The following is a 72,089-nucleotide window of genomic DNA, read 5'->3' as shown; positions in this document are numbered from 1 at the left end:
AAAAGCCTGGAAATTAATGACAAAAAACTAGATATATAATTAGATAGGAAAATATTAATTGCAGCAAATCAGTTTAGTTTACATATTTAGGTTCTATTATTACAGAGAAAAACAAAGAAAGCATGACATAAAAGCTGGAATAAAAACTATGTAAAAGTGCAATGCACTCAGTATTATCAAACATAATAAAAACTTTGAAGATAAAGTTTTTTAGAACTATAATTAGAGCCATTGTAACATACCGACCTGAAACATGGTCATTAACACCAGCGAATGAAAAAAGGCTTCAAGTGTGAGAACTGAAGGTGTTGTAGAAAGTCTATGGATCAGAGTGAGAGAAAGGGCTATTGAAAACAAGATCAAATGAAGAAATTGCAAACCAGACACTGTAGCATACAATAAGATGAATAGACTGATAAGGATAGGACATGTAGGAGAATGGGAGAGGAGAGACATGCTAAGAAAATTAATAAAGGAAAACGAGAAAGCAGAAGAGGTATCAATAGGCTAAAGAAAAGATATATAGAGGACATTGTAGAAGACCTGAAACCTCTGGAAATCTGAAGCTAATTAAGAAGGGCAAGGGTTAATGAAGGGTGGGCAGACATCCTGCAGGAGGACTAGGACTACAAAGGCTGTAGTACTTCAATGCACTCATGTTCATTACTTCTTAAAGAATAACTGAAGCCAAAAACAATCAATTTTCTGCAAGTATAGAAAAATCCCTGTAACTTCCCCTGCACTGAACAGATATGTAAGGCAGGTGGGTGACACTCTGTCCATGCTCTCTTCCTCCTTTGGCATCAAGTGTGGGTCACATAAGAGGCCTACCCCGAGGTGGGTTCTTCTGGGCTACACTAGGTACCTGTTATGGGTCACTCTCCTACACATGGGGTACCTTTGCTTGAACAGATGGTTAAACTTATTTGAAGCTCTTGATGTTAATCTACACCACTACTTCACTGGTTGCATTTAGGAGGGCCACGTGGAGCCTATGCCCTCTCCATCTGTCCAGCACATCTCCACTACCTCACTTCCAGTAGCGGAATGGAAGCCCAGAGTGCACCTAGCACAGGTTCTATGCATGCATTCCCTTAACTCTTAACCTTCCATACGTCTGCATGGAATGGAGACCTCTTAGGTGCTGCTCTACTCCAGCTGATATGGGTAACCACTTGCCTTTTTCATACCCCAGTGTGTTTCACTGACCCGAGCTGTGGACTATGTGTGGTGCAAGTTACTTGCAGTGCACTCCCTTTTTAACTTCAGACCAGGCAGAAGGCAAAGTTTGAAATCTTTACTGGAAACATTTTAACATTTACAGAGTACATAGGAAAACTTCCTTCCTTATGTCCCAAAACCTTATCTCAGGCTCTTGTGCTGCCCCGGCATACCTGCAAAGGCAAAGTCCATGTGTGGCATTGTCCATTTCTTGCATAATCCAGCAGCTGGTAACTTCAGGGAGGGCTACAGATTCCAGCAGTCCTTCTATATGGCAAAAGGCTCCTGAAGGCAGGCGACTCTAGACACAGACTCCAGCGAAGGTGACAACATGGGACCCCAATGGTTACAGCAGTGGAAAAACTCTCCCTCTGGGCTCTGGACCACTGCCCTTATATATCATCACAGGACCAGTAAGTTGGACCCAAAAAGCCCTTGAGGGAAAAACATGGGGACAGAGTTAACCCTCATGGGCAGCACCTATCTAGGATAAATTACAACCTGCCCACAGATATAACAAACAATCCTATCAGTTTTCTCAGCTACCTTCTTTGAACTACAAAGCAGCACCTTCCTACGTAATAGAGATAAGAAGTGGAGGACAGGTTGGTAGTCCACATCAGGAGAGCAGCCTAATGACACCAAAGACTCCCTCCATAGATACAGTAGAGTGAAGTGAAAAAGCATAGTCACCCTGGAACAGAAAGTGTGTTAATCACAGGATTGCCAGTAGAAAATAAAGGAAAATCAACCTGATAAAATGGAATTGAATGCGGCCACCTTACCTAAAGACTGATAAGCTGCAATATATAGAATTTTTGTTTTTGGGCTGGGTTTAATACAATTAAACTTATGCATTGAGGTCTACCTCAAGTAATCATCCCTGCACATGAATAATAATATAGGCAGACTGCAAAAAAGAATTGTAAACTGTTCCTTTTAAACTTGTCTAGGTATATGTAAAACACAGATATCATTTATATACTGTATATGTAAATATACTGTAAAATAGATTTGTACATGTAGCACCCTTAGTTTAGTTAGGGTGAGCTAGACCCTGATGGCTATAGAGGAGCTGATTAGCAGCTCAGGTGAGATAGTAAGAGGGGTCAAATTCTGGTTAGGGCTAAGAGACTCTGCAGGCCAGCCCCACTGGAATTTCCCCCTGCTCTGAGGCTTTTGGAGGAGGGCTTTGAAGGCATTGGGTGGATCTGAGGAGTGGTTGGTTGGACTTTTAAGGGACCTTAGCCAATCCCCAATAGAACGCTTGGCAAGGGGCTGGACTCCCTTAAAAGTGTTGGAGCTTGCTCAGTAACAGGAGTGTGGTGGGAGAGGAGTGAGAAGCAGGAAGATGTGAGGCTGAAGGAGGAAAGCTGCCAGGAGGCCCAGTGGGATTGGGCTTGTCTGTGAGCCTGGAGCTGGAAAGGAGGAAAACTCAGGACTCACTGGCCCCCTGAGAGAGGACCACCTGTGTGGCATGAAAGGAGCAACCCAGCTGATAGACCTGGTAGCAGCAGCCATTTTGCAAGTGGTACAGGAGAGGATCTGAGTGAGTACACCTACACACTACACTAAATAGGGGAAGGAGCACTCTAGTGAGAAACCAGATTAGCCCTCTGCTAGTGACTATGCACCTTATTTTAGGGAACAGGAGCCAGATCCCCTGCTCAGAAAGAAAAGCTTTAGATTGCTGGGTAAAGAGGAGTTAATCTAGAGCGGTGGTCAGCAACCAGTAGATCTCGGCCAGGTGACTGGTAGGTCACGGTCAGGGCTTGCTGACCCGCCATCCCAGAGCATCAAACAGAGTGCAATGCAGAGGGACTACTTGTAAAGTTGGAGCTGTAGTAGGGAGCAAGAGACGCATAAGTTGAGGTCTCCTCTGTAGTGCTGGCTCCTACACCTTGTCATGGTTGGTGGGCATAGTAGCACCTGCCAACCATGACCCATTCAAGTGAAGGAGGCCACTGCGCAAGTGCCCTGCAACCATGTGCAATACAGCAAACAGGGCAAGCAAGGGATTAAACAGGAAGCAGTGTGTTGCTTTCTCACCACCTGCTTTAACCCCTTGGACCCCGCAGAAGCATGCAGTTGCAGGGCACTTGCAGAGTGGTCCCATTTACTTGAATGGGTCTCGAATGACAAGGCGGTAGCACCTACCAAAAGCAACAGGGTTGTAATTCCTGCTGCGGCACATGTATACCTTTGGCTGCTGCCTCAGCAACTAAAGGGGGTAGCGACTGGGGGCAGTAAAACCATGACTCAACTGCAGGGTTTTACCACCGCCCAACTTTACATATGAACGAACCCTAAGAGTGCCGCTGCCAGATGCAACTAAGGACTCATTCACAAGTGCAACAGACAATACTGCTCCTTTGCAAAGCGATCTAAGTATGTTTGACAGGTGGTGAGGAGGCGACATGTTGCCTCCTCAACATCTGATTTAAAACCCATGATTGCCGTGAAATGAATGTGATTGTGACATGGTAGTACTGCAATTAGAGGTTTAAATCAGGTGTGAGGAGGTGACACTGGCCGACACTGTGCCCGGTGATCTTTGACTTCTCCTATGTTGTTCAGGTAGATCTCCTCCTCTTTAAGGCTGCCTTTCCATGATCTAGAGTCTGGGGTAGTACAACTGGAGCTGCTGGCAAGCACTCCAACAGAAACTGTGTGTCAGAGAGAAGTTCTGAATAGTTCAGGAAATTGTCCACAGACTTCAATTCCCTTGGGCATCCTATACATCCCTAAACCCTATCCAAGTTTAATCCCCTCAATAAAAAAAAAAAACCCAACGCTCAAGGCCAGATTTCTGTCTGTGAATGAAAGCTGTGTGGGAAATGCTAATTGACTGGCTGTGCAGGACTATTGGGGGACCCACGTTCATCAGCAATCCCTAAGGGGGTAGTGCTACATACATTTACTATTTTATTTCACTTCTTTTAATTTGCTACTAATGCCCAATAAAGTTAGTTCAACAGAATACTTTAGATTGCTTGGTTTGGTTGACACCATAAAGGATGCCTTTGTGTATGCGTTTCTGTGTTTTCCTACATGGCATGTTTTATACAGCCTATTAGGTTTAATGAGCTGCTGAATGGCAGGTGCAACTTTTAAAATCATGCTCTACCAAACTGCATGAAACAGCAGTACCATGCATTTTGGTGCCTACAAATGCTCCTGCATTTTTAAGATGTGTGGGGGTGTCATAAAGAATTATTGGCGTCTACAGACATCAGGCATTCCCATGTGGTGTTATGCAATTGGTGTGCACTGGCCCTTAAAGCGGAGCTCCACCCAAAAGGGGAAGTTCCGCTTTAAGCCTTTGTCCCCCTTTCCCCATTAAGGATTGGAACCTTTGAGGAGTGGGGGGGGGAGAGCGGGTACCCGAATTTGACAGGTACCCACTAGCACTTCCGCTGCGATCGCCTGGGAGATCCTCCCTCCTTCCCTCCTCGTAGTCTTCTGGGACACATGACAGGTCCCAGAAGACCATGAGGCCATTCACAAAGCACAGCGCTTCTCGGTGCCCACAGTCAAGATGCCGGCACCAGGGAGAGAAGATGACCAGTGAAACCAGTGGTGATGAGGACACCACTGAACCGAGGGACAGGTAAGTGACTGTATTTTAAAAGTTGGCAGCTACAGTTTTTGTAGCTGCTGACTTGTTTTTTTTTTTCAGGTGGAACTCCGCTTTAATGTTAAGCAAAATTAGATTATTTTTTTTTCGGCAAAATTAGGTAGAGTTTTGGAATGCATAAAATTGCCTTAATTTGTTACTTTGTAATAGGAGGTAAGTGTACCAACAGTATACCTAAACTGAGTCACACTTTAAACCTTATGAGTATATGCAGTATAGAGTACAATGGAAAGCCTAAAGCAAATGTAAATGTCAAAAACAATAGCAAACAGTAGATCCATCTCTGTGTAGCACTACACCTGGAACTGCCACTGAATTGTTTGGGTCTTATCTTCCCTGCGCCAGTGATTACCCACGATGTACCTGAACTTGAATAACACTGAGTCATGCCTCAAAACAGTTTTATTGGCTTTATTAAGTCAAAGCCCCTACAGGGGAAAGAGTTTATATACAAAAATATGCAATTTCAGTTTACAGCACAACAATACTCTTGGTGTAAAGAGGGACTATCTGCCACTGGTTAGTGGGACAGTATCTATAACCCAGTCCTTCCAGTATTGGGGGCCTGTGGGGCCCTCGGAGACTCTCCATGGTCTGAGAGTAGTGGTAATTCCTGAAAAGGTTGCTCCCAGAAGGAAAGAAACAAAGATACTTCCAAGAAAAGGGGCAGCTCTATTCCACAGAACAGACAACACAGAATGTAATTGGCCAAGAGGCCACTCACCACATAATTTGGTCCTTGGGTCTCAGGCAGCCCCTTGCAGTCTCTTTTACCCCTCTCAAGCCAGTTTTCTGCTGCAGCAGCAGACAGTCTTATCCACGGAAGGTTAGTAACAGCTGCTAAGTCTCTCCAGATCAGTATCCCACCAGATTTCAGCCACAGTCTCTCACCAGATCTCACACGTGGTATGCAGGTCCCCAATATGCAGGCAGCCCAGAAGAGGTCACAGCCACAGTAACAGATCCTTTGGCACCAGCATGTGGTCCTGCAGCTCTTGCAGCACAGTACCAGCTCACAGCCCAGATTGCAGCAGCAATGGCAGCTTCCCAGCCCTGTACTCAGACTCCTAGGCAAGCTGCCAATTACAATCCAGTTCCCAGGCTTACTGTACTATCCAGACACTCTTGCTCTCCCTGTGGATCCTGAGTCACAGACACACCTTTTCGGGCCCACCCTGCTCTACATGTGGGTAGTGAAGCTCTGTTGGTGGTGGGAAGTCTTAACAGCCAGTGGCCAATTATAGTCATCCTGTCCCTGGCAGGCAATCAATTTCCTCCCTGCCCCAGAGTTGCTAGAGATAGGCTTTCTAGCAGCAGCATCCAGTCAGAATCCTCTTCTCTCCCTAGGCTGTCAATGACTGGAGAGAGAAAAAAGTCTTTGCAGCATAGTGGTAAATATTTTGCAGGACAGCTTAAAAAAGACTGGCTAGTGCCACATCTATACAAGTGTACCCCCTTACTTACATACATACTTCTATACATACCTACAAAGCTTTCATTGCCCTTTTTATGCCAGAATACCAGCAAAGTCCTAGCACTTCTTGGCAGTTATGAAGACGGCCTGTCCCTGTCCACTTCCCACACAGTTGTACAGGCTAATGAAGCAGTACATCATCGTGATTGGCCAGGAGTAATGAGGGAGGAAGCAAGCTCCAACTAAACCCGAAAGTGCTGAAGCTATAGGTGTTCATAACAGCCTTGAATTTGGGTAAAGTATGGTCAATAAAAGTTGCTGCAAGAATTTGCAAGCACCCCTAGGTTCCCACTTTCAGCTTTTTTTTGTAATGACAGAATAACTTTAAATGTCTACTTAAACCTACTTTAAAAGTCTTGTTGGAATGAGTAGATGAAAAATAGAAGGGCTAAAAGGACTGATTTTCCTTAAAGCAGTAGTACAGTTATGATTTGTACCTACTGGTAAGGCTATAATAAGACTTACCTGTAGGAATATCTCCTAAATAGCACCATTTAGCCTTCAACCTCTAGCTCAGAAGAACATTACCACCAATTCCCTAACAAAGCTGTAACATTTTTCTGAACCCCAACAGACCAGTACTATCGACTCTCCTCACCCTCAGAGCAATGGTATCTGCCTCTTTTCAGACAGTGTTACAGTTGAACTATACACTAGCCTTCTTATCTAAATAAAAGTAGTCCATTCTTATGGCAAATAATCAATCATTACCCACGGGGATACACATATTGATGCATCAAAGCTTAGGGGACAGCTCCTAAACACAGTTGTGTTCAAAATAATAGCAGTCAGACATCACTAACCTGATCAATCACTGTTTTTGGTAGAAATTATATTTCTACATGGAAAATAATTTACTAGCAGGTGTAGTAGAGTAATAGAAATCCAACAGACCCAACAGTCATGACATGCATGCTGCTGATTCTGTGTAATTGAATCACTAATTGAAAGGGGCATGTTCAAAATAATAGCAGTGTGGAGTTCTATTAGTGAGGTCATTCATTCTTTGAAGAACAGGTGGCAATTATTGCCCTTATTTATGGAAGGAAGGCAGCAAATGTTGTACATGCTGGTTAAAGTGCATTTCTCTCTGAAATTCTGAGGAAAATGGGTCGTACCAGACATTGTTCAGAAGAACAGCAAACTTGATTAAAAAGTTGATTGGAGAGGGGAAAACATATAAAGAAGTGCAGAAAATGATAGGCTGCTCAGCTAAAATGATCGCAAATGCTTTAAAATGGCAACCAAAACCTAAAAGACGTGGAAGAAAGCGAAAAACTACCATTCGAATGGATAGAAGAATAGCCAAAATGGCAAGGACTCAGCCAACAATCAGCTCCAGGAAGATCAAAGAAGGTGTAAAGTTACCTGTGAGTACTGTTACAATTAGAAGACGCCTATGTTAAGCCAAGCTATCTGCAAGAAGCCCCCGCAAAGTCCCACTGTTGAAAAAGAGACATGTGCTGAAGAGGTTACAATTTGCCAAAGAGCCCATTGAGTGGCCTAAAGAGAAATGGCACAACATTTTGTGGACTGATGAAAGTAAGATTTTTTCTTTTTGGGTCTATTGGCCGGAGACAGTTTGTCAGACGACCCCCAAACACTGAATTCAAGCCACAGTACACTGTGAAGACAGTGAAGCATGGTTGCGCAAGCATCATGATATGGGGATGTTTCTTATACTACGATGTTGGGCCTATTTATCGCATACCAGGGATCATGGATCAGTTTGAATACATCAGAATACTTGAAGAGGTCATGCTGCCTTATGCTGAAGAGGAAATGCCCTTGAAATGGGTGTTCCAACAAGACAACAACCCCAAACACACCAGTAAACATGCAACATCTTGGTTCCAGACCAACAAGATTGACGTTATGGAGTGGCCAGCCCAATCCCCGGATCTTAATCCAATAGAAAACTTGTGGGGTGACATCAAAAATGCAGTTTCTGAGGCAAAACCAAGAAATAGAGAAGAACTGTGGAATGTAGTCCAATCATCCTGGGCTGGAATACCTGTTCACAGGTGCCAGAAGTTGGTTGACTCCATGCAACACAGATGTACAGCAGTTCTCAGAAACAGTGCTTATACAACGAAATATTCATTAAGTGAAACAAACATTTTTCAGTTTATATAGTGAATGTTTGAGTTTGTAAAGAAGAATACAAACACTGCTATTTTTTTTGAACAGTCTAATATTCACTTTTCTTCATTTTTTTTTTTAGAGTAACAACACAAATTTGATCTATTTTTCTTCATGTTTTGATTTGGAATAGAATGTGTCGTGTTCCCAATGCATTTGTGTGTATGGAAATAAAAGCTATTAGAAGGATTTTGAGCTTTATTCACTTTTTTCAACACACTGCTATTATTTTGAACACAACTGTATATTAGGACTTTATTGCATAAAGTGATTTTTGTGTATTGTGAGAGGTGGGGTAAATAAAATGACCTGCAAACTAGTGCGAGAGTAACTCTCACACTTAGATATAGATGACCATATTACAGAGGCTTAAATATCCAATAGTGCTAGAACCCTATGATATCCACATATTTGTTCTCCAGAGGCAAAACAACTCTGATATACTGACAATATAACACATTCAGTCAGGACCTTCATGGAATAAATACTAGTCCCCCCAAAAAACATTCTATTACATAATCCCAGTCCTATTACTTTTCCAAAGAACCTCTGTATATGTCCATCAAACAAAAAAGGAGGTAGCTAAAAAATATTCAAAACCTCTCCCCAACAAAACCATGTGAACCCAATGTGAAAAAGTGCACCTAAAGCAAAAAAAAAAAACCTTACATGTTTTGCTCAAACAGAGCTTAATCAGGGGTGGTCACCTATATATAAGTGTGAGAGTTGCTCATGCACTAGTTTGGAAGTCCTTTAGGGAACTTTTTTACCCCACCCAGCTGCTGCAGTAAAACACAACACATAAGAAATACTTTATTCAATAAAGTCCTTATATATTAGGCGCCGTCCCCTAGAGGTGGGTCGTCACATCCCTGTGAGTAAAGATTAACTGTTACAGTCGGCCAGAAGAAGGCAATGACTTCAGCCATGATCCACCAGGAGATTCCTCTGTACGGGGGTTGGGGTGATATCTTGCTGGCTGAATTGCACCTATATTCAAAGCAGTGTTGCCACCGGTCCTGCTTGCCTTACTGTGGGATGAGAATACATTGTAGTAGATGTGGCTACCAAAATTGTCACTGCTGTTTTACAAGCCTGTAGCATCAATCAGCAGCTTGCCACACCTAGTCTTGCCCACTTTATTCTGGATTGACAGTACTACCTCTGTTGCTAAACTCTCCCAGTGTGCTGCAGTGTCTGGGAAGGGGAGCATGTGAGACACAAATGAAGGAGGATTTGGCTCAGCCAGGGAAGGTAAAGGAAGTTTTTTGTTTAACAGAATATGTAAAAAGGAAATCAAGGCCGCAAAAATTGTAAACAAGTGTCAGATTGCAAAAAAAAGTAGGACAAACCCCCCAAAAATCGTCAGATATATTAATAGTAAAAAGGTCAGGTCTAAGCATGTAGGCTCTTTACAAAATAATCTACAATGGGTGGCTGGGGACAAAGAGAAGACAAATATATTAAATACCTTCTTTAGTTCTGTGTATACAAAGGAGCATGGGGGAGATCATGTCCATAATGGGGATGGTAATGACACAGCCCCAAATGATCCACAATTGCTCAAAATTGATATGGTCCAGAAATATGTAGACAGAATAAAGGTAAATAAAGCACCTTTACTAGATGGCTTACACCCACATGTCCTAAAAGAACTGAGCTCTGTCATTTCAAAGCCATTGTTTCTAATTTTTAGGGATTCTTTAATGACTAGCATAGTACTACTGGATTGGCATAAGGCCAATGTGGTGCCAATATTTAAAAAGGATTAAAGTCTTTACCAAGTAACTGTAGACCTGTTAGTTTAACTTCTATAGTTGGGAAAATATGTAGCACTACCCCCTTAGGAGCTGCTGAAGATTTGGGTCGTCCTATATTCCTGTACAGCCAGGCAACATGTATTTTCTTCGGACTTGCATTCCAGCTTGCATACAGGAGACAGTAAACAGTTCTTGATTTTTAAGTTGGTTTTTAACCACAAGCCTACAGGGCACTTATACCCCCTTCCTGCCCAGGCCAATATCCAGCTTTCAGAGCTGTGGCACTTTGAATGACAATTTGAGCGGTCATGCAACACTGTACCCATATGAAATTTTTTATCACAAATAGAGCTTTATTTTGGTGGTATTTAATCACCTCTGGGTTTTTTATTTTTACTTAAACAAACCAAAAACCAATGAAAATTTTGAAAAAATAATGTTTTTTCTTAGTTTTGTTATAAAATGCTGTAAATAAGTGATTTTTGTCCTTCACTGATGTGCGCTAATGAGGCTGCAGTGATGGGCACTGATAGGCTGCACTGATGGACACTGATAGGTGGCACTGATGAGGTAACACTGATGGGCATTGACAGGCATCACTGATGGGCACTGAAAGGCAGCACTGATACATGGCACTGATAGGCAGCACTGATAGGCAGCACTTACTGGCACTGATAGGCAGCACTGACTGGCACTGATAGGCGGCACTGACTGGCACTGATAGGTGGCACTGATTGGCATTGATAGGTGGCACTGATTGGCATTGACAGGTGGCACTGACTGGCACTGATGGGTGACACTGAAAGGCAGCTCAGATGGGCACTGATATGTGGCATTGATGTGCACTGGTAGGCGCTGATATGTGGCATTGATGTGGCACTGATGGGCACTGGCACGAGGCATTGATGAGCACTGACAGAAGGCACTGATGGACACTGACAGGTGGCACTGCTGGGGCTACACTGATCATCAGTGCCCTGATGATCAGTGTAGTTGTCCCCTTCGTGGAAAGCCGATTACGGGCTCTCCTCTCCTCACGAGCTGTCAGCATGACAGCTCGAGAGGAGAGAAAGGCCGATAACTGGCATTTTCCTGTTTACATGTGATCAGCTGTGATTGGACACAGCTGATCACCTGACCGAGCCGACATCTTCGGCTCTTTCTGTGATCTGTGATTCGCTGTGTCCGAGGGACACAGTGCACCGCAGATTGCCGTGCTGCGCGCTCCCTGAGCCGTGCATGCGCGGTGAGAATGGGAGGACGTCATATTACATCCTCCCAGAACGAAAGAACCACCTTGCGTCCATCATATTACTATATGGCAGGCGGGAGGTGGTTAGGTTTTATTAGGGGTATTTGAACTTGAATGGTGTAAAGGGTGTATGGCCTGCCCAAGGAACAGTAAACTTAGAACAACTTCCTGGCAACTAGGTACAAGTCTTTTTACAGCCAAAGTTCTTTCTTGGGGAGCTCTCCAGCCTCTCCTGGTGTACCACCCAGACCCTAGATGAATCCTCATCTCATCCAGCTATATGGAGGAAATCCCAGGGCAAGGATCCAGTGCCTGCCACTTTAAGTTGAAACAGTCCCGGGTAAAGAACTAGTCAGGTTTCCCACCAGAATGCCCCTTTCCCCTTAACTGGCCCAGGGGGTGTATATTACTCACTCTTCCTCTGCTGTGTGCTTGTAAGGTTGGTGGTTACCTTCAGGCCTTCTGCTGAGCTGGCTTCTTCCCTGCTGCACAGGTGGTCCTCTCTCAGGGGACTCCTGAGGTTGAGTGATCCTCCTTTCCAGCAACCCTGCCTGGAGGTAGGCCATCCCCCTCCCAAGCTTCTGCATCTCAGCCTTCTCTACATTTTCCACCCAAACCCTCCTCTGAGCAGTCTCAGTCACACTTAAGGGTTGTCCTGACCCCATGCCAAGCCCTCAAGAGTGTAGACCAGCTCCTCCTCACCCCCGCCCACTGAGTTCTAGAGACGTCTCCAAGTTTCTAGGTCAAGGAGAGGTAGTAGTAAGGTGATCTGCAGAGCCTCTCAGCCCTGACCTGAATTTGACCCCTCTGACTATCACACAGGCTGCTACTCAGCCTTCTGGTTAAAAGAACACATAGATAATTTCTTGCTAGAAAAAATTGTCATACAAATCTGTTTTCTTTTTATGAGGAGGTAAGAAAACACTTAGACAAAGGTGGGGCTGTTGACATTCTTAGATTTTCAAAATTCCCCACACATACAGCTAATGTGTAAGGTAATGCCTACAGGCTTGGATATATCTGCTTGTTAATGGATAGAAAACTGGCTAAAAGATCGTATTCAGAGAGTAGTGGTTAATGATTCATACTCTGAATAGTCTAGGGTTGTCAGTAGTGTACCCCAAGGTTCAGTGTTGGGACCCATACATTTAATATATTTATAAATAATGTAGGGTCTGGGATTAAAGGTACCATTTCAGTCTTTTCAGATGACAGCAAGCTGTGCAGTGGAATAACGTCCTTACAGGATGTCTCCAACTTACAAGTTGACCTCAATGCACTGTTTAATTGGGCAACTATGTGGCAAATGAGGTTTAATGTTGATAAATGTAAAGTTATGCACTTGGGGGCTAAAAACATGCATGGAACATACATGCTAGGAGGAGAACAGCTGGGTGAAGTAATGGTGAAGAAGGATATGGGTGTTCTGGTAGATCATAGGCTTAATAATAACATCCAAGCTGTGGCTTTCAAAGCAAGCAAAATCCTTTCTTGTATTAGGGGAGGTATAGACTCCAGAGAGAGAGATATAATTTCCCCCAGTACAAATCATTAGGAAGACCTCATCTGGAATATGCATGCCAGTTTTGGGCACCAATTCACAAAAAGGATATCAGGGAACTGGAGAAAGTACAGAGAAGGGCAACCAAACTGATATGAGGCATGGAGGAGTTCAGCTATGAGGAAAGATTAGAGGAAATTAATTTATTCTCTCTTGAGAAGAGGAGTTTAAGGGGGGATATGATCAAAATGTATAAATACTTAAGTGGTCCATATAGTGAACTTAGTTTAGAGTTATTCACATTAAAGCAAAAAGGATCAGATGTGCCACGGCTCAGAAGAATTGGCTCAGGTGAGAACATCGCTGGATCCCTGGGCAGGTAAGTGTCCTTATATTAAAGTCAGCAGCTAGCTATAGTATTTGTAGCTACTGACTTTTATTATTTTGGAGTATCAGGAAGACATTTTTTCCCCTGCTGAAGCAAATTGAATCATGCTTTATTATAGGTTTCTTTTTGCCTTCTTCTGGATCAACTGTAGGTATAGGATTGTCCATATATACTATACTGTATGTATATATTGTTTCCCCTTCTTTTGGTTGAACTGGATGGAATTGTGTCTTTTTTCAACCAGACTAACTATGTAACAATGAAACTTTATGAGGCTTGTTCATTATGTTGTAATTGGATTTAGGACTTGTTTAGGCTGTCACAAGGGAGTATTTAGATGTACTTTAACTTTTTTAGAACAAAGAAGCAATACCAGTTTCTTGTTTTAGAAGAGCAATACCACCTGCTCCTTCTCTCTGGGTACACTCTACTTTTCTTACTAATTATAACATCAATAAAAATGTAATTTACTTGCATTATTTGTAAATCTTTTGAGAATACGTGCTCTTAAAATAAACTGGAACTGAGAGAGTTATGAAGGTAGCCATTGCCGATATCTTCTTCTAAAAATGCTAAATGCCTTCTGTGGTTTTTGTACTTTAAGGGCTTGTTCATACTGCAGTGCGGTGCAGGAAACCCACTTTGGGTGTCAACATAATCTCAATGACACCCCAAACGCAGATTGCAAACGCAGTGTGTTTGCCTGCACCAGAGGACATGGTACCATGAGCTTCAGTGCAGTGCATTTTTGAAAAGTGGTGCGTGCACTACATTAGGTGCGATCTAGTGAAATTGCAGCCCCTAAAAGTCACAGATCTAAAAAAAAAAAATATTTAGATCAGCCTTTTTCAGCCAGAATTCTGATCCAACCAGGATCAGAAGGCATCCATATGCCTTCTGTGTTCTTTAGGGTGCCTTTGCAAAATGTCTAAAAATTGCCCCAAATGGCCCAAAAAGTGTCAACAAGCTAATGGATGTGGATAAAGTCTGCCTTTTTTCTAACTATGTAACTATTGATAAGAGGCATGGAGGAGCTCAGCTATGAGGAAAGATTAGAGGAACTGAATTTATTCTCTCTTGAGAAGAGGAGATTAAGGGGGGATATGATCAACATGTATAAATACATCAGTGGTTCATATAGTGAACTTGGTGTAGAGCTATTCACCCTGAGGTCATCACAGAGGACAAGGGGGCACTCTTTACATCTGGAGGAAAATAAATTTAATCTCCAAACACAGAAATGTTTCTTCACAGTAAGAGTTGTGAAAATGTGGAATAGACTTCCTCAAGAGTTGGTTCTGGCCAGCTCAGTGGATTGCTTTAAAAAAGGCCTGGATTCTTTCTTAGATACACAGAATATAACTGGATACAAAAATTTATAGGTAAAGTTGATCTAGGGAATATCCAATTGCCACTCAGGAAGGAATTTTTTCCCCTGCGAGAGCAAATTGCATCATGCTTTGCTTGTTTTTTTTGCCTTCCTCTGGATCAACTGTGGGTATAGGATTATAAGTTTTTTTTAATGGTTGAACTGAATGGACTTTTGCAATTTTTCAGCCAGCTGCCAGCTTCCTAACAACCAATGATGTCACAGGTTGATCAGGAGGACGTCGAGCACCTGAGTTCATACTAGTTTACCCCTTCCCTGCCTTTCTCCATCATCACTGGGGTCACATTACCTGAATGGTAGAGAAACTGAGAAGAGAAATGCTGAAATACTAGTCAATATGAGTGTGCAATAGTATATTGCTTTGTAAAAAAAAAACCTCTAATGTTGGGTGTTGTACATGTGTGGAGGCCGCTGCATGTACAACTATTAGTTTAGATTTTTACATTTTAGAATGGGGTGCATAGATTGTGCATACTTTTAAAGGGTGCCTTGACTGAAAAAAGGTTGAGAAACGCTGGTTTAGATCAGAATTAAAGACATTACTCTGAATTTACTGGCTGCATGTTTGTTCCATGTCAGCACCTCAGAACGTAACAATGTAAGCAGGGTACATGCTTACCACATCACAACAAAAAAATGTTTTTGGAGTAACCTGTATTAACAATTACATAGCTGCATTAATTTGTGTTTTTATAGCTACATAGAGTTTATCTTTAATCTTGACTTTTGAAGAAGTATATCATGTACAGCTTAGACCCAGGTACCAATATGGCTCCACAGGGACCAATTTGAAAACTAACAAATACTTCCAGGCATCACAGCGCCTAGACTCTTGCTACTATAGAAACATTTTAGGAATAAGGAAGAATCCCTCCACTGTTAAACTGATGGTATAAATACACTGGGGTTTTACAGTATATCTATTATAAAAAACTTACAACCCTGAGGTGTAGGGGGACCTGACTCATATCTCTTTTTCTGCCGCCTACTGATGATCACAGATAAACCAGGATGCGGGAAGAAACAATTATCAGTTGACATAGCAATAATAATATAGATGCGCTATGAACTGTTATTGTAGATAAACCTTAAACAAGAAAAATCATATGAAAATCACCATAGAGACCCTGAATGGGAATTTTTGTTTGACTGCCTGCAGCTGTCCATGGTACACAATGAACAGCAGCTGGGAAAATTTGCAGTTGCATTTAGAGCCTACCTATGTGATAAGTACAAATTATTTTACACTTAGATTGTGAACAAACAACCTAATATCTGAATACCTTTGGTTAAATGTTGTAATAACTTATCCAGGGTCGGACTGACAACTCATGGGGCCCCCGGGCAATAGGGGATCATGGGGCCCCCGTGTCCTTGCCCAAACTCACAAAAGCCTATGAAAAAGGTACCAGGGGCATCTCATGGGGTCCCCTACTGACCCCGGGCCCTCGGGCAGTGCCCGAGTTTCCAAATGGTCAGTCCGCCCCTGAACTTATCTGATCCTATATCATCTTTTCTACTGAATAATTATTACTATACAGGATTTATGTAGCACCAACAGTTTGCGCAGCACTTTACAATATAATAGGAGAAAATACAGCAACGATACAGTTCAATAGGAGAGGGTTAGGAAGGCCCTGCTCCTGAGAATTTGCAATCTAATAGGGAGGGGCAAGTGGAACAAAAGGTAATAACTGTGAAGGAATAACTGATGGGAGAAATAAAATATTCAGTTGTTAGCTGAAGGCAGGGTAGGCTTCCCTGAAAAGATGAGTTTTCCGGGATCACCTAAAAGTGGACATAGTAGGCGATATCCAGACAGATTGGGGTAGGGAGTTCCAGAGGATAGGGGAGGCTCTGGAGAAGTCCTTGGAGATGAGTATGGAAGGAGGATACAAGATAGCTAGAGAGCAAGTGGTCTTGGGAGGAGAAGGTGTGGGTAGGTGCAATGGCAGAAAACAAGCAATTAACAAGACTGTTATTGAAGGAATGGCCCAAATATACAACAACCCAGCAGGAAAGCTAAAAAACACTCACAGTTTTGTGCAACTTGCAGTGTAGAATAGGTTTTGATGCACCAGAAGTGTGTGTCTCTGAGGGTGGAATGCGGCCTGGCCTGTTTGAGCCCAATGGGGGGGATTTTTTGATGTAGGATGGCATGTGCCTTTCCCTGCCACTACTCACTTTCCCTGTATGACAGATGCTCTGTCCCTACACTATCGACTTGAAACAAAGTGCGCCAAAGCCTGGGGGCAGACAAATATAAAGACTCTGCTGACCCAAGATGGCCACCAAGATCTCCTGTATGTTGCATTGCCAACCAGAACACTGCCTCGCTGGCCAAGGAAACCATCGAAGTCCTGGGACTGCACCTGCCTACACAAGGAGGACAGTTTAGGTGATATATTGAAACAAAATTGGTGATGTAGCTTGGGGCAGAGTTGTAAATGGCTTTTTATGATGTTGTTAATATTTTATTCATTGAGCAATCAAAAGCTAATAAAGAGATTAGCAAAGAGGGATGGCAGACACTGAGTTTTTGGTTTAAAAAAAGTTTTGCCTTTATTTATATTTTAATGAAAAATTTTTAGAATATTAAAGCTGAACTCCAGATTTCATCTATATTACATAGTTACATAGGTCTAGCTTGGCACAATGTAGGTAGAGATAACTCATACCTGAGAGGCTGCTGGGAGACCCAACAATCACTGTATTGGTTGGTGCTACTACAGTGATAGCCATATTCTTCTGGGTTCTGTGACTCCCTGTGCCCAGGGTGCAGAAGGGAAGTTGCTAAATGTTTTCAATGAATACATGACATTCTCTGATTGAATGAGGTGGCTTCCCCACCCCTCCTCTCTTCTTCATCAAATTAAAATAAATACAAGACATTCTATGAATGGCAGTGGTACTGGGCAACCAACTCCCTGTGGTTAGTATGCATTAGTACAGCCACTTGCATAGAACCTGATTGCGGCTATTACTGTAGTAGTACCAACTACCACAGCCATAGCCAGCTTCCTCAATGGCCGCTTAGGTATAGGATATGTATACTTAGATTGGTCCAAGCAAAACCAATGTAACTATGCAATAAAATCCATACCTGGAGTTCAGCTTTAAATTGTGCAATTTACTGAAATGCTGAGATGGAGTTTTCAAGTTCCCTAAGTATAATTATAGAGAGTGGCAAATCTGACAGATTTAGATGGGGTCTAGTGTGGTTGTCTGATCTGCTGTGACCTCTAGTGTCTGTAAAATCCAAACAGTAATACTTTTATGTCATTTTCACAATTGATTATTGTGACTTTGGGACAGAAGCCACCGTGTCTGCAAAACCCATCTCAGGGATAAGCAATTTATTTTTTCAAAATCTCTGCCTTTCCACATGTATAAATTTGGTTTATGTTGACCCCCAAATACAGTGTCTACAGTTCTGGGGACTTTGATCATTCCATGCAAATTATCGAAAGAGAGTACCGTGCCATTTTCGCCTAACCTCTCAAATTATGTATGCTAATAGAGATAAGTGTTCTGTAATGTTTAGTCCCCATTTCATCACCGTCTTCTGACTCGGAATCAAAGGTTATGAAACATGGACATCATTTTCAAATCAAAATAAATCTGTCTGCCAGTGCAACACAGATTATATTCATTTTATAAGAAACCAAATTAAATTTCCATTTTTCAAAAAAAAAAAAAAAACTTTATAAAAAAAAAACATATAATGTAATTTAGGTTGACCTTCACTCAAACTGGTAAATTCACAGATGAAATATTTATATATGTGGTGATTATGCAAAGGCTTTTAGTCTGCACTAGAAGCTCCAGCAAGCCACATAGAGCCTGCCTTGTTTTGTGGCTGGAGAACAATTAGCATCATCTAGCTCTTTCCACCCCAGACTGACACTCTCTGGCCTGCTCCCTTCAATTACTGAACTTCTGTTCTTTCAATCATGGAGGCTCAGCATTGCATGTGAGTGTTATCTAGAGCGGTCTGCATGCAAATGAGTTCTGCCCAGGAGCTTCCTCTGGCATCCATCCATCAAGGCATTTTGACATTAGAAAAATTTCTCCCAAAAGCCAGACCACTACTTGCATCAGGACCGAGGGCTCTTAAGTTGAGTACTGAGGCAGGGGGCTTTTAACCTCCCTGGTGGTATGATTATTTCAGATTTATGGTGTTGAAAGGGGTACCATTATTTTGCATGGAAATTTGGCATTTTATATTGTAGGCCTGTAATTTTTAGGAATAACTCACTGAAATCTATCCGAACAAGAGTCAAGTAAACATCTCGGGTAGGATAAAACTTGAAACACAAAATCATAAATTATAATTTAATAAATAATCATAAAAAATAATAATAATAAATTTAATTCAATAATATAATCAAACCAAAACACTGAAATTTGAAATATAGCTCCAAGTTCGCACATCACTGAGCTCAGTCGCAAAATCGTTTTCAGTGTCTGATGACGAATTTCCCCACGAATCATTATCACTCAATTCTGCAAGTGGTTCTGATTTACTATCGCTGTTCTCCAGCTGGTCTAAAACCACTTTTGACCTAAAGGGATGCTTTTTGGACACCATGGACGTTTCTCAGTTTCCAGGCAGAAAGAACAGTAAAAATACAGGCAGGGCACAGGACAAAGCACTCGGGACAAAATGTATGTGAAATGGCTTGATACAGTAATATTTTACTATGTGAATTTAGTGATTTTAGTGAATGTCACTTTTTGTCATTTTAAAATTTCCCGCCGGTTCCGTTCCGAGCTACACTCGGGCTTACCATGCGGCGCTGCTCCGGGATCCCTCGATCACTTACCTTGTCCTGCACTCCTGCGATGTCCCTCCTGCAGTGTCCCTTCTGCAATGTAATCCGGCGGATGCCGGCATCTGTCATCTGGGTTCCGTCCCCTGCGAGCGTCGGGACGTACGGTAAGCCCGAGTGTAGCTCGGGGTTACCGCTTGTGGTACTGAAACTTTACCCCGAGCTACACTTGGAAATACCACCAGGGAGGCTACGTAGAGTACTGAGGCAGGGAGCTCTGATGTTTCCAGGAAGCTATGCACATGTAGCGCTACCCACCTAGGAGCCACTGAATAGGATGGTTCCTTTGTTCCTTGCCTGGACCTCCTCAAGAATCTCACCCATCCTGACAGACTAGGTCATATTTGGAACATGCAAGGTCACAGGAAATCACTGAAGATAGCACTTAGCAGTAATAACTTGTCAAAGAAACAGGCACTAAGCATGTCTGTAAAAAGGGACTTACTATAGTATCACAAACCAAGGTCAGTAAAGCAAACAAAGTTGAATCAATAATGATAGTAACACCCTTTAGCATACAAACTGATGAGTAGTTGGGCACACTGCACCCAAGGCTTTTTTCCATCCTGCTGTGAACCCCAAACACACTGGCGATATCCTATAGGACAGATTCAGAGTGGTCTTATATCCATAACACAGATGAGCTTTATTTATTTCTTGCTCTTGTGAGTGTTTTTAATACCACTATTAAACTTTTACTGTTACATACTGCACTTAGCTTGGCGCTTCCTGTTCCTCTTTTCTAAACTGATGAGTAGTAAGGACTAAGCAAAAGATGTTTTTTGGGGCCCAGATCAGCATAAACAGTAGCAAGGCCACCTTAAGCTCAATAGTGAGCAATTATAAATCTTAAACTACTAAACACAGAACTATACTGCCAGAGTGCATAAATGGCACTTAAAATGGTAAACAAAAAGGGGAGGGGAACAGAAGGACTTTTAGGATGGTTTAATGAGCAGGACAGTATTTTAACAGGAAGGGCAGTCTTATAACGGGAGTGTCAGACACCATGAACCAGGTGGAGACAGAAAGTACAGTTAAAATCACACCTTTGATGAAATAGCAAATATAATATAGATCAGGAACATAGTCAAAAAAGAAGCCAGGGTTTGGATGCCAGATCAGGTAAACAGATGAGCCAGAGTCAGGAAACTAGAAGTCAGCGTAGTCAGGAGCCAATAATGAGGAGCAGGAAGTCAGCTAGACCGAGTTCTACACAGGAACATGGGCAAGAACACAATGAAGATCATAGACTATGCAAGAGCAATGAGGAAATGAGCTAAGCTGCTAAAATAGAAAAAAGAATTGCTGGTGGGCTGGACTAATGAGGCAGGTAATGGTATGGCTGGTAATAAACCAACAGCTGAGCAGCTTCTGAGCACTGAAAGAAAAGAACTGCTCATTAAGTAGCAGGAGTCTAGCCCTGACAGGGAGGGGCAGTCATTTAAGTAGTTCTTCTACCTATTATTGGGGCCCTTTAGGAAGCATCCATGTGCTTAGTAACAGTCTTAATACACCAGCATGCAGTATGGGGAGGTAAATGTGTAATGTAGAGATGGCACAGGTGCAACATCAATAGGGTATAGATGCAGAATAGGTAAGGCACAGGTGTAGTATGGTTGTGGAATGCTTAAAGTATTACTAAACCCAGGACCCTGCATTCACTATATCTGGTCTCCCATAGTACACACAACATGGAAATGCAATTATTTTAGTAAATATAAACTTCTAAATACCTTGTAACTTCTATCAGTATTCAGCAGAGCACTGGGTAAAGCTTGTAGAAGGAGTTTTCTTTCTGCTCTAGGAGGATGCAGAACCCCTGACCTCTGTCTGGACAGTGCTGATTGGCCCTGTGCTGATCACATGCACTCTCTAAGAAATAAAAACCTCTCTAGCAATACACATCAAATGGAGCATGTGCAGAGTTTTTTCCACACAATATGTCTTATCAGGAGATAAGGGGAGGGGGGGCACTGGAAGAAGGGGAGGATCAGGGAAGTCAGGATCAAACAGCATTTTTACACAGTGCAGAAGATTAACCCCTTAGGTTCCAAAGTGAGTACAGCAAGCATCAGAGAAGACAGGATCAAAAAGCCTTTTTACACAATGTGGAGGATAACCCTCTTAGGTTCCAGTGAGTATAACAAGCACTGCATATACAGACTGATTTTACTGTTGTGGGTTTAGTAACACTTTAATGTCTTGACTCCAGTGACTCAGTTCCTGCTAACAGTGTGAATGATGGGCAATGAGCCCTTTCACCAGTTTTGCTGTGGAATGGGGTGCCCCACTCTCTCTCTTTGCATTGGATGCCTCCAGAATCCAGCTGTGGGAAGTAAAGGGTAAGAGGACACCCCTGTCCCTGTCTTCCTATGGCAATGATGTGGTGCAATCAATGTGGTCTGTGTTTCTTGACAAGTGCGTCGCTCTCTCCTCCTCGGCCTCTGCTGAATTCCACCATCTTGGCCTTTCAACAATCAGTCAACGGCCTCAGATCTATATTTCCTGTGGAGTCCTGTGGCGCCAAGAGGGCAAGGTTTCCCGGGCAGATCAGCCTTCTCACTTCTCCCCCTGCTCTATGGTTCCTCTTGGGAACTGTAGTGTAAAGAGTCCATTGCCCATGTTGTGTGGCTGTCAGGAATGGACTTGCCAATAGTGGTGGTACTCACCTGCCTTGTGGGCTGCAGTAGCAGGGCTGGCCAGCGGGTGCTCTCAACAACCAGAGGTTCACTTCAGCAATTAGCCATCACCTGGGGCTGATTGCAGGTGTATTTAAGGGATGGCCAGACCTGCAGTCTGTGCCTTGGTGTGGTTTTTCCATGGGCCCCTGTATCTTGTAACCTGCGTTCCTGTTCCTGCCTGACTTGTTGCCGACCCTGCCTGATCCTGACCTCTGCTGACTTCTCCTGTTTTGATCCCTGGCTTGTGACCCTGACCATTCTCTCCGCCTGCTCCTCCTGTACCTACCTGCCCGATAGTTATCGACCCGGCCTGCCTAACTACGTTGTGCTCTACATGTGTATGTACCTGGGTATCTGTATCAGTTTAGGTTTGGGTTTGTTTCACCTTGTTGTATGTATTTGTGTTAGCTTGGGGTTTGGTGCACTGCGTTTATGTTTGTATTGTTAGTCTTTAATAAAGCGTCTTATTTATACCATATCTGAAGCTTGTGTTTCCCTGTGTCAGTCCACACACTTCTGGTCACACCTGCATCTCTGACATTACACCAAGGCCAAAGACCTGACCAGAAGTGGCTGCACAGGGAGGCCATCTTGGCTTATTGTTGCTGGGAAGGATGGATCTTGATGAGGTGGTGTATTTATCTTTGCTAGTGTTTGATGACAAAGACTATGCTTATCAGACTCTTGAGTATACCCGGGATCAACTGCTAGAGTGTATAAGGATCGCTCATTGTCTAGTTGATCAGGGCACAGAGTTTTCTGAGGTGCAGCCATTGATCCAGGTTTGTGCTGAGTTGGCTCGGTCCTGTACCCCTGAAAGCAGGGATGACTTTTTTCCCCCATTTAGTGTGGATCAAGTGGAATCACTGGTATGGTTGTTGGAGGATGATCCAGATTGTTTCCATGAGCACTATGCAGCATGTCCATCACATGTGCTTATGGATTGCATAAACGCAGTGCAGTCTTTGATCAGACAGGCTAGGTGTAAGCTGAGTTTTGTTAAACCAGTACTGCAGACATGGACAGATTTGTTACACCCAGCCTCAGTTGGCTTGCAACATCATTCCTCTGCTCAAGGCACTCTTCCTGCATCCCCGACAGCACCCCCAGTGATGGCCCAGTATACTCTGCTAACTACCACATACCAGTCCCCTGCTCCCACTCGCTGCACCTATCCTTTCTTCAACCCTGTAAAGAAGTCCTCTGTAGCAACTGCTCCCTTCTCTGTTCCATCCTCCAGCTCTTCTCTGTCTCCAGCTGCTCCATCCGTTTACAAACCTGCGCTTACTTACAGTGCTCCAGTAACTAAAACCAGGAAAAGGCGAAAGTTCTTCCCAACCAATACCATCCTGCCAGTATCCAAACCGGTCAGCCTCCCATCTGAGAACCTGCCTTCCGTGGTGCAGCCTGGTGCCTCGGCGCCCACAATTCAGCCTGATGTCTCTACCCAGCCTGATGTCTTTACCCAGCCTGATGCCTCTACCCAGCATGATGCCTCTACCCAGCATGATGTCTCCATTCAGCCTGATGTCTCCATTCAGCCTGATGTCTCTACCCAGCATGATGTTTCTACCCAGCCTGATGAACTGGTTCAGCCTGATGATCCTATTATGCCAGATGACTCGATGCCCGCTGTTCCGCCAGATTACTCGGTGCCCGCGGTCTTGCCAGATGACTCGGTGCCCCCTGTCTTGCCAGACGACTCGGTGCCCGCAGTCTTACCAGACGACTCGGTGCCTGCTGTTCCGCCAGTTGACTCGGTGCCTGCAGTCTTGCCAGACGACTCGGTGCCCGCTGTCTTGCCAGACGACTCGGTGCCCGCTGTCTTGCCAGACGACTCGATGCCCGCTGTTTTGCCAGTTGACTCGGTGCCTGCAGGCTTGCCAGACGACTCGGTGCCCGCAGTCTTGCCAGACGACTCGGTGCCCGCAGTCTTGCCAGACGACTCGGTGCCCGCTGTTCCGCCAGTTGACTCGGTGCCCGCAGTCTTGCCAGACGACTCGGTGCCCGCAGTCTTGCCAGACGACTCGGTGCCCGCAGTCTTGCCAGACGACTCGGTGCCCGCTGTTCCGCCAGTTGACTCAGTGCCCGCAGTCTTGTGATAATGAAAATCTGTGTGCAGGGTGCAGCTGGGCATGGCATTGTTACCCACGTGACATCACAGTTTTAGATTGGCTAGTCCTTTGGTCACGAGTTTGGTGAGAAGGTCAGGGGTCTGATGCTGTGTTCGTCACAGATGGTGTCAGTAGTGCAGTGCACGGTGTCAGTAGAGCAGTGGATGGTGTCAGTAGAGCAGTGGACGGTGTCAGCAGGGCAGAGGTTGGTATCAGTAGAGTCAGTGGATGGTGTCAGTAGTTTTTATTTTTACATTTTTATTTTTTTATATTTTTCACAATTTCTTTAGGAGCCCTGTTGAAAGGGGAGCACTTGGGGGAAGGGCCAGGCAGCAGAAAAAAAGGAGGAACAAGGGTGGAAGGGGCCCCGGGGGGGGAGGGAGGGGGCGTTTACTTGAACTGATTCCCTGGATTTTCCTCCTGCAGCAGCTGTATGCTGGTGGGAGGGCGAGGAGGAGATGCTAGCTTTCAGTTGCTCCAGGAGGACAATAAGTGGGATCGTCAGAAGGCAGGTATTTTAAATATCTGAATTCCCAGCAAGTGGCCAGGGATTGGGATTTTTCTGCCCCCCCAGCTACCCTGGTGTTAAAAGGTGGCTGCCTAAGCAGCCGTATGCTGGGTGCCAGCATAAGGCTGCTTAGGCAGCTGCCTTAGGGCATCAGGGTGGGAGCAGAAAAATCTTGATCCCCAGCCAATTGCTGAGAATTCAGATTTCTAAAATACCTGTCCATGGGAGGAAAGGGGGAGGGGGAAGAGGACACTTCTGGTGGGGGGGGAAGGGGGCTAGAGGTCACTGCTATGGTTGAAAGGGGGGCAGAGGACATTGCTGGGGGGAGGGGGGCGGAGGTCACTGCTATGGGGGAAAGGGGGGGCAGAGGACACTCCTGTGTGTGTGGGGGTGATATGAAGGGCAGTAGAGGACACTGCTATGGGGGTGGTCCTGTCCATGGCAGTGTCCTCTGCACCTCACCTCCCCCCCCAGTAGTTTCACCTGCCCCCCTTTCCCCCATAGCAGTGACCTTCCCCCCGCAATGTCTTCTGCCCCCCTTTAGTGAAAAAATTTCCTTTTTCGAGCAAAAAACAAAACAGCTGTCCTTTATAAGACCTTAATAAGTTCTTCATAAAAAAAAATAGGTTCCATCGTTGTAATCCATCGTCAATCACAGCGTGAAACGTTCTCACGATGACGCTGCCTTGCCAAAAAAAAAACAAAAACAACTCCCGCCGCCCCCCATTCACTAAAGGGTTAAATGTTGAAAAAATAAAGACGCCAGACTTTTCAAAACTTCCTTTATTGAGCAAAAAACAAAACAGCTGTCCTTTATAAGACCTTAATAAGTTCTTCATGAAAAAAAAAGGTTCCATCGTTGTAATCCATCGTCAATCACGGCGTCAAACGTTCTCACGATGACGCTGCCTTGCCAAAATAAAAAAAAAACAACTCCCGCCGACCCGTCCGCACCCGCCGAGCACTCACCACAATCTGACCAGCAATTTGCCAGTCAGATGTAAACAATTGGGCAGAGCTAGCGGTGATGTCCGCCCAATTGTGCTGTGATTGGCCAAAGCATTGCATCCAGGGGCGGACTGACCATTTGGAAACTTGGGCACTGCACGTTTTTAATGTGTCTTTTATGCACATTGAACACGCATCAAACATTTGGGGAGCATTTTTAACACGCATAAAAAGCGCTTCAAACTCAACGATCAACGCAAATTAATGTTTTAAGCGCGTTTGTTAAGCATCAGTATTTTGAACAAATGTGAACAAGGCTGTATACATATACGTTAGGAAGGAGGAAGAGGAAGAGAACATTTTTAAGAACCGTTATAGTTAGGGTTTCCTTCCACTTTAAATACTAAATATCTTCTTTTGCATGGAACTTATTAATTCCAGGACAGTCACTTGAAGAGAAAGCACACATACATCCTGCTCAGAAATGCATCTTAATTCAATACAATTAGCATTGTGCCCACTAGAGGGATAGATTCCAATGGAAGCTGTAAGATCATAGTACATGTGTCTCTACTAATCACACTCAGCCTGCTTCTCTATATAGACAACAGGATTTTAAAGTCCATCTCCAGGCAAACATTTTTTTAGTTCTGGATAGAAAAGAGAAGGGGTAAATCCTGTCTGTTAATTGCTATTTTGGAGGAATTATTAAAAGTAACTATAAATTAACTTACACTATTATATGTGTAGCGCTACCCCCTTAAGAGCCGCTGAGTATTTTTGGGTTCCCTGTGTGTTCTGAGCCTGATTTGGAAGCACAGTTTCTGCTTACATCACCGTAAGACTTTGAACAGGGGAACCTCCTGGCCCTGAAACATAAAGTAATCGCACAGTTTAAGATGAACCAGTACTCTGATTGTATTGAGATTAAAGTAAAAATAGTACAAGCGCAAAAGAAATAACAGTAATACATGGTACGAATTCTGAACAATTTTTCATCTGAAAATCGAAAACGTCGTTCGCTCGATAATCTGATGGTGCCACCAATGATTTCGAAAATCAGTTTTTCACGAATTTTCCAGCATGCCTGATAATTGAAATGGGGAGGAACCATGAAAATCGGCCAATGCCATTGCTCCACTAACAGAGCTAAAATTATTCTTAGGTCCAATTTTTGTACAGAAATTGTTCGGAAATCGACCCATGTATGGCCGGCCTAAGTGTGTACAAAAGTCAGACACTCTGCAAAAACTCAGCCAAATGATCAAGCACAGTACCACTTTAGAATGAAGCCAAAAATGTCCTGCAGGACCAGAGTTTAAACACCAATTCCCACAATGAGATATCTTTCCCAAAATGAGCAGAAATAGTCTATCAAGAATTTGGGCTAACTCACTTTTGGGTTCTCAATGACTGGGAACAGTGTTTAACTATAAAGGTGGGTACGTGAATAACAATGTTCCCTTTAGTATCACTCCAGGATATAAATCAAAACAAAACAAAACAAAAAAACTCTTCCATGCGCGTGTTGGGGCCCCACTTGGTGCACATTAAGGTTGAAGTCCTTTTTATTTGAGAGCAAGATTTCCTGAAGAAGAAAAAGCACAGTAGTAGGGAAACTTCGCCTGACTGATGATAGCAGAACTAGAAAGGGTCTCTCTGTGGAAGTTGTGGCAAACTTGCTCATCAGAATTGGAGCGGAGTTCCCCCTCAACCCTCGTTTTCGTGTTCTATCTGTTTATCTGAGGCATTTCTCAAATCACTCCTCACATCCCCCCTGCATTCCTGTGAGTCAAAGGTTATCTCCTGGCAGATGGTGTGGGGGACAACCAGGAAGACATGAGAATATGTGTGTATAGAGAGACACATAGCAACAGCTCCTTCTTTTCCTACGTTTTTCTTCTATCTTTGCTTGCAATTATGCCTGGTGAAGCAGATTACGAGAAAATGAGCAAAGCTGATTTGAAAGTTGAATGTGCCTCACGAGGATTGGACGTCGGTCGCAAAACTCGTGAAGATTTGATTAGTGATCTAGTGGAGTATGATATCCGAGCAAATCAGAACTCGGGGGAACTTGAACATGGAGAGGTTCCCATTACCCACATTGCCAGTGGTTCAGAGACAGCCTCACAGGATGGGCATACAGAGACTGACACTGGAGGATCACCAAAGGTTAACGTCACACCACCGCCTGAGTGCGCTAGCAACGTGGTGCCGGTAACCAGCAGAGACTCTTCTCAGATGCAGGAGGCCCTAAAACACCTCCTGGAGACAGATTTGGAGGCATACCTGCGGTTTATGGAACGCCAAGCAGCGGCTGACAGAGAAACTGCAGAGCGCCAAGCAGCGGCTGACAGAGAAGCTGCGGAACGCCGGGCTGACAGAGAAACTGCGGAACGCCAAGCTGAGAGAGAGGCGGTGCAGAGGGAAGCTGATCGTCGGCACGAGATGGAGATGGCAAGGCTCCAGCAGCGACCGGGTCAGAACCTTGGGTCCCTAGATCACAGGGACGGCACTCTTTCCGTGGGCGCAGCCAAGTTTCCCGCAATGGAAAAGGACAGTGACATTGACACGTACTTACTGTCCTTTGAAAAAACGTGCCGTCAGTACCATGTGCCCCAAGCTCAATGGGTTCGGTACCTGACACCAGGGCTACAAGGCAAGGCCCTGGAAGCGTTTGTTGAATTGCCAGAGGGGCAAGATGATGACTATGAACGTTTAAAAAATGCCATTATCCGGAAGTACCAGATGACCCCGGAAGTGTACCGCAAGCGGTTCAGGTTCATGCAGAAAGGACCTGGGGACTCTTACACGGATGTGGCAAGTCGCTTACGCACCACATTCCGACAGTGGACTAAGGGACTGAAAGTTGATTCTTATGAATCTTTGGAGGATCTCATGATCAGAGATCAACTCCTGCACATTTGTCCAGCAGACGTCAGACAGTTTGTCTTGGAGAGGGAGCCAGCATCTACTACAGCTGCAGCAGACCTGGCAGATACCTTCGTTCACACGCGAGTGCCTGAACCTCGCAAGGCTCCTCCAAACAGCTGGAAAGGGGGGAAATCGTCCCTAGCAACCTCTCCTACTTCGGTGAGTCAAGCTTCACCTCCGCCCAACCCTGCAGCGCTTGGAGCCAAGCCATTCCTGCCTGACACCCGCAGATGTTTCACCTGTGGGAAAGCCGGACATCTCAGGACGCAGTGTCCTGAGCAGAAGCAGATGACATCATCTGGCCAGCCGGCCAGCAACTCTTCTTCTGTGCTGTTCGTTCGCAGGAAGATGCGGGTAAACCCCTCCAACTTGCAGCCCGTTACCGTGGGCAACCGGTCTGCAACTGGTTTCCGGGACACCGGGGCAGACGTCACTTTGATCCGACCAGAGCTGATTGAGCCACAGAACCTCATCCCAGGAAAGTTCCTGACCCTCACAGGAGTTGGGGGGACCCGTTCACGCACACCCTGTGCAAAGGTATTCCTAGATTGGGGTGCGGGGAGGGGGATGAGGGAGGTGGGGGTCTCGGATAAACTGCCCACCCCTGTTTTGTTGGGTGCTGACCTAGGCACTCTTGTTTCATATTACGCCCCTGCCGAGAAGACCCGGAAGGGCCCCCTGGAACTCTCTGGACAAGCCAAGGAACTGTGGACAGATATTGGGGTAATGTCTGGGCCACCGGTGGATGGACAGAGGGAGGGGGCTGGGAATGGTGTGGGGCTGCAGGAGTCTCCATTAGCTGGAGAACCAGAAGAAATCCCCTGGCCTGGGGAGGTATTGGACTCATGTGTCCCTGATATTATGAACATGACTGTTGAGGATCGTTGTGGTGACACTGAGGGTGATCTTACTAATGTTAGTAACATTGGGAATACAGTCTGGAATGTCAGTAATAATATCAGTAGCATTGATAGGAATGTCATGGATAATATCAGTAGCATTGATAGGAATGTCATGGATAATATCAGTAGCATTGATAGGAATGTCATGGATAATATCAGTAGCATTGATGGTAATGTCATTGATAATGTTTGTATTGTTGACGGCAATGTTGGTAATGCTAACAATGAGATTTGTGATGAAACAAAGGATGCGTTTTCAGTGTTGGGGGCTGAGGTACAGTCTCTGGAGGCTGAGCAAGGGGATTGTCTGGATAGGTCTGTCCCTTGCCCAGGCTCAGAAGATTGTGCCTTGATAAGTGCCCAGCCATTGGCCTTGCATAGGACTAGGCAGCTGGCTGAGACTTGTAGTCCCACGCCTCAGGCAGCACTGAAAAGCGATTCCCAACGGAGCTTCAGAGGCCCGCTAGCTGTGAGTTGCCCTGCTAAAGAAGGCACACCACAGCTGGCTGGGACTTGTAGTTCCCCACTTCAGGCAGCCCTGAAAAGTGAGTCCCAAAGGACCTTCAGAGGTAAGCTGGCTGGGACTTGCAGTTTCACACTTCAGGCAGCCCTGAAAAGTGAGTCTCAAAGGACCTTCAGAGATAAGCTAAATGAGCTTTGTAGTCCCACAGGGAAGACTGCTCTGGAAAGCCATTCAGATGGAAATTTTAGTCCAGGGCTAGGTGTGAGCCCCCCTGCTGAGGAGAGTAAACAAACAAGCAAGGAGGCTAGAATGACTGGCCTAGTCAGTGGGGGCTGGGAGCCTGAAAGCCTGTCAGTTAATTTCACTTGTCAAGGTGTGTTCACAGGCAGACAGACAGAGGTCAGAGGCAGCAGGCCTGGATTACGAGTGGAAGGAAGGTTGATGCTTGGGTTACAGAGAGAGGGCCTCCGGGCCCAGACCCAATCACCCTTCCCTAGCACTCGGGGTCCGGAGCGGCTGCCCAGGCCTCCGATAGATGGTGTCTGGATTCAGAAGGTGCCGGCTGATTGGGCCACAGAGGCAAAGGGAATGGCACAGTCAGGAATCCAGGGATCAGCTAGAGTCTGGGCAGTCCTAATGGTAGCAGTCCTCCAGCAGGATACGATGACCAGGCTTTCTGAGAGCCTTGGGAAACTGAACACCAGCCCTGGGTTTGTGGCCTACCCCATGCCCAGGAGCCATGAGGCAATGGAGCATCCGGAAGGTGCCTACTGTTTTGCCATCATGGGCCTGAGCAAGGAGCCTGGGCCACCATCTCTAACCCAGCAAGCTCCAGACGAGCCAGCCTTCACTACCCCATGTGGCTTGCCTGAATCCTTGGGAAAGCTAGTTGGGGTTGAGAAGGCACTGACAGCCACTCCTGCGGTCAGGAGTGGCCCGCAATGCACAGTGGACCTGGGTGCCGTTGTCCACTGTAGGGGCCTCGCGGTGCTCAGCCCTGTCTGGGAAGAGCCACTTGCGCCCCTGTCACTAGGCGGGAACAAACCGCCTGTGCCCAGTCCGACAGCCCAGAAGGGTAACTGTCAGAGGGGCATGTCAGTGGTTCAGTTTAGGAACTCATCAGTAAGAAGAGACCCCCAGAGGTCTGGGCATGGGGAGACCGAGGCAGTTGAGGCCTGGTCTGCTCCCCAGGCCAAGAAGCAGGTTATGTCAGTCGCAGGTACAGCTGGCTACGGTAAGACGCCTGGATGCAATGATCATGGCTCAGCTGGGCCTGTGACTGACCTGGCAGACCGGAAACTGGAGGAACCGGTGTCCTGGATGCTAGCAGGTAACAAGGACTGTCCATCTTGGATGAAGGTACCTGTGGACACCACTGGGAGGCGAGGCCCAGAATTCGCCTGTCCGGTTCCGGTGCACACGGACGCTACTACCTTCAGGCCAGATGTAGTCCTAAGCCTGAGGAAGAAGGTAGGAGAGGGAAATCTTCTTCTCTACCTTGATAAGAAGCTACATATTAATATGTTAGCAAAGGACACCCCTGAGCCAAAGTGTTTTGTGGACAGGTGGGCACCCCGGCAGTTGCCACGGGATTCGGATGTCCACAGCTGACTGGTACCCACCCGTGACCACTCACTTGGTCGGCCCAGCAGTGCTGCTGGGGAGAACGGCTTCCGGTTCAGACGGACTTCGGTTCTCCCGCCGTACAGCAGTACCACGACGTCCCAAGAGGAACCTCTGGACAGATGTCGGTTGCGTCAGGAGAGAACTTGTAGCTCACTCCTTGGCAACCACTTAAGGGGGAGGTGTGGCAAACTTGCTCATCAGAATTGGAGCGGAGTTCCCCCTCAACCCTCGTTTTCGTGTTCTATCTGTTTATCTGAGGCATTTCTCAAATCACTCCTCACATCCCCCCTGCATTCCTGTGAGTCAAAGGTTATCTCCTGGCAGATGGTGTGGGGGACAACCAGGAAGACATGAGAAGTGGAGCCATCCAGTCTGAATGAGGTGTCATTTTTATCACCCAAAACTATGTAAGCCCACTCATTATCAAACCAACCAGAATAAGTGCACAGTCCTCAGGTCAACTGTATGGTTCATATCACGGGATATGAGCTAGTAATTTAGTGTAGAGTTCCCCAATGACCACTCCCAAAATGGGTAGTCAGAGCCCCCCTTCCCCTGAGAGGGACCCTTGAAGACTTTTAAGTGAGTTAGAGAAACTCTGACACACACACACTGAGGGATCTCCCAGCAACATCGTAACAAGGGGAGATCAAAGAAGCTTTCTGCTCACAACTTGAATTTGCTAAAACCAGGCAAGGCAAGTAACTTACCCTGTATTTTCTCGCTATTCTATGTTTGCTGTGTCTTTGTATACATACATATATTTTTGTGATATCTCTTTGTACATATTTATTTTGCATCCAACGCTTTTAGTAATAAATCTTTCTTTCTGAAAGTGTTAAACTGTTTCTAAGCGCTTACTTGCAATTCACGAATCCCTGCCTTTGAAGAGACGCTACTGTTTGTATATCTCTGTATAGCAAGGTCCGCGGGCCGTGCTATATAGACCAATATTTTAATCATTATAGTGTATATTTAGTAACGGGAGTTTCCCAGTCTCCGACAAAAGTGGTGGTGGCAGTATAGGGTTAGTTGCGTAACTAACCTGACCCAGTAACAAGCGCATCCAGGCTGCAGGCACCGATTGTAGTCCATTAGCTGGGCAATCGCTGTGTAGGGTGCAGCTGGGTGGGGCCTTGTTACGCGCGTCACACCGCGGTTTTGGATCGGCCGGCCCTTCGGTCACGAGTTTGGTGAGAAGGTCTGGGGTCTGACGCCGTGGGCGTGACGTATTACTGTTAGTCGCGGCTGTGCGATTGTCGCCTGTTGGTGGCGGTGACCGCGGGTCGTGACAGAAGTAAGTGAACGCAGAGATTGATATAGATGAGGAAGGGTTGGCAGTAGACGCCATTAGAATTTGTATTCCAATAAGTAAGGAATTGGCTTGTTGAAGATAGTTCTTTACAGGAACAATGGAGGGGGGGGGGGGAGAACACTAAAGCTATAGGTCGCAGTATTGAATTGGGCTAAGAAATCTGGGTTTTAAGTGGTAGATTGTGATATAAAGTGTAATGAACCGAAGTAACTGAAAAAAATAGCAGGATATCTGGTAACTGAAGACAACTTGGGTCTTCAGTCTGTAGTCTTAGCAGAATGAAGAGCAGTCTTAGTTTTGGGGGCCCCCTTGTCCTCTTGGTCCCTGTGAGAATAAAACGATACTGGTTATGATTTCACGATCCGCCTGCCTGCAGGGTTGACTCTCCTCCTTGTGAGCAACACCAGCGATCTGTAGTCCTTTCTTTTGGCTTTCCTTTGAAACCCGATCGGGCCTGGGCCCTCTGATTCCCACGCTAGTGTGCAGCACACGTCCATCCCTCACATAGTCTCTCTCCTCCCTCTCCAGGAAGTTTCCAGACATTTGATTATAAAGGCTCCCGCCCCTTAGCCAGCTCCACTGGGAAATGTAGTCTGCTTTCAGCCTGTTCAGGCACAACAGTCCTGCCCTCAGCATACAAGTTCAACAATGCTTTGTTATATCAAGTCTGTAATAGATAAACTGCAAAACACCAACATGTTGTGGTCAATAAGCATCCTGCAAACAGTAACAGTGCAGTGTACATTATTACATATGTATAAAATTTCGGGATGCAAGACACCCAGAAGGGTTCCTTGTAGGCATGAAGCCCTATTGAAATAAATGGGAGGCTGAAAGCTCCTGCAGTTGTTTGCAGCCACTCGCATGTATGTGTCCAGGGCTGATCATTCACAGGTAATTGCACAATGAGAGCAGCCACAAATAGCGGGAGCTATCAGCTTCCCACTCACAGCTATGGGCCTTAAAGAGGAACTTTACCCATAACAACTTGATAAAAAAATAATGTTCTTTAGTAAAGAACATACATTCTACATTAATAATTAAGTTACTAAATTTAGTTTGTGCTGTAAATTGCCTTCATAATTAGTCCTGTTTCTTCTTCCTGGAGGCTGCCATTTTGCTGAAACCTAGAACCCCTGAGCAACAGTAAATCTTTAGGCTGTCAGCAGATCAGCACAGGGCACATTATTCAGAACAAACTGCGCCGGGACAATCGGCAGGAGTACCGCTAACTCAGGCACCAGTGGCAATGCTCTGCATCTCACTCGGGGCATTTGGGGTCCTACTCAGCTATCACATCTCTGTGCAGGCCAGTATATGCTGCCTGAAGCCTCCTCCTCTTACCCCCTCTCCCCCAAATCAAAGATGCTGGCTGCCACAGAAGGGATGATCATGGCATCTGGAACCCTGGGCACTGATAGGAGATGTGGGACAATTTCCCTGGGTGCACATGATAGCGCCCCCTTTCCCCTGCCAGGCAAGTTAGTGGGGCCAAGTGCCAGAACGTATTCCTGCACTGGGCTCCAGTAGTTGTGGAATGCTGGAATTTTGTTTAAATCTCTGGAAAGGCCTATGAAAACTGGGACAGTTGGGAAGTATGAATTTGTATTAGAAAGGGAGAAAGGATTTATGTTTAGGAGGGGAAGGGTTTGTACTGGGTGGGATGGAATGGGGGAGAGGACTTGTGTAGGGGGGTTTGAGGGAAAGAAGATTTGTGCTGGAGAGGATGGGTGGAATTTATCCAGGATGGGGGGGATGTTGTGCTGGAAGGGGAGATTTGGGGGAGATTTATGCTTGGGAGAATTTGAGGGTGGGGTATTTGTGCTGGGATGAGGAGTTATGATGGGAGGGTGGATTTCGGCGTAGGAAGAAGATTTGTGCTGTGAAGGGTTTTTTTTAGAGGGTTTGTAGTAGAAGAGGGATTTGGGGGGGGCTGTGCTTAAAGGTGGAAGAGAATTTTTGCTGGGAGAATTTTGGGAGATTTTAGGGGAAAGAGGATTTGTGCTGAGGGGATTTGTATTGAGGAATCAGGTGGGGGAAGAATACTGGAACTGGAATGGTGGCTGTGCTGGGAGGGAGGAGATTATTTATTCTGAGAGGGGTTTGGGGGGGAAATGGATTTCTACTGGTAAGGGAAGAGGATTTGTATTAGGGATAAATCCTGAGATGGAGAAGAAGGGGGGATTGTGCTAGGACTGGGGATTTCAGAAAGGTGTAGGAGAACTTGTGCTGAGGAAGGGGGAAGAAAAGATTGTTCTTGGAGGAGGAGAGATGATTTTTTGGGGGGGAAGGTGAGCATAAAGATTAGTACTAGATTTTTGGGGGGAGGGGAGTGAGTGGGGATTTTTGCTGAAAGGGTAAAGTGGGGGAGAGAATTGCTTGTTGGGGGAATTTTGCACTCTCCTTACCCCTACACTGTGTGTTACACACCCCTGACACCTGCACTCTTTTTGTTTTGTACTCCTGACTCCTACTATGCATTACACACACTTGTCTCGTGCATTCTGTACATTAAATATTCCTGAACCCTGCATTCTGTGCATATACTCCTGTCCCCTGCATTCTTTACATTATATGGACTCCTGCATTCTGAACATAACACTCCTGTTCCCTGCATTCTGTGCAATATGTACCCTGCTCTCTGTGTGTCATGTACTCCTAAACCTGGCACTGACTACAGCAATCAGTGTGTTACATACTCCTGATCCTTGAATACATTACATTACAAATCCTAGACCCTTGCACTCTCCATTATGTGTCCTACACCCAACACTGACCCCTGCACTCTGACTTACAGACTCTTGCATGATATCCACAATACTGTACATTATATACAGTACTTCTCACCAAAGTGTTCATTGTCTTAAAGTGGAACTTCACTCTCTCGATCAACATTGACTATTTTGAATCCTTATACTGGTAGCATTAGTAAATAGATAGGAAAGTATATGATATGTACTTGTTTTAAACTATTTCTTACATTTCTGCAGTCACTTCCTAGTTTCTATACCTGGGCAAATTAAGTATTTTCAGCTAAGCACACCCTCCTGCTTGTATGCCTGAACTAAGGTATGTCTTATTTCTTAAATTGACAGGCACTGGATTCCCTCCAGGCAGCTAGATAGAGGAGTATCTGGGGTCTGGGGGGGGGGGGGTACTACAGGAGACGCTGGCTAGCTCTCCAAAAGAGACTGTTGTTGTAACCAACAGGAAGTTTGTCCTCAATTCTTCAGTTCCTTTGGGCATCCCGTACACCCCTTACCCCATTGAAGTTATAAAATTCCCTAATAAAACATCAAAACAAGCTCAAGGACTGGTTACTTCTGGATTTACAGTGGATATAAAAAGTCTACACACCCCTGTTAAAACGTCAGGTTTCTGTGATGTAAAAAAATGAGACAAAGATAAATTATTTTAGAACGTTTTCCACCTTTAATCATCACAGAAACCTGACATTTTAACAGGTGTGTGTAGACTTTTTATGTCCACTATAAATGGAGGTGAAAATGTGTGTTGCCTGGCTGTGCAGGACTATAGGGGGACCCAAATCTTCTGCAACTCCTAAGGGGGTAGTGCTATATATGCTCTCCCTTAACTGCTCTTCTATCCCATACTGTGTGGTGAGAATGAGGGTCTCCGTAACACTGATCTGCTCATGGTAGACGAATGGCTAGTGAGAGGACACCTCGCCTTACCCAGGTAGCACACTTCACGACAGGCTGCTGAAACGCTTTACAGCAGTCTTTTATCTGCATGTAGCAACTATTCTCTTCCTTCACACTGATGCGTAGTTAAAGCGGTTGTCCAGTCAAAATGTAACAAAATAAAAGTCAGCAGCTACAAAAACTGTAGCTGCTGACTTTTAATAAACAGACACTTACCTTTCCCTTGATCTAGCAGTGCCCCCAACGCAGCGAGTATCCCCAGCGCCGGCCTCTTAAGTGTGGGCACTCGGCTGTGACAGCTTGCGGCTTCACAGGTGGGTGTCCACTGTGCATGTGCAAGTAACGATGCAGCTTGTGAATGGTCCCATAGTCTTCTGGGACCTGTCATGTGTTGCGGTTGACTACGGGGCGGGGGAGGTGTGAGCGGCAACCTGTCAAAATCGGGTACCCACTCCCCTCCGCTCTCCAAATGTGCCAATCCTTAACCACTTGCTCTCCTGAGGATTTACCCCCCTTCCTGACCAGGCCATTTCTTGCGTTACGGCGCGGCGTTAATTTAACTGACAATTGCACGGTCATGCAACGCTGCACCCAAATGAAATTTACGGCCTTTTTTCCCATGAATAGAGCTTTCTTTTGGTGGTATTTGATCGCCTATGCATTTTTATTTTTTGCGCTATGAAAAAAAAAAGACTGACAATTTTGAGAAAAAAAACTATATTTTTTACTTTTTGCTATTAAACATATCCAGTAAAAAAATTTTTAAAATCTAATTTTGTCATAAATTTATGCCAAAATGTATTCTGCTACTTGTCTTTGCTAAAATAATCCCAATACGTGTAAATTAATTGGTTTACGTTAAAGTTATAGCATTTACAAACGGTGGTATATATACTTGGATTTTTTAAAATTTTTTACTAGTAATGGCGGCGATCAGCGACTTATAGTGGGACTGCGGGACTGCAGCGCACATTCTGACACTGAGGGGAACTGACTTGGTGTCGCTGACATCCCCAGTGACACCAATACAGTGATCAATGCTAAAAAAAAAGGACTGACACTGTACTAATGGCACTGGCAGGGAGGGGTTATCATAAGGGGCTATCAAAGGGTTAACTGTGTGCTGGGAGTGTTTTACTATGGGGCTGTGTCAGTGTGCTTAAAGCGGAGCTCCACCCAAAAGGGGAAGTTTCACTTTAAGCACTACTCCCCCGCTCCCCATTAAGGATTGACACCTTTGGGGGGCACCCGAATTTAACAGGTACTCGCTCCCACTTCCGGTCCGATCGCCTAGGCCAGGGGTGGGCAATGTGCAGCTCTCCAGCTGTGAATGTGTCCTCCCTCCCTCCCTCCCTGTAGTTTTTTGGGACATGTGACAGGTCCTAGAAGACTACAGGACCATTCATGAAGCTCAGCGCTACTCGCTCATGCACAGTGGGTACCCGGCTGTAAAGCCGCAAGCTGTCACAGCCAGGTGCCCACACTGAAGATGCTGGCCTCCCGGAATACAGGACAGCCAGTGAAACAGGCTGCGGGGGCCACACTGCGGGACCAAGGGACAGGTAAGTGGCTGTTTTTTAAGTCCGCAGCTACAGTTTTTGTAGCTGCTGACTTTTATTTTTTGACAGTGTGAGTGGAACTCTGCTTTAACTGTAATCACACTGCTTTGGATGGCTGTGCTGTACACAGCCATCTAAAGCAGTGTGCCCGAGCTGCCAGGGAGGAGAACTGTTAGTAAACAAAACAGTTCTCCTCCCCATCGGAGATCCTTGGAAATCACCGGGCTCCGTCGAGTAATAACCAGCCAGGACCCAGTGATTGACAGCTACGGCCACGCACAGCGGCGCGGGTAGGGCAACTTGTGCACACCCCATACCCGGAAATACAAAATCGCGTATATATGTGTGATTTTGCACACCCGTGCCGCCCTGTAGCAATATTTCTGCTATAGGGCGGCACGGAAGTGGTTAACAGGGAGCAGGGGAGGAGGCCTTAAAGTGGATCTTCCTTTAACCTCTTGAGACTGACTCACTTCATACCCCATATGTGCTTTAACTGGCCCATAGCAGTATAGTGTATATGACATGTGTCTCTCATGCTCCCCCTTGGTAAATTCAGACCAGGCTCAGGAAAAGGTTAACAAACTGTACTGAAAATTCCATAGAGCAACAGGAATAGGTCCAACACAGTTCCTTAAATATCCTAACCCTAGCTGTCTGACTGTTTGGTGGCTGCAGGCCAGCAGTTCCCTTCTGCAAGGCGGTGATGAGTGACGCACAGAAGCCCTCTGTACCCTTTTAGTAGCAGCACAGGGCTGGTAGGCAGGGTCCAAAAAGCCAGCAAAAAAGGACCACAAATTATGTTTTTCCCCTTACTTTGTTTTTTCTTTTTTCCTTTTTTTTTTTTTCAAAGAAAAGTAAAACTTACATTATACCTCTTTTATGTATCACTCTGTACATTTATCCTGTACTTGTTTAAAGTAGAACTATAGGCAAAACTTTTTTTTTCCATTTTGGATAGAGCAAAGGAGGGATATAACCCCTATCAGATTTTTTTTTTGCCATCTGTGTCCCATTGCAGAGATTTCCCTTTACTTCCTGTCCCATAGCCAAACAAGAAGTGAGAGGAAATCCCTGCAAATAAAGGGAATTCCTTAGGGACCCCCAGGTCACCAGAACTAGTGTCCCCATTGGAAGATTTGACCTCTATTACTTTTCTGGGAACAACCCAAAATTTGGGATTTTCTTTTACTTTTACTTTCAATGATAATGGTAAACAGAACAAATAGAGAGGGGGATCCCACAGACAGCAATAAAAACTGACTGGTGTTATAATTCCTCTCCACTCTATCCAAAACTAACAAAAAAAGTAGTTATACTTTAAATGTTTTATTGTATGATTATTTATTTTTTCTCTCTTTTTTTGTTTATTTAAAAATCAATAACATTTATTGTACCATAAAAAGGGCCACAAAGTTTAGTCCTTTCCCCCTGCATGGGTCAGCCAGAACTTGCGTACTACTGTAGTCAACCTGCCTACAAGGTGTTGGGCTGCACCAGAATGGATTTTGTTCACGTTTATTTTAGTGGTGTAGCGCTGTATACAGTAAAGATTAGCCTAATATTTCTGGTCCTCTAAGTGCGTTTTGAAAGCATTGCAGGCTGTGTATGGAAGGCAGATTTCCCGCAACGTGTGTGAACTGGCACTAAAACCTTTCCCTGAGTGCTGGAGACACCCACACCTGCCATGTGATTACTCAACAATGTTAGGGCCTGTGTCCATTGACTGCTTTTTGCTTTACATAGTTTGTGTATTATAAAATATATGACCTCCTTACCCCCTAGAGCAGGGCTCTCCAAACTGTGGCCTGAGGGTCAGATGTGGCCCTTTGATAGCCTTTATTTGGCCCTTAGGGCACTATTGACACCAACAATGGAGCACTATTTCTTCCACTGACACCAATGATGTGGCACTATTCCTTCCAATGACACCCATGATTAAGCACTATTGCTCCCACTGACACCGATGGGGCACGATTCCTCCCACTGACACCAACGATGGGGCACTATTCCTGCCACTGACACCAACGATGGGGTACTATTCCTCCCATTGACACCAATGATTATTATACAGTATTTATAAAGCGCCAATAGTTCGCTCAGCGCTGTACATTACAAAGGGGGACAGAACATGTGACAGAACAATACCAATACAATGCAAAACATGAGGGGATCGAGGGCCCTGCTCCTTGGAGCTTACAATCTAGGAGGGAGGGGATGGTGGTACAGGAGGAGGTAGCTGTGGGGGATGGAGTGGTGGGAAGAGTGGAGGAGGTCGGCAGGTTAGCAGGGGGTGGGGTAGGCTTCCCTGAAGAGGTGGGTTTTCAGGGTGCGCCTAAAGGAGAGGAGAGTAGGTGATAATCTGATGGGTTGGGGCAGGGAGTTCCAGAGGATGGGTGACACCCTGGAGAAGTCCTGGAGGCGGGCATGGGAGGAGGAGACCAGGGAACTAGAGAGAAGGAGGTCTTGTGAGGAGCGGAGTGTGCATGTTGGGCGGTACTTGGATATTAGGTCGGTGATGTAGTTCGGGGCAGTATGGTGGACGGATTTGTACGTCAGTGTTAGGAATTTTAATTTGATCCGTTGCGCAATCGGAAGCCAGTGGAGGGATTGGCAGAGGGGGGTGGCGGAGATGGAGCGGTTGGAAAGGTGAATGAGTCTGGCAGCCATATTCAGGATCGATTGAAGCGGGGATAGCCAGCGGTGAGGCAGGCCAGTGAGGAGGGAGTTGCAGTAGTCGAGTCGTGATATGATGAGGGAGTGGATGAGCTGTTTAGTGGTTTCTGGGGTTAGGAACGTGCGGATTTTGGCGATGTTGCGGAGGTGGAGGCGGCGCGAGTTTGTTAAAGATTGGACTTGGGGCTGGAAGGATAGGTGGGAGTCCAGAATGGAAATGTAGTTCCACAACAGTTAGAGCGCCGCAGGTTGCCTACCCCTGGTCTAGACCATCTTGTGTTTTCCCTCTTAGCATCAGGATTTCAGATCTGAGCTCTAGGAATCCTGTACTGACCCATAGTGGAAGAAGTATCTGAGTCCGATGTAAGGAGCATGCCTGGGATTGGGGTCTCCTTAAGCACACCGAGTCCAAACGTGAAGGACATGCCAGTACTCTGTGGAGCATGCTCTGGGGGGGCGAAGTTGGACCTCCAATTCCATTCTATCATCCTAAATGACAGCTTGATAGGCCTAAAACTGAATATAAACTTCTAGAACCTGATGGCCTGAGTCAAACCGGCGATAACAAGCTGCTAAATTGGCCACAGAGGCTTACATTTTTTAGGTATTACGTCTGGTAGAGGTACTTTGGTCCCGTAATCTGTAATGTATGAGTGGTGGGTTTGATTTTAAATTGCAATCACCTGTTATTTCTACGTTTCAGATTTGAAAGGAATTTAAGGAAGCAGATTGGATGGGTGAAAAGAAACGTCACCTTTAGCATATATTATTCACACAAGGCCTTAAGTGGTTACTTTCCTGACATGGCATTGGTTGCTATATGGCCGGTACTGTGCTTATCGGAGCTCCTTCTAATAGACCAGCATTTTTATGGTTTCAATAGCTGTAAAACAAAGTTTATTACGTTGGTGAGCCTCAAGGACTTCTATTTAGAAGGGGATGGGAGAGGCTTCATGTTTTGCCCACAGCTGGCCTTTAAACTACCCAGAGTTGGAGGCTAGTCCATCATATGTCTGAGCATGTTCGGGCCGCTCTCAGGGTCATATATGTGTTTGATAGAGGCCAGTTCTGTAGATCTTAGTGGTTGGTATAGTGCAGTGTCTCTCAACTCCAGTCCTCATGGACCCCCAACAGGTCATGCCCCCAGGATCTCCCTCAGATGAAACAGCTGTGGTAATTACTAAGGCAGTGAAACTGATCAAATCACCTGTGCAAAATAATGGAAATCCTGAAAACATGACCTGTTGGGGTACTATTTCTTCCACTGACACCAATGATGGGGCACTATTCCTCCCACTGATACCGATGATGGGGCACTATTCCTCCTGATAATACCAATAATGGGACACTACTCCTGCTCCTACTGACCACCAACCCTGAGGCCATGTTTATTCTCACTGATGCTGGGCTCGAGACATTTTCTACTCCCACCCCCTAAAGTCTGAAGGACAGTAAACTGGCCCTTTGTTTGAAAAGTTTGGAGATCCCTGGTCTAGAGGCTATTACAGACCCTTGGAAGTCAGGTGGGCTGACCTTTCACCTCAAGATTGGACTCTTGACCTGTAATGAGGACATGGACAGATGGGCGCCAATCACTTTTGTACAATTAAAGTGGAACTTTACCCATAACCACTTGATAAAAAAAATAATGTTCTTTAGCAAGGAACATACAGTCTACATTAATATTTATGCTACCAAAATGTATGTGTGTTGTAAGACTTGGTTCACACTACCGCGACTTGGGATCTGACTTGTGAAACCTCAAGTCGCATGACATGTGAAATCCCATGTTAGTCAATGAGAGCTGTCTTAATTAGCACTACTGAAGTCACTCCGACTTTAGAAAAGGTTCCTGTACTACTTCAAGGCAACTCCTATCCGACTTGTGCCTATAGACTTTAATGGAAGTCGCCTCCAAGTAAGATCCTCATCTATATTGATGTGATTTTGGATATTACAGGAAGATTTCCTAGGCAAGGTTGCATGGCATGAAAGTCACGCATCACAGTCGTACTCAAGCAAATCACCACGAAGTCGTCTGGCAATGCGACTTTCAAGTCACAGTATTGTGAACCGATCTTAAATTGCCTGCAGCATTGCTCGTTTCTTCTTGCTGGAGGCTGCCATTTTGCTGAAGCCCAGAGCCCCTGAGCAGCAGTAAATCTTTAGGCTGTTCGCAGATCAGCCTCTACATGTCTGGCACAGTGCTGTAAAATAGAGAGCACCTGATTATGAGAGCTTGTGAGGAGAGGAGAGACGGTAATCGGCATTCCTCAGAGGGGACATGTACACTGATCATCAGGGCACTGATGATCAGTGTAGCCCCATCAGTGCCACCTGTCAGTGCCCATCAATGTCTCCTGTCAGTGCCCATCAATGTCTCCTGTCAGTGCCCATCAATGCCACATATCAGTGCCTACCAGTGCACATCAATGCCACATATCAGTGCCCTTCTGTGAGTGCCAGTCAGTGCCACCTATCAGTGCCTGTCAGTGCTACCTATGAGTGCTGCCAATCAGTGCCACCTATCAGTACCTGTCAGTGCTGTCTATCAGTGTCTGTCAGTGCCGCCTATCAGAGCCGCCTATCAGAGCCATTTATGAGCACTGCCTTTCAGTGCCCACCAGTGATGCCGGTCAATGCCCATCAGTGCCACCTACCAGTACCTCCTCATCAGTGCCCATCACTGCAGCCTCATTAGCGCACATCAGTGAAGGAGAAAAATTATTCATTCACAAAATTTTATAACAGAAACTAAAAAAAAAAAAACATTTATTTTTCAAAATTTTCTGTTGTTTTTGGTTTGTTTAGCAAAAAATAAAACCCCAGAGGTGATTAAATACCACCAAAAGAAAGCTCTATCTGTCTTAAAAAATGATACAAATTTCATATGGGTAGAGATCTAGCAAGACTTCATTTTCATTGTCCAGTAGAGACCCTGCCAAATATTCCCCGGCCACGTGCGTTTGCTAAGTGTAAACACATTTTTTTTTAAAAAAAAAAAATTCCAAAAATGCAACATTTTAGGCAAGTTTATGATTTTATGTTGGGCCCCATTCATAGCCTTCTTGGGCCGCATGCAGCATATGTGCCGCAGGTTGGGCACTCCTGATTTACAGGGTTAACACCCCCGTCACATCAAAGACGATTTTGAAATCATACGACTTACAGTGAGGTCGCACAATTTCAAAGTCAGGTGACATGCCGATTTGAGGTGCGATTTGCAAGACATCTGACACAGATGTCTATGCAAATCGCACCAAAAGCAGTGCATGCACTCCTTTAGAAATCGGTGCGACTCCGACCAAGGGACCCGCACTGCTATGACCGCTCTAATAGCGGACAATAGGGTGCGACTTGGCATACAATTTGCAAGTCGCAAGTCAAGTCGCACCCAATGTGACCGCGGTGTTAGGGCTGTTTTTGGGCAAACTCTGCATTTCCATAGGTCTGCTTTAGTGCTTTTGATAGACTTTACTGATTGGCTCATTATATTCTTTAATAACTCAGATAGCGTTCATTTTAAGTGGCTAAAGAAAACTATGTGATATTTTATGTTGTAATGACGTCACCAGCAGCCATTAGCTGTGGCGACGATGTCCGCAAACAAGATGGAGACCGGAAGGCGTGGCTTTTACGCTCGGTCACGTTGCTCCTGGCCGTCCAATGAGGGGCTGCGTATTGAGAAGCGGAGAAGGCGGGCCTGGTGTTGGTCGTAAAGTGAAACGGCGTGTATCGGACAGTAAAGGGAGTGAGTGTGCGTGCTTTGTGTACGGCAGGTGCGTGGAACCCGGGAGAGAGGAAAAGGAAGCCCGCGAGAGCCAGCGGTGAGTGCAGAGTCCTCCTCACAGGAGCCTGTAGAACGGGCTGCGTCCTCTGTGCATCCTGCGGGCCTAGTTCATTGGTGTGTGTGGTAGGCCGCACGTAAGGAGAGGCCGCCACATTCCATTCCTGTGCGCGCCGTGAAACGTGTCTGACCTGAGGCGGCCCGGCTTCTACCTCTCAGATATCGCCGCTCTCCTCGGTCTGTGGCGTGCCTCTCATATAAGGGGGTCTTAAAGGCCCAGTCCACCTAATATTGCTATTGGATGACATGTGAAGTGTATCATTGTGGCACACAGAAGACATTGAAGAAGTGGTCTCCTTGTGGTGCTTGGACTCATTTGTAGTTGTATATTGTGCTTCCTGTAATATGTATGTATATATTTATATAAAAATATCTGTGGTAGACTGCTTAGGATTACTCCATGCAGACAATGGGTTCACACAATTGTGTTGCTGTAATGTGTGAGGATGTGACATGCGTTGTAGCACACTTGGGGCCCAAGAACACATGCGTTTCCACACAATTCGGTTTCAACAGCCCGTTCCTTTCAGCGAGCTGCCAGTCATGCAAAAAGTAGTGCAGGGCCTACATTTGGCAAACCGCATGGTGCTGCGGTACCTTCCAACCAGGTGGCTACAAATGTGCTGTGTTTGAGAAATGCATTTGGAACGCCATTAACAATGAATAGAACTTGCAAGCATCTCTCGTAGGCAGTGCGAGCGGCTCAACAAATGCACCTTTCCTGCGTTTAGCGCGAACCGGCTGTCAGGCGTGTTTGAAGGGGCACAGCAAGTGTATAGTCCAAACACACATGTTCCTGCGTTAAAAATGGCGGTGTGTATAAGTGGGTGCGGCAGCGACCGTCGGCTGGAACAGAATCCGCAAGGGAGAATGTCACCAGCACACTGAGGATCACCAATATGGGGCCAAAGGTTTTAATGAACGATCACATAGTTGCAGCAAGGCAACGTTTCGGAGTCTCTCAGGACCCCTTCATCAGGCATGTGACAAATTGTGATAGAAACTGGAGAACTAGTTAAGAAAACCATCCACCAATCAGAGTGAAATGAGCTTGGCCCCGCCCCATGATGTTATGTTCCCTCCAAAATGCATTCAAATCAATGTAAATAGAAACATTACAAACTGCGAAAATAAAACCATCAGATGTGCATAAACTGCATTACTGGGGATATAAACATTGTGGTCACGTGTATCGTGGTACTCCCAGATTGTAATAGTGTCTGGACCCATATTGGTGATCCTTGGTGTGCTGGTGACATTTTTCCTTGCAGAGGCACAGCGGCCCGCTCTACTTGTGGGGCAAAGGTCCCCGATTGTTTAAAAAAGAAAACAAAAAACCGCAGCTGCTCAGAAGCACCATGCAGAATCATGCACCCATAAATGGCGTGTGTTTTCTGGTGCATGAGCGCCATTTAAGAGGATCTTCATCCTAGAAAGATGAAAAAAAGTGGCATTAAAGTCTGCTTTTTAAAGCGGGGCTCCACCCAAAAGGGGAAGTTTCACTTTAAGGACTGCTTCCCCGTTCCCCATTAAGAATTGGCACCTTTTGGGGGGTGAGTGGGTACCTGACTTTGATAGGTACCCACTTCCAGTCCGATCGCCTACGCCAGGGGTAGGCAACCTGAGAGCCGCAGGACTACAAGTTCCATCATGCCTCTGCAAGTCATAGCTGTAACTGTTTTGTAATCTTTGCAGTGCCTCATGGGAAATGTAGTTCCACAACAGCTAGAGAGCCACAGGTTGCCTACCCCTGGCCTAGGTGATTGGAAGCGGTAGCTGTCCTCCCTCCCTGTAGTGTTTTGGGACATGCGACAGGTCCCAGAAGACTGCAGGATCATTCATGAAGTGCAGTGCTACTCATGCATGCGCAGTGGGTACCCGGCTGTGAAGCCGCAAGCAGTCACAGCCGGGTGCCCACACTGAAGATGCCGGCCTCCTGGAATCCAGGACGGCCGGTGAAACGGGCTGCAGGGGACACACCGAGGGACAGGTAAGTGGCTGTTTTTTAAAAGTCAGCTACAGTTTTTGTAGCTGCTGACTTTTATTTTTTGACTGGGTGAGTGGAACTCTGCTTTAACTTTTATCTACAGGTAGGTCTATAATAAGACTTACCTGTAGGATCAGTTGCACTGTTTAAGAGATCTGCATGCGGCCGGTGATGTCAAGATGCATGCGCTCTGACGGGATGGTATACCTGTGCTGGACCTTCGGGGTCGGGGCTTCCGCACACATAAGCAGGAATGACGTTATCATGGCCCCAGACGTTCATACATGCGAACCTGGAAGGAAGACCGGGTAGGGATGGATGCACCTGTGAGCCGTGACAGCCCTGCACTGGAGGACTCTGTGTCCAGGTAAGTCTGTCATAATGTGCTAGGATACACTGCATATAAGTACATCATGACTTAAACTTGCAGCTGCTAAATTTTATTTTTTTTTTGTGGCTGTTTACTACCACTCTAAAAGTTACATTCACTTTATTAAAAAAAAGAATATATCTTTTTGCAGGTAAAAAAAAAAAAAAGTTTTTGTGGTTTTCTTGGTTTGTTTTTTTTCCCTTACAGGAGCCTATAAAGCATTGTACTCGCAATCAGCATATCATGGGTGCAATATCAGTTTCTTGTAGACTCAGTACACTATCTGCTTGTACCTTCAATACGGCCAGGCAGTTACTGAAATCCAGGAAGTCTGGGAGTTCTCACCAGCACTGTCGTCATGCATTAAGAATTTCAAGCTGTAGAACAGCACTTGTAGGTAGGTATTCATTCACAGGAAACTGTGAATGAATGGTGTGGACGTAGCCCCGCAAGGCTGCATTCTTTTCAAATTATGGATCCTTATCACAGGGAGGCTGGTGCATGTTGCATGCTCCAACCTGAAAAGTCGTGCCACATGTTCCAAAGGTTAACTTATCCTTTAAAAGTCAAGCTACAAATACTGTAGCTGCTGACTTTTAGCCCTGGCTCACACTGAATGCGGCTTATCGCACAACTTCCTGCACAGATGTCTATGCAAGTCACACATGAAATCGCCCAAAATAGTGCGGGAATCTTTTTTTCAAAATTGATGTGGCATCACAAAGTCTGTTCCATAGGCACATATAGGGTGTGTGATTTGACAATTCCAAATTGCCAGACAAGGTGTGAACCAGGGCTCAATAAATAGACACTTGCCTGTCCAGGGATCCAGCGCTGTCCTCACCAATCAAAATGAGATGCCCGTTCTGCCACATGTGGGGGGAGAGAGCATAAAGTGGAATTTTCTCTTCAAAATGTGGTGCGGGAAAGGCACGTTAAGTGCCCAGTTCCCATGAATGAACGTGGTGCTCTTGCAACACACATGCAGGTGCTAGTAAATTGTTAACTGCACATAAAACACATCTTCAGGGGTGTGGAAATTTTAGAAAAAAAATGCTTGTCCAAGGGACTAAATAGGTCTCCCAATCTACTTGTCCCTCATAACAATCTACTTGTCCAAATAAAAAATACATTTTTTCAACCAAAACCGTATTTAAATCGGAGGTGATATTAGGAATGTTTGAAAAACAAGACGTTTTATGACTACTTTTTAATATTTTTAACATTCCGCTGTTTATCTCCTTCTCTCCTTGCCTCTCTCCAGCACCGCACTCAGAGGCAAGCAGGGAGCAGAGACACCATGCAGTGTAATGAGCACCGATTGGGTGCTTGTCAGGAAAGGGGAGTGTCAGGGATTATCCTTTTATTCCTTTTCGCTGCCAGAGCTGTTTTTGCTGTTTTTTTGCACAAGATAAAAAGAATAATTTTAGGCCTGAAGATTACATAAAAGCCCCAAGCATGATATATTTTCTGAAATCAGATACCCTAGAGAATAAAATGGTGGGTATTCCATTTTTTTTTTTAGGGCACAAAAAAAGCAATAAATCACCTTTTTTGTAAAACATAAAAGATAAGGTTGCAGCGAGTAAATAGATATCCAACTTGTCAAACCTTTAATTTGTGCGCACTTGTGAAATGGTGACGAATTTCAGTACCCTCTATTTTCATATATATATATATATATATATATATATATGTATGTATGTGTATATATGATTTTTCTAGCATGGATGGCAGCTTCTGATCTGTTTTGAGACTAGCAAATAGTAAAGGTTGCTTATGGGCTGTGCAGTATACAGGATGGTCCCCAGCACACTCGGCAACAAAACACCCTAACTCATCTGTTTAATATATACACACAAAGTATTTTTTTTTCTTAGTTAACTTGAACTTATAAGAAGTCCTGTCTAAAATCACCTATTCACACTACCTGTAGTGGATACACCCTTTGATTTCTGTTTTAGTCAACTGTAAAGTGTTACTAAACCAACAACAGTAAAATCAGTCTGTATATGCAGTAAAGCATGCTTTTTATACGCACTGTGGAGCTTAAGGGGTTAATCCTCTGCATTGTGTAAATACGCTGTTTGTTACACTCTTCTCTGATCTTCCCCTTCTTCCAACGTTCCCCATTTCATCTCCTGAAAGAACAGAGCCTCGGGGACACTGCACATGCTCAATTTGGTGTGTATTGCTAGAGTTTTCTTTTTTCTTGATAGAATGCATGTGATCAGCACAGCAGGGCCAATCAGCACTGTCCAGACAGAGGGTCAGGGGTCATGCAATTTTATAGGGCAGTCATAGGAGAATGAAAACTCCTCCTACAAGCTTTAACCAGTGCTCTCCTGGATGCTGATAGAAGTCAAAATACTGCTGATGAGAAAAGGTATTTAGCAGTTTATATTTACTAAATGAATTGCATTTCCATGTTCTGTGTACTGTGGGAGACCAGATATAGTGAATGCAGGGTCCTGGGTTTAGTAATACTTTAAGCCTTGTCATTTGCACATTAACATGTCACTTCCTTGTGTTTTTGTTTTTTTTTTTTTTTTCAAAAATGTTCTGGAATGCAATTTTTTTTTTTTTTAATATTTAGTAATTAACATCAAATGTACATTTAGCTGTATTTACTGTTTATGTATACAGGCTTTTTTTTTTTTCCTCCTTTGCTGGTTATGCATTTTCTCACTCTGTCATTGAATTTTGAATTATCCTACTGAAAACAATAAAGCTAATAAGATATCTTTACAAAGAGAAATACATGTTTCCCTCTGTTGCAGCCACAATTCAAATATCCAGTGTTTACTTAAGTCTAGAGGGAGCAGTAATGCCTTCCCTTTCCACCTTGTGACACTTCCTGGACCTAGTTACTGGCTACTAGGGTTAAAGGAAATCTGTGGTCTCAGCATACACTTGTTTTATAACTCAGCATTGTCCTAACAATACCAATTATAATTTTTGACAATCCAATATGATTACTTTAAAACATCTTTTTTTTTTTCATATGTTCTGCCTGTCTGCTGGCTATCTCTTTCCACAACTTCATGGATTCCCTGCAAGCTTGGCATCTTCTCTTCTGCTGCTTTCATTTCATATTTTTTCATATTCATGGCACCTTGCTTGCCTGTAAACTGGGATTCCTGTACTGACCCCGCCTCCCAAAACTGCTCCTCAGTAGTTCAGAAGGCAGGCTCTGTGAAATGTGTGACATAGCGTAGCTGGTTTTACACACTTTTTTAAAGTGGAACTTTTATCAACATTGACTATTTTCAATCTTTATGCTGCTAGTGTTAGTAAATAGGAAGTTACGGAGGTTGGACAAAATTATGGAAACGCCAGGTAAACAAAACAAAATCGTTACCTAATATGCTGTTGGACCATGTTTGGCATCCAAGATGACCTGAATTCTCCTGGGAATTGCCAATAAGTCTTGGATAATGGAATCTGATACCATTCTTCATGCAAAAATTGTTCTAGTTTCCGCAGTGATGCTGGAGGCGGAAAATCAGCCCAAACCTTGTTCTCCGAAATTGACTATAGTGGCTCTACGATATTGAGGTCCGGTGACTGCGGTGCCCAGGGAAGGTGCAAGACTTTGCATGCTCGGCAAATCACGATTTGTCAACACCAGCTGTGTAAATCCAAAGCATTTGTCTTGGTAAATGGCGCAGTCTTTGGCAAACAATATCTGCACCATGGTCGGCCATAATTTGTACTTAGTCGCTGGCAGTGACTCTACCTTTCAAGGTGATGATGGGGGCCTGCCCAAACCAAGATTGCGCCACCAACATGCTTTACTGTTGCCACAAGACACCCCTGGTCGTAATCTTGGAAGGGTATTTGCCACATGTACGGTGGTTGGGAACAGTGTGAAGCTCCTTTCATTGGATCATATTACAGTCTTCCATTAATCGATAGTCCAAGATTTATGGGTGTTGCGCCACTCTTTCCTCTTCTGAGCATTAATATCGGTCAGTAGTGGTTTGGCAATTGCAGCTTGCCTGTGGATGTCTTGCTTATGAAGTTCCCTCCGTACAGTTTTTGTGGACACTGGCTTTGGAAGACTGAGATGTCTGAGAGCTCTGTATCACTTATGGAGCAGTTTTCTTATTTTGGATCACAATCCTGCACAATATCCTTTTTGGATTCCAGGAAGTAAATGCTACATGAATCATCTGCCCTCACTCAAGTTGGGTACAACCAGAAATGCTAGGGAGGTGTTTTTCAAAGTGACTTCTCAGCAAAACAAAAAAAGCATGGAGACATGGGGGGGGGGGGGGTTGCTTTGAATATTAAATTATAGTATAGCATTTTTTTTCTTTGTGGTGCTCAGATGCAGTGTAGGTCTACTTTAAAGCTCTGTATCATAAAATGAGGTCACATGTGCCTCCATAACTGGATGCCTGTGACAATGTGGCTTTAATGTAATACAAAATGTTTTAAAAAAAAAATGGTTGTGCAAGCACCACCAAGTCAGTACTTCATAGAACCATTTTTTTGCTGCAGTTGCCAGTTTTTCAGTCAGATTGAGGTTTGGTGTTTTTTGTCAGTTTTACACCATTGGTTTTGTCTGTGTCGGGGTGCTGTTTGAATGTGAACATTTGTGTGGTTTGTAGGCTGAAACTGGTTCGCCATTTAGAATTTCCATGTATGTGGCTTTTTTATGCCCAGGACCTTAAAGGATAAGTTTGTCTTTTAACAAATAATAAATGCACATTTTTTGCTGTCAAAAAATGTGCACTTAGTATATTTCGTTATGGAAGCCTGTAAAGTATTGCACCAGTGGTCAGCAGATTGCTGGTGTCATGCAGGTCTCCTGTAGACCTGTCTGTGTGCCTGTACATAGTACTAGAAAACATATACACTTGGACAGGAAGAATAATTGAACTATCACGGCGCCGTGGTAGTTCATTAAGAACTACAAGCTGACGGCCACAAAGGCGGTCAGAAATTGTAGTCTTCTCATTCACAGAATAATGTGAATGATGTGGCTGGGTGGGCAAATGGGGCTGTTCACAATTACATGGAGGAGACCCAGCAGGGGTTCCTGTAAATTAGCAGTCGGAAACAGCTGTGATCCTTGCAGGGTGGATTTGATTTAAATCACTAGTCAGTAAGGCTTGATTTAAATCCTAGTTTTCTACATAAAGACTAATTCTTGCTGGTATAACTTTAATATGCAAGTAGATGAAGATTTTTAGAATAACAACTTTTCATATTAGTTTTTTTTATTCCCAGTTTAATAGGTTAATCATTCATATTTGGACAACTTTTCTGTTGTACTTAGGAAGGAGAAAAATAATCATTACCTTAATAATAACAAATTAAATAGATTTATTCAACTGAAACAATAACATTCCAGCATATGTGATTTGGTTAAACAAACATCCATGTTTGTTAACTAATTTGGCTAAACAAAATCTATATATTTTAAGAAACTTAGACTGTCAGCCCCTTCCTCCTCACACTTAGTTTCACTTTCTTCTTGTGCAGATCTATTCCACTCCAAACAATCAGAAAAATATTGTTTCTATTCTATTCACTGAACTTCTTGAAACTTAGCACTGAAGGGGTTGATTCTGTATTCATAGGTTTGTAGAAGTTAGGATTAAGGTCTTTTTCTTAACTCTGTTCATGTTATAACATTTTTGCTGTGAAGAAGAGGCATGTGATCTCCGCTGAGTCAAATTCAGTTTTGAGAACTGCAAAAGTAAACCAAGCATCTGTGATAATATCTTGTAGGCAGAGAAACTGCCCAATAATCTTACAAAAACCTCTGGAAGAGCATGACATTGTGAATGGATTCATGGAATTTATTTACCAAAAAAATTAAACATATACAGCCTTATTCTACATAATTAAAAAACTAATCTTTATTTAATGATGGAATAACCTTTGGATGGTAATATATTTTCCTCAGCATTTTATTTAAAAATATCCGATTTAAATAAAAAAAAAAAAAAATCGGATTTTTTTTTTTTTTTTTTTTTTTTTTTTATCCACCCTGGATCCTTGGTATAGACAGGCTGCGTTCAGGGCCAGCCATTCGCTGGCAATTGCTCCATGAGTGATTATATGTGAGCCTTTGTTAGGTGCGGGAACTGTTGGCCTCCTAGGCTTTCAATAGGGCTGCCACCCACAACTTATCACTAGGAACTCCTGGGTGTTCCACATGTAATCACTAATGATCCACATTGACAAGTTTGAATGAGTTTAATCCAGTTTAACACTATATGTGGTGCAGGACTGCATGTAATCACACCCTTTTCAAACAAGCGCTGTTAGCAGATGAACAGGGTGCCGTTAATTCTTAATGGCACCCCATGCACTGGAAACTGCAGCATGTTTTCTCATGCCGAAAACCACATATCACTATTCAGTTTCGCTATGGAAGAAATTTGAAAAAGGTGACCTGCTGTGCCCACACAAATGCATTTGCCTTGTTAACCTGCATAGTGTGAACCTAGCCTTAGTTTAGAGAACTGCATATCCTGCATTTCTTTGTGTTTGTGTGCGTTTTTTTTTTTTTCTTTTGTCACTTTTCCATAAAGACCAACTTTTGTCCCGTATCCCACAGATATGATCTCCAGTCTACCATTGGTCTCATTATTATTGCTTCTCTATTCTCTAGACAAAGTTGTGGTTTTGCCATATTCATTCCATTTTTGCTTTGGAATGTTTTTTAACAGTGTGCATAGCCAGAAAACAGGGCATCTATGTTTATGTCCTGATGCTGGCATGTTTGCTTTTGTATGCCATACATGAACAGACCATAAAGTATATTATGATATTCCAGAAATTGCCTATTTTACCATAATACCATTTACTTGTGGTGAGGTAGGTGTAAAGAAAGCACAGTACCAGCAGTGACACAGACTACCATTCAAATATATTGTTGAGGTACATTTCAACTATTATTTTGGAGGTCCCCTTGAAATAGAGAACTGTTCAGGATGCCTAGATTATGATCAAGGTGAAATGTGTGGCAAATACAGCAGTTACAATATGTCTTGAACTTTATTGGGCTTCAGTAGCTTGATTAATTGTTTTGTTTGAAAATGTGTATTCCTTTCTCTTAAATATTCTTTTCCTGCAGGTGTGCCTCTGGATATCTGGTAGTACTGATGGCTTTAGGAGGTTGTTTTCTTTTAAACATACAATGGTTGCTATAAAATCTTCCAAATGACCCCTTCTCGCCTACTGAACAGATTCAGAAAATGCTCTAATACAACTTGTAATCGGATATCCATCACTGAAGGACTTTTTAAAATGTGTTTTGATAGGAATAAGCATACTAAAGCTGGCCATACATGGATCAAAATTTGGCCAGTTTCGGGTACCGGGTGAGATTCGATCCATGTATGGGCAGGCTGATTGTACCCAAGTTGATCCATTGATTGACTTGGGTATAACCAGCCTGTTGGATTTTCTGATATTCATTTACTGTTGATGGGGGAAGCAAGGGAATTTTCTTTTCTACATGTGGTGGAAGGAAAGAAAATGACGTAATCTATGGGCTGTTTTATAAGTCTGCTTTCACACTGGTTCGCCTCAAAAATGCTTGAAAAATGACTAGCATTTTTGGAGCCTTTTTGTTTTTTTTGTTTTTATTTTTTTCCCAAGCGGAACATCCTGCACATGTGACTTACTCTTCTAGCTCAAATAGATTTGCACGTTTTGGTATCTTACCGCATCCAAGTATGTGTTAGGATACCGCATAGCATTTTTTTAGAAAAAAGTTTGAATTCACAAAATAACACTACTAAGATACCGCATAAGTTATTTTATCAAGTCATGTGGTATTTTAGTAGTGAAAACCATGTGTTAATGTTTCAGCTGTCAGTGGGGTTCCCCCCTGAATGTAAGAGCGAGAATTGCTGGCAATTAAAACATTTTTTTTTTTTTTTTATGGCGTAGTGTCTCCCCCCCTCCATCCATACCAATCCCTTTGGGTCTGGTTTCTATTTTGAGGGGAACCCCCACGCCACCATTTAAAAAAAAAAAAAAAAAATATATCCATATCAGACGCTTGTCCGAGCATGCAGGTCAGGAAGGGAGGGGGGACGAGCGAGACCCCCACAGCCCAGGGTTGTGGGGAAGAGGCCCTTGACAAGGTACTTTGGGGGTGGGAGCCCCTGACCTGCCGGGGCTAACATGCTCAGATAAGGGCCTGGTATGGATTTTGGGGGGGTACACCATGCTTCTTTTTTTTTTTTTTTAACTCCCCAAACATGCCTCAAAGATGCAGCAAGCAGGAGTTTTTACACCGCACCGCAAGTGCAATGCTTTCACATACACAGGAAAGCTGTTTTCTTGAGTTTTTCAGGCGTTTTTTTTTTTTTTTTTTTTTTTTTTTTTTCTTTACCGCAAAAATGCTTCAAAAACTCCTCAATGTGAAAGCAGCCTAAAGGTTGGCAAGACTAATGCCGGCCATACATGGATCACAGTTCGGTTGGTTCAGCAGGGAACAACTGCATTTCAATCCATGTTTAGGCAGGCTGATTGTACAGAAGTTGAACTACTGATTGATTTCTGTGCAAACAATCTGTTGGATTTTTCCCGTTCGATCAGCACTGCTTGGTATAGTCGGCAGCGCTGATCAGTGCATCAGTGAAGTCTTGCCGCTGACAGAATACAGCGCCTTAGCAGATTGAATACTGCATTTATCATTTTATTACATGCTTCATGTGTTTGACAACACAGCTTTTCACTAAAATGCCTGTTAACATGAACCCTTATATGTATAATCTGTAATGTAGAATATTGACCCTATGAGGTACTTGATGAAAAGCTAGCAATAACACAACTTGACAAGCCTTTCAAAAATTGACTGGGTCAGGTAGGAAGTTGACTGAACAGTAACTGAATCCATTCAGATACAATTACTGTCCATGAATCCCAGCAGCTTTAGGTGCTGCAGCTATCAAATTACAATACCTGGCAGTGCAGATTCCTCCATCCATGTGGCTAATGCAGGCCATAGATGGTTCATTTATCGGCCAATTTTTCGCCCACAAAAACAAAACATCATAACATCATTTGTTTTGTAACCCAATGTTGCCACCAATGATTGCAAAAATTGGCCGTTTTTCATTAATTTTCCAGCATGACCAATAAAAGAAATGAGGAGGAACCGCAAAAATCGACCAATGCCATTGTCCCATTAACAGTGCAAAAATCATCCAATTTATTCTTTCCGACGAAAAATCGGCTGACAAACGAACAGTCTATGGCCTGCATAAGTGTGGATAGAAGAATCTAATGATGGGGTGAACCAGGAGTGTGTATGGCTAGCCAGTGTGTCACAGGTCCTTCTGCCTTGAATTTTAAAAACCTAAGGGATTGCTGGGCTGAATAATAAAGTACTGAATAGGTGGGTAGATATTCTATATATACTACTGCTCTCTTTGAATTTCTGATTTATTTATTTGTCTATAGCTTTTATATAAAAATAGACTTGGCAAAGCTTTATGGATGCCACAAATGATTTCTTGTATTCCTGAAGTCAGCAACTATTTTTGTTTTTAAACAGGTGTATACCAATGTTTTTAATATGGACTAAAACAATTGAGTACTTTCCGTGGATACTTTTTTTATTTGCACTAACATACAATTTTGAGGACAAGTTTTCGGGGAATGTCCCCTTCTTCAAGGTCTGAGCAGTACTATACAAATCACAAAGTTTTAGCAGAATGTTAGAAGAGATGGAAAAAAAAAAAAGGCTACAGATCAGACACAGGAAAAGCAAAATGGGGGGGGGGTGTAAGACAACACCCACATCACAGAGGGAGTGACGCTTGAGCTGATAGTCATAAAACTGTTGGATAATGGTTGGGGAATCCCATGTCCAAATTCAGGCCGTTATCTCTTGTGTCAAATAGAGTTATCATTCTTAGTTCAGAAGTTTTTCTTTCCTGAATGGATTTCAAATTTCCTTTAAGAACCAAGATATTGAGGTCTCCCATTATGTGGTCTGGTTGTGCGAAATGATGTCCCACAGGTGTGCAAAGGTCATCATCTTTATGTTCCTTGATGGTATGTCTGCAAATTCATTCTTGTTTGCAACGTCTGTCCTGTGTCACCACCATAAGATCCTTTGCTGCATTTTCTGCACGGGATAAAGTACACATTACTAGAGGTGCAGCTGTATGTTCCGGAAATATTGAAGATCCCTTTTTGAGTGTCTAACACTTTTTGATGGATTGATTTGGTTGCACAGTTTGCAGCGTTTCTTATGAATGAGCGGTCCTGCAGCCTTCTGGGTCCTGTGATGTGTCCCAAGAGGTTTTGCGAGCCTGGGGTTGGGGGGGGGGGTTGAAGGACATAAAGCAGAACCCCTCTTTTTAGTGTTTAGTTCCACTTTAAGAACATTTATTCCAGCCTAATAGTCAGAACATCTCAGAAGGCAAATCATGATATATCTGAGAAGAGGAGTGGGAAGAAGTACAAGTTGGCAATTCCTCTGCTCCTTCTTGCTGATAATTTTGGTAGCCTCAGTAGACTGGAGAATTGCCGCAGGTGTTGAGAGTTCTGGTCGAACTTGGGGAAAGTAGGATTATTAGAGTTATTCAGAATGAAAAGTGTGCAGATCTGTAAATACAAAAGCCATGTGTAGTTTAGGCACATCTTTCAATGCACTCGTAGTCCATTGACACTTCTGCAGGATCCTGGCATTTATTTTTGTAATCCACTTTCTTCAGTCACAAAGTGTGCCCCCTTGTCCTTTGTAATTACCTTACAGTGAATACCTTTCCACCAAGTTAACTGTATTGACCATTTATACATGTGATCATATCTTCCCTGAAATGCCTCTTCTCAAGGGAGAATATCAATTATATAATCAGATCTGTGATCTTTTTTTTTTTTCTCTTTTTATTCCCCTAGTCTGAATCTAATAATAGTGAAATGTACCCAATAGCAAGACTGCTGTCAGTGTTTTACCCTGATCTAGTTTGGTTAATGATGCTTTTCAAAATGAATGCTACGTTTTGTATGATAACAGGTTTGACTCCTTTTTCATAAACCTTTGTAACATATGTCTAAAGACTTTTTGAATTGTTTTTTAAGCTACTGTAGTTTACAGTTCACTGTGGTCACACAATGCTGTAGAAGAAAAATTTAATATATTTAAGTGGTTGCTGTCTTTACCACCAGGTTTTATCTTTTGTATTGGTTACTTAGTAAATTTTAAAAATGTTGTGAATGGCTTGGCCTCTCACAGAAGACCAAAAATTTAAAGCGAATATTTCTACGGCGTATTTTCTGCTTTGGAATGCGTGCACACAGCTTTGCTGAAAACTGAACTAAATCTGCATTTTGGAAAGATGGCTTATCTTGTGTATTGGCTATTTATGGTTTTGAAATTATATGCATGGCCATTTTTTTCTCTTTTGCGAAGTTCTTTTGGAATATGTCAGCCATGTCTTCTCAAAGGGATAATAAACGCAAGAAGGCTTCTGAGAACCTGACAAAGAGCGATGATCCCAGCGATTTAGACCGAAGACTTTTTGTCGGCAATTTACCAACGAACCAGATGAGCCGTCAAGATTTTGAAAGCCTGTTTTCTAAATATGGAGAGATCACTGGTTAGTAATGCTTTATTTTAACAATTTCATTAGGAGCACCACTTTACCTTTTGTTTTTATTTGTAATTCTGCATAAATTAGCATAATTCTTGAGTTGGGAATTTCTATTGGAGGGAAAAAGAGTAAGATAAGTCATTATTTTGAAACAACTCCTGAGTCAATAATTAATGAGATTTAATATATTCATATATTTGTGCCACAAATCTGGATGTAGGGAAACCAGATGATGAGAAAGCTTTAGCTGCCGGTGATTTGATTACAAAAATCAAAATTTCCCACTCCATGCTCAGGAAATTACCAAAAACATGCACACACTACTATCCAAGCTACCACCACTCACAACTTGCAGGCTTTTAAGAAATCTTGTTCCTGACCCCTCCTGTTAGTACACTCTGCCCTCAAGCATGGCTCACAGGGAGTAATCAAAATGTAATCTCTTTAGGTGGGTGGTGCACAAAAACCATTTAAAAAGAAAAACAGTATTGAAAGATAACTTGCAGAAAACTTAAGTGTTTTTCCTGCTCACAGGGCACGAGTGCTGTGTTTTTCGGCATTCAAACAGTGGGTTGAACAGAAAAAAAAATTACATCCTTCCCTCGTCCACTCATTAGGGGTGGATGGGGGAATCCCCCCGCTGTGCCTTTTTGCATTCTTACACTGATCAGCAATGCTGGCTATAGCTGGTGGCACTGAGAGTGGCAAAAATTCAAGAGTGGTTGTACACAAGTAGATTGGCTTCTGTAAACCATCCTGACCATACATAAGTTGAAATCCAGCCACATATCAATCCATGTAGTGCCAGTTTAAAGGATAAGTTTACCTTTGAATACAGAAATAAATAAATACAAAATAAATCTTTTTGCAGGTATAATGCATACAGTGAAGGAAATAAGTATTTGATCCCCTGCTAATTTTGAATGTTTGCCCACTCACAAACAAATGATCAGTATAAAAAAAATCAAATGGTAGGTGTGTTGTAACACTGAGAGACAGAATAGCAACAAAAATTCAAAAGAAGTGCATGTCTAACAAATGATGCACTGATTTGCATGTTCATGAGGGAAATAATTATTTGATCCCCTATCATTCAGCAGGATTTCTGGCTACCAGGTGTCTTTCATACAGGTAACAAGCTGAGATTAGAAGCAGTCTCTTAAAAGGAGTGCTGCTAATCTCATTTTGCTACCTGTATAAAAGACACCTGTCCACAGGAGCAATCAAACAATCAGATTCCAAACTCTCCACCATGGCAAAGACCAAAGAGCTGTCCAAGGATGTCAGGGACAAGATTGTAGACCTACACAAGGCTGGTCTGGGCTACCAAACTATCGCCAAGCAGCTTGGTGAGAAGGTGACAACAGTTGGTGCAATCATTCGGTAATGGAAGAAGCACAAAGCAACTGTCAGTCTCTAGGTCTGGTGCACCATGCAGGATCTCCTCATGGAGTGTCAATGATCATGAGAACTGTGAGGAATCATCCCAGAACTACACGTGAGGATCTTGTCAATGATCTCCAGGCATCTGGGAGCACAGTCACCAAGAAAACAATTGGTAACACACTACGCCGACAAGGATTGAAATCCTGCAGTGCCTGCAAGGTCCCTCTACTTAAGAAAGCACATGTCCAGGCCCATCTGAAGTTTGCCACTGAACATCTGAATGATGTAGAGGAGGACTGGTTGAAAGTGTTTGTGGTCAAATGAGACCAAAATCGAGCTCTTTGGCAACAACTCAACTCGCCATGTTTGGAAGAGGAGGAATGCTGCCCCAAAAACACAATCCCAACTGTCAAACGTGGTGGAAACGTTATGCTTTGGGGGTGTTTTTCTGCTAAAGGGACAGGACAACTGCACCACATCAAAGGGTCGATGGACGGGGCAATGTACCGTCAAATCTTGGGTGAGAACCTTCTGTCAGCCAGGGCATTGAAAATGGGTCGTGAATGGGTGTTCCAGCATCACAATGACCCAAAACACACAGCCAAGGCAACAAAGTGGCTCAAGAAGAAGCACATTAAGGTCCTGGAGTGGTCTAGCCAGTCTCTAGACATTAATCCGATTGAAAATCTGTGGAGGGAGCTGAAAGTTTGAGTTGCCAAAAGTCAGCCACCAAACCTTAATGACTTGAAGAGGATCTGCCAAGAGGAGTGGGCCAAAATCCCTCCTGAGATGTGTGAAAATGTGGTGGCCAACTACAGGAAACGTCTGACCTCTGTGATTGCCAGCAAGGGATTTGCCACCAAGTACGAAGTCATGCTGTGTGAAGGGGATCAAATACTTATTTCCCTCATGAACATGCAAATCACTGCACAATTTTAGACATGCATTTCTTTTTAATTTTTTTGTTGCTATTCTGTCTGAGTGTTACAACTACCATTCGATTTTTAGACTGATCATTGTTTTGTGAGTGGGCAAACCTTCAAAATCAGCTGGGGATCAAGTACTAATTTCCTTCACTGTATTTTATTTATTTTTTAAACATTTCGGCCTGTAAGGCATTTTACCTGCGATCATCCGATCATGGGTGCAATGTCTGGATGCTGTGGACTGTCTCAGTTGCTGTCTGTCCATAGTTCACAGATCCTTCCGGTCTTTCAGTAACTACCTGCCTGTGCAGACTAGAGCTCTCACCAGTGCCCTGGTAGCTCATTGACAACTACAAGATGTGGGTGGGCGGTGCCTTGCACAGCCTTTTTATTTATTTATTATTAGTGACAGGGAGTGTGGCAGAAGATTCCCTTAAACACCAACAAACAAACTTTCTGTCACAGGGAGGCTGTAGGAGTGGAAACATGTGACATGAAACTTGTTTTTAGGATGGAAAATGTAACCAGGTTACCAAAGGTGAACTTATTCTTTTAAGAGATCACTGTGGAGTTGCCACCGTCCCAGCCTGTTCAATTATATGAAAGGGGCTGATTGCTGCATCTTACCTAATTAGAACTCTTGAACATCGCGTCTATATGCAACCAGACTCTTGCAAATAGTTTTATGTATGTGCACTGTATGGTATGAGAGTTACAGGTTAATCTTTTCAGCATTTTGAAAGAATTGAAATACATTAGTTGCAGACTAGGTGGGAACATTACCTCCAGACTATGCTAATTTAGAATGCAGATGCATTGTCTGGTATCTAGTGAGAACACATTTTGGGGCTAAATTACCCTTTGCTGTGAAGGCATGCAAATTAATGTATATACTGCATTATTTATCCTGACTGGATGACAGTCCTGTACTGTGATTTTGAAGATGTTTATGATGGGATCTATACCTAATCACTCTTGGTTGTTCATGATAAAATAGCTGTGCATAATAGCTTAAAATTATACACATTGTATATCTGTGATATGAGAGATTTAGGCCCCTTTCACATGGGAGGTTAGATTTCAGTTTTTAGCTTCGGTTAGAGGAACTTATTTACCGCAGCTAAATGCAGACAAATGCATCTCTTTATGGCTCCATTCACATACTGTGTTTAGCAACATTTTCTTCACATCTGGTTTTATGTGTTTAGAAAAAATTAAGTTGATCGCGTCCAGGAGAGATGTACTGCAGCTATCTGTACATAAACGCAGGTAATCACAGTACAAAGATAAAATAAGTAAACTTGCTATAGAGAAGGCAAGAAGTTACTACCACAGCTAAACGCAGCAACATGCAAACACACGTAACCACAGATAAATGCAATGTACAAATGCGAGTGATCTCTGTGCCAGGAGTGTTTTGGAATTTCAAAATAAAAAATACACGCATATACAAGCGGTAGAACAATCGCCCGTGTGAAAGAGACCTTATTGTCCCAGAAGTTCATTTAGACATTTACTGGTGTATGTATTTTTGTTCATCTGAAGCCAGAAATAAAATAGTGCTGCCTTCTGGCTGAAACATTTTTGTTAATTTTCCAGCCGTCTCCATGTTCCATGGCTATGGGTTCGTGCAGTATGAACGCAAAGAAGATGCAGATGCTGCTTCCAAGGGTGAGAATGGACGGCTGCATAAAGGGTATAGATTAGGTAAGGCAAAACTGCGAAGTTGATTAAAAATATTTGTTTTTAGGGTGCTGCTTTCTTTTATCTCTAATTTACTTTTGCCTTCTGTTATCGCTATATATCATGTTTAAGGCCTCATGCACACTGGGCTCAAATGCCAATTTCACAAGTGTTTTTTGACTTTTTTTTTTTTTTTATGGCAGCCTGTAAAAACGACTCTATGTAGACCTATGTCTCCAAGCACACGTAGGCATTTACAGGCTGAAAAGAAGAAAAAAAAAAAAAAAAAAAAGCATTCATGAGAGGTGCTGAAGAGCTGAAAAAATTGCTGAACGCACCTTAAAGTGGAACTTTAAGTCAGAAAATTCTTACTAGATTACTTTTTGGACTGGTGCCTTTTTGAAGGTGCAGCCCTGTAAAACATTAAAAACAAGTGCCTATACTGTTTAAAATCCAGTAATACACTGTCTCACCCTGCTCTGCACATTATGAGTTGCTCTCCATTTTTAGGCACTGTGTTAGCAGGTAGGCCTCTACAAATTTGGCAGTCTAAAGATTGAAGTGGAAACCAGCTTTGTTTTGTTTTTTTCTAGCAGTTTCAAAAACCTGTTTCATTCCCAGCACATGCCAGTTATTTATGTACAGTGAGGAACAGAAGTATTTGAACACCCTGCAATTTTGCAAGTTCTCCTACTTAGAAATCATGGAGGGGTCTGAAATTCACATTGTAGGTGCATTCCCACTCTTGAGAGACAGAATTTAAAAAAAAAAAAAAAAAATTCACATTGTATGATTTTTAAAGAATGTATTTGTCTTGCACTGCTGAACATAAGTATTTGAACACCTGAGAAAATCAGTGTTAATATTTGGTACAGAAACCTTTGTTTGCAATTACAGAGGTCAAACGTTTCCTGTAGTTCTTGACCAGGTTTGCACACAGTGCAACAGGGATTTTGGCCCACTCCTCCACACAGATCTCCTCTAGATCTGTCAGGTTTCGGGGCTGTCGCTGAGCAACAGAGTTTCAGCTCCCTCCAAAGATGTTCTATTGGATTTAGGTCTGGAGACTGGCTAGGCCACTCCAGAACCTTGATATGCTGCTTACGGAGCCACTCCTTTGTTATCCTGGCTGTGTGCTTCGGGTCGTTGTCATGTTGGAAGACCCAGCCACAACCCATCTTCAATGCTTTTACTGAGGGAAGGAGGTTGTTGCTCAAAATCTCACAATAAATGGCCCCATTCATCCTCTCCTTAATACAGTGCAGTCGTCCTGTCCCCTACGCAGAAAAGCAACCCCAAAGCATTATGTTACCACCCCCATGCTTCACAGTAGGGATGGCGTTCTTGGGATGCAATTCATCCTTCTTTTTCCTCCAAACACGATGAGTGAAGTTTAGACCAAAAAGTTCTATTTTGGTCTCATCTGACCACTTGACTCTCCCATGCCTCCTCTGGATCATCCAGATGGTCATTGGCAAACTTCAGACGGTCTTGGACATGTGATGACTTGAGCAGGGGGAACCTTCCGTGCAATGAATGATTTGAAACCATGACGGCGTAGTGTTCTATCGACAGTGACCTTTGAAACTGTGGTTCTGTTCATGGCATTGACCAGCTCCTGCCTTGTAGTTCTGGGCTGATTCCTCACCTTTCTTATCAGTGATACCCCACGAGGTGAGATCGTGCATGGAGCCCCAGTCCGAGGGAGACTAACAGTCGTCTTTAGCCTCTTCCATTTTCTAACAATTGCTCCAACAGTTGATCTATTTTCACCAAGCTGCTTGGCAATTCCCCCGTAGCCCTTTCTAGCCTTGTGGAGGTCCACAATTTTGTCTCTGGTGTCTTTTGACAGCTCTTTGGTCTTGCCCATGGTAGTAGTTAGTGTCTGACTGACTGTGGGGTGGACAGGTGTCTTTAAAGAGCTCAGACAGGTGCTACTAAGTTAGATTAATGAGTGGAGTAGAGGTGGACTTTTTAATGGCACAGTAACCGGTCTTTGAGAGCCAGAATTCTTGCTGTTTCTTAGGTGTTCAAATACTTATGTTCAGCAGTGCAAGACAAATTCTTTAAAAATCATACAATGTGATTTCCTGAATTTTTTTTTTTTTTTAAATTCTGTCTCTCAGAGTGAGAATGCACCTATAATGTGAATTTCAGACCCCTCCATGATTTCTAAGTGGGAGAACTTGCAAAATCGCAGGGTGTTCAAATACTTCTGTTCCTCACTGTAATTGTCACATTTGCTTGTGTTCTCAATCAAACTGTCAAACCATCAGATGACTGGTGTTATAACTGATCATATGTGCAGTTGCAGATCAAACAGATGGCAGCTTCCTGGGCTTCAACAAAATGGCAGTCTCCAGCAAGAAGAAACAGGAAAAATGCTGGAGGCAGTTTACAGCACACACTAATTTTAGTAGCATAATTTATCAATGCGGAATGTATGTTCCTAAATAACTTTTTTTTTTATCAATGCGTAAAGTTCTGCTTTAATGTGTGTAAACATGCTTTAAAAAAAATGTGGTGCATAAATGCAGTAAAAGCTGCATAATACAAGCACACTTGGGCACATCTAGGGTTTGAGTGTTAATGGATTCCGTTGGTCAAAATATCAATTTATTCTGGGCATTGGAATGCATTAGGCTGCTCTTACACTGATCGGGAAGAAAAACGTGACCATGTATTCCTATGGACCGCTTCATGCGGCTCCAGTGCTTTTTTTTTTTTTTTTAAAAATCCTGCTTGCTTCATTTCTGGTGAGATTTAAAAAAAAAAAAAAAAGCACACCTCCCTGTTGAAACCATTAAACGCAAAAACACATCAACAGCGCACTAGCACCTGAGTCACATGTCCTTTTTAAAAACAAACAACAGCAAAATGCATTTTTTTTTTTTTTTGTTAGCGGATTAGTGTGAAAGTAGCCTTACTACTCAACTGCTACACACCTTTTACCACTTGTTTTTTTTTCCTCCCACAAGCTCTTGCATTCAGAGGGACTAAACACACCCTGTGTGCAGAAGGCCTATATTGCAGCAGAATGCTAGGGAGACTTTGTGAACAGCAGGTGTAATCTGTAGTTTCCGTTTTCTTGAACCTACAGAATGGGTAGCACCTTTCTGTGTTACTTTTTATTGGAACTTTCATGATCAAATGAGGACTTTCCATATCTAAATCCTCTTCACATGTTGATATGTTATTAATAGTTGAGTATATTGTTGTCAGTATATATAAGTTGGGGGGGGGGGGGTAGTCATTCTTTAGCCAATAGTGCAACTGTACATGGTGCAGAATGTGTTAAAGGCTCTAGGCAAATATGAAAATTCAGTTATACAAACTAAACACTACAATCGGTAATAAATATGGAAGGTTAAAAAAATTATTCAATTGTGTCGTCTGTTTTTGGATGCATTATTTGCAAGACAAGCAGAAATGTCATAAAAAGCCTATGTTGGGTAACATTCAAAGAAATAAAATCATGCAGTACACATACATTTTTCCATGTTTCTCACCTAAGACCCCGCTAGTGAATAAAAAAATACATCTTGATGTGCCAGGAATGCATCCTGCTCCTAATTTCCTTCTGTGAATGGCTACCACATGTTGTGTTTTTTGCTTTTTTTCCTCTCTACACTGAAATTGCAAGGAATAGTGTCTGTTTGGTTCTGACCAGGCTTCCTTTTTGACTCGCAGAATCTCTCCCTCATCTCTACCACATAGAGAGTAGTTGTTCTGTAGTCCAATATAACAACTAGGACTACTAGTGCAAGATGGCTTTGAATTTCGGACACACTTGCACTTACCAAACCCCTTTTATAATGGTATTAAAATTTTCAGCTTCTACAATTTAACAATCTGTGTCAGACTGTTTTTTTGGGGGGTTTGGACCACAAAGCATTATTCACAATGCACTTTCACTGAACATTGAGTCCTCCGCCGTGCGCTTGTTAGTAATTTAGCTGAAGCACACATGGAAAAGTTTTCAGTGGTTGTAGCACTTTTAAATATGGCAGAATACAAAAATGTCAGTACAGTGATTTAGCTGTAATGCTAACAAAACATATTAGTTTTATCAGTGATGTTTCAATGTTTGGATATGGAATTTTTCTGGGGTTGGCCACTTTATTTTTTTCCGCCATTTATGCAAACAAGCCTTCTTGGGTTACCATTGAAGCAAAAAAACTTGCTTGACTCAAATAAAATAAAGTAAATTGTTCAATGTGTTACAGCAAAATATTTTGATTCAGTCCAGAAAAAAAAATTATCAAAAGTGACCAAAACAAATGTGCGCACAAATTGATTATGCCAATGGGTTGGAATATCAAATGATCAGATGTCGTCATGTGCCTCCTTGCTAATTGTATTTGGATCTTGGAACACGTTTGGTAGTTTAAAGTTGAGTAAACAGAGTAAACTGGTGTGCAAACTCTGCGCAGAGGACCCAGACTACTAGAGACTACACAACCGCATTGCTGGCTAGAATTTACTACAGTAGTATTTCCCCCCCGTATATTCCATTTTGGACAGCAGCATTACCATGGAAAACATTACAGAATTTCTGAGAATATTTTATATCGTAACCCAAGTAAATTACTGCTAGTACGTTATTTTGATTGCGTTTCTTTGCTTGCTCCAAAACAGAAATATTTAAACTCCTTAAACTGATCACGTAGCATGCCAAATTTATACCAGTCCTCTCACTGCTTCTAAAATGGCGATCCTTTTATGGCTACATTTGATAAATTAAGAGACTTGTAATTTGTAGGCGAAAGCACATATAATTACTTTTTCATGCAAGACTTGTGTGCAGCAATTTTTTTTTTTGTTTTTCCCTATAGTTTGACCTCTTGCACACTACTAGTGTTTTGAGCATCTGCTTTTTTTTGCGCGTATTCACACATTTATGCTCGTTTGCACACACAATACATTCTTTAGAAAACTCAACATGTATGCTCATGCGCGTTTTCGTGTGCACGTGGCGTAAATTACCAAAAATGCTGATTTTACTGAGGAATACGCGGCGCTTGTGAGCAAAGGCACATTGTAAATGGGCTACATTTTACCTTGGTAAAAAAAAAACCCGCTGTACTGAGCTTTTTTAAAATTTGCAGTGTTCAAAAGGCCTTTGAGTATTTTAAAAAGAAAAAAAGTAGGCCCCAGTTACATAATATCCAGAAACCTCTATCACAAATGTTTACGTATACGCATAACACATTCAAGACTTAAGAGTTTGTAGATATTGCCGTGTTTGGTTACCTTTTTTGTTCTCTTTATTGAAAAGGATTTTTTTCAATATAGTTGTTCATTAAGTGTGCGTGCAAACTGAAATGCTGGCTGCGCATATTGTGGAATCCATTGAGCTTTACATTAAATTTTATACGCAAAAATGTAGTATTTAACCCATTCTTCATTCATACCCAGAACTTTCTTCATTATTCCTGGTAATTTAATTTGATTCCTTTTATCACCTGAGAACTTTAGACAATCCACCTTCTGTTTTTTTTTTTTTTTTTTCTTTTTGCCAGGTTTCATTCTGCTCCTTTGTAAATATATCTACATGAACGTTCATCTCTACTCAGGTTTGCCTCAGGTTTTTGTTGTCTGTGTTGCCTTTGGGGAACAGAAAGTGAAGGGACAGACCTCCCCATGGACACAGAAATAAAACCTGAATGGTTGTAAGCCTTTTTCCATTATCTCCAGAACGGTCAGAGATTCACATTGAGTATAATTGTGTTGTGAAGCAGGGTGGCGTACGTATTGTATTGCATTTGAATTTACTATAGCTATTCCTTTTTAAGGTTTACTTTTTCTCAAAATTTAAATCTATTAATCCTCAGTGGTGTACTCACTTAGTGTGTAGTAGCTCGGTTCATGTAAGGTTTATATTTGCCTACTATTCATGATGTTGGACTGTGTGTCTGCATACATTATCCTGTGTTTGTGGCCATTTGCATGTTTTATTTTAAGCCAACTTTTAAAACTGTGTAGTACATTTATGATCACTGCTATTCTAGATCATGCCCTCTATCGTTGGAGGCTTCAAACTGTCAAAATTTGTGATTCTCACTAACTTCAAAATTTTGGGAAATGGTTAATTCACTCAACCTACTTAGTACAAAGGGGCTGCCATGCAAGCAAAAAGGGGGTAAAATGGTAAAGGTAATTGCATTTTACAAAGGCATAAATTGGAGTACAACCATTAATGTATAATATTATTTAACTAACAGATTTGTTGATCACAAACAATTTTACAATATGCTTCACTTACTTACACTACTTGGTCTTTTGTTGATTTGTTACAGCAAGATGGATTCATACATTGATTCTTCTTGACACAAAACATCACAACCATGTGCTGTTGATTGACTTTTCCCACTCCCCACCGACGTCTTACCTTAATTTTGGAAACAATTGGAAAGGGCAGTCTCTTCCTCAGGAGCAAAACGTCATTGTAATATCGTCGTCTAAGCATTTTTATGTTGACAAAAGTCCAAACTTGGAAAATGTATAACCAAAACGATCAGTGGGAAAACATCCTATGCGTTTCATCATGCGCACCCTTGAAAACTTTCATTTTATGAAACCCTTTCCCCACTCCGGACACCCTAACCATTTATTGCACTTTTTGATTTTCCTTCAATTTGTAATGTGTATGCTGAGCTGATCTTCCTGACAACTCGACTACAACTGTGTTGTAAGACGAGTGGTGATAAAGTATTTTAAAATGACTTGCAATATCTTAACTCTATGTACTGTAGCTCAGGGCACTCTATACTGACTGAAAATAAACATTTTTCTTTTTAATCAGTTGCCTTAGTATCTGTGTTTATTTGTTTGATGACATGTTTTCTCCTGTTGCACACTATTGAACAGATGGGTTAATTATGCTTTTCAGATATTAACAAAGCAGTGGAAAGAAGAAATATGAATAAGGGTCCATCCAGGTCCAGCCCGTCAAGAAGGTAAAGTACTTGCGAGAGTCGTTCATGGACTGGTCTGGTCTTAAGTGGTCCCAGGAAGAACTCCTGCAGTAACGTCACTTTATTGCATATTCCCTACCTGGACATCATCCCATAAAATGTTCTTCCCTCATTTTGGATAATTCTGAAATAATATCATGGATGAACACTACAGCCTTGGACTTCATATATATGCGTTCTGCTGCTTTTTGCACCATCTACGTAAAAACTTAAAGGAAAGTGGCCTTCTGTTAAATTTCAAAAATTTTGAGTTGGCTGATAAAAAAAAATACCACACTACTGTTAAGTGGTGTGCAAATTAGGAAATGCTTCTTGGTTGCCTTCTCTGTGCATCAGATTGCGTCACATCTAATTCCAACCAATTTCTCAGCCTGAATACCATATACTTATAAATGTGCTTTTATAAAGGCAGAAATGGCAAAAGGGAACTGACAAAAATAGCAGCTGGGTTCCCATCCACATCTGGAGCTAGAACCAACCTATCACTGGCTTTCTTCCTGTTAGTCTCTAAAATGCTATTGCATTTAACATACAGGCTTCCTATCCTGTTAACTGACATTCCCTAAAAATGCCATATAGTACACTGCAAAACCAAATGTCAGGGAGAATTTCACATTAAAAATTCCATTTAAATGCAGAACGTATAACTCACCTGACCTGTTTGTAATAAAAGACTGCTCTTTTAAGCCTTGTTTTTCAAGCAAGTGGAACAAAATTACACGGGAAGCAAAAGACAGTACATTAATACACTAGACACTAATCTGTGCAACTCACCCTTCCCCTCAACCTCCTGGCTGCCAGAGCCACAGGCCATCACACGTTAAGATATTTGACGGCAGTTTCTTCCTTTTTTTTTTTTTTTTTTTTTTTGCGCGAAACTGATAATACTAATGGTAACATTTCAAAGATAAGTTTACATCGAGTAACTAGATACTAAACATGTCAAACTAGGAAATTGCGCTCACCTGTGAAATTGCAAAAAACTATGGTATCCATAAATGGCACCTTTTTAAAAGCCTATACAGGCCATTTATCTTACAATCAGTATAATGGCCCTAAAATAATTGTCACTACACTATGCGCGGCAATACCTAATAAATGTGGCACAATAATTTACATAAGCATGTGTAACCCGATGTGCATGTATGTATGTGGGGTAGGGGGCTTTTACAGTTTTATCTAGGTGTTTATGAAAACTTTAATGGTTTAGCAAGAGTGCTGAAAAGCCTTGTGTGCCAGCATAGTGCAGGTGTCAGGTTCTCTTTAACGAGATTTCAGACACCCCTGACATCTCTTCTGTACTCCATCAGCTTCTTCCCTAGCCAGAACAGTCATGGTTTGACAGCTCTGAACCTGAAAGTGCTCAGTCTAGTGCTTCCAGGTTCAGACTACCCTGGGCAGATCAACAAATGGATGTTCACTGATCTCCCTCCACTCTCCAGCCTGACACCTGCTATTAATTCCTGAACACTCAGAAGGGGTGGGTACGCCTGGGGAAAATAGCAGGAGAGGGGGGGGGGGGGAGTTGGCACATTCCTAGCATTGGAGCAACCTGTATAACTTCTACTAGGAAGTCAGTAGCCTGCTGAAAAATGATAGATAATCTTTGGCTGCTCCAGCAAAAGGGTTGATGGTGTCCATTTGGTGGAAATATTTTCATGGATATTTTGCAACTAAATTGAGTTGCACGGAAATATTTACCCTCACCCCTACAAAGCATCTGCAAAAGCATATATGCTAGTGAATAGCACTATTTTTTTGTATTGTCTGATAAAGTTCTAGAAGCCTGTCGGTTGGAGCGTATCTTTTTGTCAGTAAGCACGTTAGTTGAGATTGTTGTAAACCCTCACATATACCCAGTGAAGTGACTGGCCTCACGTGATACACAGATCAAATAAATCCTCCTACAAATGTTATACCTAGTTATCTGCAGTCTTCTCTGCAAAGTGCAGAATTTATACAGCTTTTCTGAGCCTCCAGAGGGCAGGGAGCTCAAGTCACTGCAGAGCTCAGTGAGGAGAGTTGAATGGAGGGAAACCAACAAACTTTTCCCAATGTGCACATTACTGCAAAGTGGCTGTAGATGTTGATGGGTGCTGCAGCAACCACCGGCTGGAACCAAATGTAATCGGAGCAAGAGAATATCAGCACCACTGATCTCCAGAATCGGTCCAAAGTTTTATTCAGCGATCACATCATTCTAACAGAAGCTTCTGTTATAATGTGATCACTGAATAAAGCTTTGGACCTGTTCTGGAGACCTGTGGTGTGCAGCTCTCTCTCTCTCTCTCTCTCTCTCTCCTCCTCTCTCTCTCTCCTTCCCCCTCCTCTCTCTCTCTCCTC

At 43.3% G+C, this 72,089-nt stretch overlaps 1 protein-coding gene across 3 annotated transcripts; it reads left to right on the top strand.

Annotated features, from left to right (window-relative positions):
- The first annotated feature begins 44,611 nt into the window (after positions 1-44,611).
- Positions 44,612-71,218, top strand: LOC149452420 (RNA-binding protein Raly-like). 3 transcript variants are annotated; one of them, XM_089689400.1, is made up of 4 exons: positions 44,624-44,818; positions 58,629-58,780; positions 62,686-62,793; positions 69,069-69,574. In XM_089689400.1, the coding sequence occupies exons 1-4, from the start codon at positions 44,658-44,660 to the stop codon at positions 69,275-69,277; spliced, it is 630 nt and encodes a 209-aa protein (XP_089545526.1). In that variant the 5' UTR covers positions 44,624-44,657; the 3' UTR covers positions 69,278-69,574. The 3 variants fall into 3 exon arrangements, 2 of the variants coding, with proteins under 2 accessions (XP_089545526.1, XP_089545527.1); XM_089689401.1 differs by lacking the exon at positions 69,069-69,574 and adding an exon at positions 69,662-69,939 and having other exon boundaries at positions 44,643-44,818; XR_016314872.1 differs by lacking the exons at positions 58,629-58,780; positions 62,686-62,793; positions 69,069-69,574 and adding an exon at positions 69,662-71,218 and having other exon boundaries at positions 44,612-44,818.
- The last annotated feature ends 871 nt before the right edge of the window (positions 71,219-72,089 follow it).

Source organism: Staurois parvus, unplaced genomic scaffold, assembly GCF_062004578.1.
Source record: "Staurois parvus isolate SC_StPar_1 unplaced genomic scaffold, SC_StPar_1.0 ptg000473l, whole genome shotgun sequence".
NCBI lineage: Eukaryota > Metazoa > Chordata > Amphibia > Anura > Ranidae > Staurois > Staurois parvus.
This window is presented reverse-complemented; position numbering and strand designations above follow the sequence as displayed.

Coding starts and splice junctions, on each gene's coding strand:
- LOC149452420 (XM_089689400.1), top strand. CDS start 44,658: ATGAGGGGCTGCGTATTGAGAAGCGGAGAAGGCGGGCCTGGTGTTGGT. Junction 44,819..58,628: donor GAAGCCCGCGAGAGCCAGCG/GTGAGTGCAGAG, acceptor GTCTTCTCAAAG/GGATAATAAACGCAAGAAGG. Junction 62,794..69,068: donor GCATAAAGGGTATAGATTAG/GTAAGGCAAAAC, acceptor GATTTGTTACAG/CAAGATGGATTCATACATTG.